Below are 72,089 nucleotides of genomic sequence, written 5' to 3' on the forward strand. Positions count from 1 at the left end.
ATATGTCATCAGGCCCTTAGCAGCACAATGAGTGGATTCAGGTATGATGATTCTAACTGAAATAAGTCACACAGAAAAAGAAACATCATAAGATATCAGTAATACACGGAATGTAAACTTGGCTACACAGGAACTGAATTACAGAACAGAACAGGGTCTCAAATTTAGAAAACCAACTTATGCTTGCTTAAGGGTAAAGGTGAGTTGGGGTGCTGCATAAAACCAGAGATTGAAATGAGCACAGATAAAGTTCCTTAAGCCAAATATGGAATAGACAAGAGCTACTCCTTGCTCAACGAAATGGACTCAACACCGCATATTAAACGCCTAAGAATGTACCTGACTAGTAAGTATCTTAAAACCTATGGATTGCTATGTCTCCAAAAGAGAATCAAGCGTGTGTACAGGGGCATAAACGCAGCAGTGATAGGATTGGAGCGGTTCGGTGAGCAAATGAAGACCCTTTGAAGTCATATTGCATGGTACCCATTCCACGGGTCTCAACTCTCCAGGTTTAAGGTATTCTTCCTTCAGCTAAAACATGCATGTGGAACCCAGAGTATGATCAACCGTGTGAACGGGAGACGTGTTCAAATATGTCTCAGTTTTAATCCCCTGGTACTCGGGTGCAACATTCCAGACGCTTTAATAACACTCTCCCCACTTGGAGAGTCAGCGCCTTTAACCTCCTGTTTGGCCCAGTTTGCAATTTCTGCGGAAGATGAACAGGAATAGCGAGAACCAATGAGAGACTAGCTGGAGGTGTCTGGACGGGCAAATTTAACTCTTATTTCCCACCAGGAAGAGGAAATAACCAAAGGCTCAGCGTGCCGTGCCGGAACCAGATTAGGGCCTGAAGCCATGCTGTGGTGTTGCGGCCAGGTCACAAGAATGCGAGTTGAAGAAAGGAGCTCAGGGGCACTGTAATTCACAAACCTGCAGAGTTATAAATGACAGCTATCGTCCAAAAATATACTGAAGTAAGGCTGCCAAGAGGACTTGAAAGCGGGGCAGAATTGCAGGAAACCGAGTTCAGGAGGTAGACTGGAATTGCATTGAAAGCATAGGAAAAGAGGCAGAACGTCCACAATGATGCACTTGGCCAAAAAGTGCGTATGCGTTTTTTCCTGAATATATTCAGGAAAAAACGCATACGCCCTTTTTGGCCAACCAAGCAAGCTTGCAAAGGAAATCTGCACTACAATGAAGTCTCACTTCCCCCCGGTCAAAAGGGCCATCTGAAAAAAGTGTAAAATCCAGAAAGGCAGGACAGGCCATGGAGAACTGGGAGCCTTGTTATGCTGATGGGCGGGATGTAAATTGCCAACAGACACTCGGGAGATGTGTATGGTGTTTCCTGAAACATCTAAAAAACAAAGCAACAGAGCCTAGGGCACTTCCACTTATGGTCCTATAGCTTACGGAAATTAAAAACAAAAAGACACAGCCACCCCAAAGTTTGGGACGCCTCTGTTTACAAGAACCTCGTTTACCGTACATGTTCAATATCACAGAAAGTGAAAAATGGATAAAGAACTTGTGGTACTTACGTACAATGCAGTATCACTCAGCAATGAAATCTATGTCATCAGGCTCGTAGCAGCATAATGAGTGGATTCAGGTACGATGATTCTAACTGAAATAAGTCACACAGAAAAAGAAACATCATAAGATATCACTAATACACGGAATGTAAACTTGGCTACACAGGAACTGAATTCCAAAACAAAACAGGGTCTCAAATTTAGAAAACCAACTTATGCTTGCTTAAGGGGAAAGGTGAGTTGGGGTGCTGCATAAAACCAGAGATTGAAATGAGCACAGATAAAGTTCCTTAAGCCAAATATGGAATAGACAAGAGCTACTCCTTGCTCAACGAAATGGACTCAACACCCCATATTAAACGCCTAAGAATGTACCTGACTAGTAAGTATCTTAAAACCTATGGATTGCTATGTCTCTGAAAGAGAATCAAGCATGTGTACAGGGGCATAAACGTGGCAGTGATAGGATTGGAGAGGTTCGGTGAGCAAATGAAGACCCTTTGAAGTCATATTGCATGGTACCCATTCCACGGGTTTCAACTCTCCAGGTTTAAGGTATTCTTCCTTCAGCTAAAACATGCATGTGGAACCTAGAGTATGATCAACCGTGTGATCGGGAGACGTGTTCAAATATGTCTCAGTTTTCGTACGCTGGTACTCGGGTGCAACATTCCAGACGCTTTACTAACACTCTCCCGACTTGGAGAGTCAGTCCCTTTAACCTCCTGTTTGGCCCAGTTTGCAATTTCTGCGGAAGATGAACAGGAATAGCGAGAACCAATGAGAGACTAGCTGGAGGTGTCTGGACGGGAAAATTTAACTCTCATTTCCCACCAGGAAGAGGAATTAACCAAAGGCTCAGCGTGCCGTGCCGGAACCAGATTAGGGCCGGAAGCCATCCTGCGGTGTTGCGGCCAGCTCACAAGAAAGCGAGTTGAAGAAAGGAGCTCAGGGGCACTGTAATTCACAAACCTGCAGAGTTATAAATGACAGCTATCGTCCAAAAATATACTGAAGTAAGGCTGCCAAGAGGACTTGAAAGCGGGGCAGAATTGCAGGAAACCGATTTCAGGAGGTAGAGTGGAATTGCATTGAAAGCATAGGAAAAGAGGCAGAACGTCCACAATGATGCACTTGGCCAAAAAGGGCGTATGCGTTTTTTCCTGAATATATTCAGGAAAAAACGCATACGCCCTTTTTGGCCAACCAAGCAAGCTTGCAAAGGAAATCTGCACTACAATGAAGTCTCACTTCCCCCCGGTCAAAAGGGCCATCTGAAAAAAGTGTAAAATCCAGAAAGGCAGGACAGGCCATGGAGAACTGGGAGCCTTGTTATGCTGATGGGCGGGATGTAAATTGCCAACAGACACTCGGGAGAAGTGTATGGTGTTTCCTGAAACATCTAAAAAACAAAGCAACAGAGCCTAGGGCACTTCCACTTATGGTCCTATAGCTTAGGGAAATTAAAATCAAAAAGACACAGCCACCCCAAAATTTGGGATGTCTCTGTTTACAAGAACCTCGTTTACCTTAGAAGTTCAGTATCACAGAAAGTGAAAAATGGATAAAGAAGTTGTGGTATTTACTTACAAAGCAATATCACTCAGCAATGAAATCTATGTCATCAGGCCCTTAGCAGCACAATGAGTGGATTCAGGTATGATGATTCTAACTGAAATAAGTCACACAGAAAAAGAAACATCATAAGATATCAGTAATACACGGAATGTAAACTTGGCTACACAGGAACTGAATTACAGAACAGAACAGGGTCTCAAATTTAGAAAACCAACTTATGCTTGCTTAAGGGGAAAGGTGAGTTGGGGTGCTGCATAAAACCAGAGATTGAAATGAGCACAGATAAAGTTCCTTAAGCCAAATATGGAATAGAAAAGAGCTACTCCTTGCTCAACGAAATGGACTCAACACCCCATATTAAACGCCTAAGAATGTACCTGACTAGTAAGTATCTTAAAACCTATGGAATTCTATGTCTCCAAAAGAGAATCAAGCATGTGTACAGGGGCGTAAACGCAGCAGTGATAGGATTGGAGAGGTTCGGTGAGCAAATGAAGACCCTTTGAAGTCATATTGCATGGTACCCATTCCACGGGTCTCAACTCTCCAGGTTTAAGGTACTCTTCCTTCAGCTAAAACATGCATGTGGAACCCAGAGTATGATCAACCGTGTGATCGGGAGACGTGTTCAAATATGTCTCAATTTTTGTACCCTGGTACTCGGGTGCAACATTCCAGACGCTTTACTAACACTCTCCCCACTTGGAGAGTCAGTCCCTTTAACCTCCTGTTTGGCCCAGTTTGCAATTTCTGCGGAAGATGAACAGGAATAGCGAGAACCAATGAGAGACTAGCTGGAGGTGTCTGGACGGGCAAATTTAACTCTCATTTCCCACCAGGAAGAGGAATTAACCAAAGGCTCAGCGTGCCGTGCCGGAACCAGATTAGGGCCTGAAGCCATCCTGCGGTGCTGTGGCCAGCTCACAAGAAAGCGAGTTGAAGAAAGGAGCTCAGGGGCACTGTAATTCACAAACCTGCAGAGTTATAAATGACAGCTATCGTCCAAAAATATACCGAAGTAAGGCTGCCAAGAGGACTTGAAAGCGGGGCAGAATTGCAGGAAACCCATTTCAGGAGGTAGACTGGAATTGCGATGAAAGAATAGGAAAAGAGGCAGAACGTCCTCAATGATGCACTTGGCCAAAAAGGGCGTATGCGTTTTTTCCTGAATATATTCAGGAAAAAACGCATACGCCCTTTTTGGTCAACCAAGCAAACTTGCAAAGGAAATCTGCACTACAATGAAGTCTCACTTCCCCCCGGTCAAAAGGGCCATCTGAAAAAAGTGTAAAATCCAGAAAGGCAGGACAGGCCATGGAGAACTGGGAGCCTTGTTATGCTGATGGGCGGGATGTAAATTGCCAACAGACACTCGGGAGAAGTGTATGGTGTTTCCTGAAACATCTAAAAAACAAAGCAACAGAGCCTAGGGCACTTCCACTTATGGTCCTATAGCTTAGGGAAATTAAAATCAAAAAGACACAGCCACCCCAAAGTTTGGGACGCCTCTGTTTACAAGAACCTCGTTTACAGTACAAGTTCCACATTGCAGAAAGTGAAAAATGGATAAAGAAGTTGTGGTATTTACTTACAAAGAAATATCACTCAGCAATGAAATCTATGTCATCAGGCCCTTAGCAGCACAATGAGTGGATTCAGGTATGATGATTCTAACTGAAATAAGTCACACAGAAAAAGAAACATCATAAGATATCAGTAATACACGGAATGTAAACTTGGCTACACAGGAACTGAATTACAGAACAGAACAGTGTCTCAAATTTAGAAAACCAACTTATGCTTGCTTAAGGGGAAAGGTGATTTGGGGTGCTGCATGAATCCAGAGATTGAAATGAGCACAGATAAAGTTCCTTAAGCCAAATATGGAATAGACAAGAGCTACTCCTTGCTCAACGAAATGGACTCAACACCCCATATTAAACGCCTAAGAATGTACCTGACTAGTAAGTATCTTAAAACCTATGGATTGCTATGTCTCCGAAAGAGAATCAAGCATGTGTACAGGGGCATAAACGCAGCAGTGATAGGATTGGAGAGGTTCGGTGAGCAAATGAAGACCCTTTGAAGTCATATTGCATGGTACCCATTCCACGGGTTTCAACTACCCAGGTTTAAGGTATTCTTCCTTCAGCTAAAACATGCATGTGGAACCTAGAGTATGATCAACCGTGTGATCGGGAGACGTGTTCAAATATGTCTCAGTTTTCGTACCCTGGTACTCGGGTGCAACATTCCAGACGCTTTACTAACACTCTCCCGACTTGGAGAGTCAGTCCCTTTAACCTCCTGTTTGGCCCAGTTTGCAATTTCTGCGGAAGATGAACAGGAATAGCGAGAACCAATGAGAGACTAGCTGGAGGTGTCTGGACGGGCAAATTTAACTCTCATTTCCCACCAGGAAGAGGAATTAACCAAAGGCTCAGCGTGCCGTGCCGGAACCAGATTAGGGCCTGAAGCCATCCTGCGGTGTTGCGGCCAGCTCACAAGAAAGCGAGTTGAAGAAAGGAGCTCAGGGGCACTGTAATGCACAAACCTGCAGAGTTATAAATGACAGCTATCGTCCAAAAATATACTGAAGTAAGGCTGCCAAGAGGACTTGAAAGCGGGGCAGAATTGCAGGAAACCGATTTCAGGAGGTAGAGTGGAATTGCATTGAAAGCATAGGAAAAGAGGCAGAACGTCCACAATGATGCACTTGGCCAAAAAGGGCGTATGCGTTTTTTCCTGAATATATTCAGGAAAAAACGCATACGCCCTTTTTGGCCAACCAAGCAAGCTTGCAAAGGAAATCTGCACTACAATGAAGTCTCACTTCCCCCCGGTCAAAAGGGCCATCTGAACAAAGTGTAAAATCCAGAAAGGCAGGACAGGCCATGGAGAACTGGGAGCCTTGTTATGCTGATGGGCGGGATGTAAATTGCCAACAGACACTCGGGAGAAGTGTATGGTGTTTCCTGAAACATCTAAAAAACAAAGCAACAGAGCCTAGGGCACTTCCACTTATGGTCCTATAGCTTAGGGAAATTAAAATCAAAAAGACACAGCCACCCCAAAGTTTGGGACGCCTCTGTTTACAAGAACCTCGTTTACAGTACAAGTTCAACATCGCAGAAAGTGAAAAATGGATAAAGAAGTTGTGGTATTTACTTACAAAGCAATATCACTCAGCAATGAAATCTATGTCATCAGGCCATTAGTAGCACAATGAGTGAATTCAGGTATGATGATTCTAACTGAAATAAGTCACACAGAAAAAGAAACATCATAAGATATCAGTAATACACGGAATGTAAACTTGGCTACACAGGAACTGAATTACAGAACAGAACAGGGTCTCAAATTTAGAAAACCAACTTATGCTTGCTTAAGGGGAAAGGTGAGTTGGGGTGCTGCATAAAACCAGAGATTGAAATGAGCACAGATAAAGTTCCTTAAGCCAAATATGGAATAGAAAAGAGCTACTCCTTGCTCAACGAAATGGACTCAACACCCCATATTAAACGCCTAAGAATGTACCTGACTAGTAAGTATCTTAAAACCTATGGATTGCTATGTCTCCGAAAGAGAATCAAGCATGTGTACAGGGGCATAAACGCAGCAGTGATAGGATTGGAGAGGTTCGGTGAGCAAATGAAGATCCTTTGAAGTCATATTGCTTGGTACCCATTCCACGGGTCTCAACTCTCCAGGTTTAAGGTATTCTTCCTTCAGCTAAAACATGCATGTGGAACCCAGAGTATGATCAACCGTGTGAACGGGAGACGTGTTCAAATATGTCTCAGTTTTCCTCCCCTGGTACTCGGGTGCAACATTCCAGACGCTTTACTAACACTCTCCCCACTTGGAGAGTCAGCGCCTTTAACCTCCTGTTTGGCCCAGTTTGCAATTTCTGCGGAAGATGAACAGGAATAGGGAGAACCAATGAGAGACTAGCTGGAGGTGTCTGGACGGGCAAATTTAACTCTCATTTCCCACCAGGAAGACGAAATAACCAAAGGCTCAGCGTGCCGTGCCGGAACCAGATTAGGGCCTGAAGCCATCCTGCGGTGTTGCGGCCAGCTCAAAAGAAAGCGAGTTGAAGAAAGGAGCTCAGGGGCACTGTAATTCACAAACCTGCAGAGTTATAAATGACAGCTATCGTCAAAAGAAATATACTGAAGTAAGGCTGCCAAGAGGACTTGAAAGCGGGGCAGAATTGCAGGAAACTGATTTCAGGAGGTAGACTGGAATTGCATTGAAAGCATAGGAAAAGAGGCAGAACGTCCACAATGATGCACTTGGCCAAAAAGGGCGTATGCGTTTTTTCCTGAATACATTCAGGAAAAAACGCATACGCCCTTTTTGGCCAACCAAGCAAGCTTGCAAAGGAAATCTGCACTACAATGAAGTCTCACTTCCCCCCGGTCAAAAGGGCCATCTGAAAAAAGTGTAAAATCCAGAAAGGCAGGACAGGCCATGGAGAACTGGGAGCCTTGTTATGCTGATGGGCGGGATGTAAATTGCCAACAGACACTCGGGAGAAGTGTATGGTGTTTCCTGAAACATCTAAAAAACAAAGCAACAGAGCCTAGGGCACTTCCACTTATGGTCCTATAGCTTAGGGAAATTAAAATCAAAAAGACACAGCCACCCCAAAGTTTGGGACGCCTCTGTTTACAAGAACCTCATTTACCGTACAAGTTCAGTATCACAGAAAGTGAAAAATGGATAAAGAACTTGTGGTACTTATGTACAATGCAGTATCACTCAGCAATGAAATCTATGTCATCAGGCCCGTAGCAGCATAATGAGTGGATTCAGGTACGATGATTCTAACTGAAATAAGTCACACAGAAAAAGAAACATCATAAGATATCAGTAATACACGGAATGTAAACTTGGCTACACAGGAACTGAATTACAGAACAGAACAGGGTCTCAAATTTAGAAAACCAACTTATGCTTGCTTAAGGGGAAAGGTGAGTTGGGGTGCTGCATAAAACCAGAGATTGAAATGAGCACAGATAAAGTTCCTTAAGCCAAATATGGAATAGACAAGAGCTACTCCTTGCTCAACGAAATGGACTCAACACCGCATATTAAACGCCTAAGAATGTACCTGACTAGTAAGTATCTTAAAACCTATGGATTGCTATGTCTCCGAAAGAGAATCAAGCATGTGTACAGGGGCATAAACGCAGCAGTGATAGGATTGGAGAGGTTCGGTGAGCAAATGAAGACCCTTTGAAGTCATATTGCATGGTACCCATTCCACGGGTCTCAACTCTCCAGGTTTAAGGTATTCTTCCTTCAGCTAAAACATGCATGTGGAACCAAGAGTATGATCAACCATGTGAACGGGAGACGTGTTCAAATATGTCTCAGTTTTCCTCCCCTGGTACTCGGGTGCAACATTCCAGACGCTTTACTAACACTCTCCCCACTTGGAGAGTCAGTGCCTTTAACCTCCTGTTTGGCCCAGTTTGCAATTTCTGCGGAAGATGAACAGGAATAGGGAGAACCAATGAGAGACTAGCTGGAGGTGTCTGGACGGGCAAATTTAACTCTCATTTCCCACCAGGAAGAGGAAATAACCAAAGGCTCAGCGTGCCGTGCCGGAATCAGATTAGGGCCTGAAGCCATCCTGCGGTGTTGCGGCCAGCTCACAAGAAAGCGAGTTAAAGAAAGGAGCTCAGGGGCACTGTAATTCACAAACCTGCAGAGTTATAAATGACAGCTATCGTCCAAAAATATACCGAAGTAAGGCTGCCAAGAGGACTTGAAAGCGGGGCAGAATTGCAGGAAACCAATTTCAGGAGGTAGACTGGAATTGCATTGAAAGCATAGGAAAAGAGGCAGAACGTCCACAATGATGCACTTGGCCAAAAAGGGCGTATGCGTTTTTTCCTGAATATATTCAGGAAAAAACGCATACGCCCTTTTTGGCCAACCAAGCAAGCTTGCAAAGGAAATCTGCACTACAATGAAGTCTCACTTCCCCCCGGTCAAAAGGGCCATCTGAAAAAAGTGTAAAATCCAGAAAGGCAGGACAGGCCATGGAGAACTAGGAGCCTTGTTATGCTGATGGGCGGGATGTATATTGCCAACAGTAAATTGGGAGAAGTGTATGGTGTTTCCTGAAGCATCTAAAAAACAAAGCAACAGAGCCTAGGGCACTTCCACTTATGGTCCTATAGCTTACGGAAACTAAAATCAAAAAGACACAGCCACCCCAAAGTTTGGGATGCCTCTGTTTACAAGAACCTCGTTTACCGTACAAGTTCAGTATCACAGAAAGTGAAAAATGGATAAAGAACTTGTGGTACTTATGTACAATGCAGTATCACTCAGCAATGAAATCTATGTCATCAGGCCCGTAGCAGCATAATGAGTGGATTCAGGTACGATGATTCTAACTGAAATAAGTCACACAGAAAAAGAAACATCATAAGATATCAGTAATACACAGAATGTAAACTTGGCTACACAGGAACTGAATTCCAAAACAGAAGAGGGTCTCAAATTTAGAAAACCAACTTATGCTTGCTTAAGGGGAAAGGTGAGTTGGGGTGCTGCATAAAACCAGAGATTGAAATGAGCACAGATAAAGTTCCTTAAGCCAAATATGGAATAGACAAGAGCTACTCCTTGCTCAACGAAATGGACTCAACACCCCATATTAAACGCCTAAGAATGTACCTGACTAGTAAGTATCTTAAAACCTATGGATTGCTATGTCTCTGAAAGAGAATCAAGCATGTGTACAGGGGCATAAACGCAGCAGTGATAGGATTGGAGAGGTTCGGTGAGCAAATGAAGACCCTTTGAAGTCATATTGCATGGTACCCATTCCACGGGTTTCAACTACCCAGGTTTAAGGTATTCTTCCTTCAGCTAAAACATGCATGTGGAACCTAGAGTATGATCAACCGTGTGATCGGGAGACGTGTTCAAATATGTCTCAGTTTTCGTACCCTGGTACTCGGGTGCAACATTCCAGACGCTTTACTAACACTCTCCCGACTTGGAGAGTCAGTCCCTTTAACCTCCTGTTTGGCCCAGTTTGCAATTTCCGCGGAAGATGAACAGGAATAGCGAGAACCAATGAGAGACTAGCTGGAGGTGTCTGGACGGGCAAATTTAACTCTCATTTCCCACCAGGAAGAGGAAATAACCAAAGGCTCAGCGTGCCGTGCCGGAACCAGATTAGGGCCTGAAGCCATCCTGCGGTGTTGCGGCCAGCTCACAAGAAAGCGAGTTGAAGAAAGGAGCTCAGGGGCACTGTAATTCACAAACCTGCAGAGTTATAAATGACAGCTATCGTCCAAAAATATACTGAAGTAAGGCTGCCAAGAGGACTTGAAAGCGGGGCAGAATTGCAGGAAACCGATTTCAGGAGGTAGACTGGAATTGCATTGAAAGCATAGGAAAAGAGGCAGAACGTCCACAATGATGCACTTGGCCAAAAAGGGCGTATGCGTTTTTTCCTGAATATATTCAGGAAAAAACGCATACGTCCTTTTTGGCCAACCAAGCAAGCTTGCAAAGGAAATCTGCACTACAATGAAGTCTCACTTCCCCCCGGTCAAAAGGGCCATCTGAAAAAAGTGTAAAATCCAGAAAGGCAGGACAGGCCATGGAGAACTGGGAGCCTTGTTATGCTGATGGGCGGGATGTAAATTGCCAACAGACACTCGGGAGAAGTGTATGGTGTTTCCTGAAACATCTAAAAAACAAAGCAACAGAGCCTAGGGCACTTCCACTTATGGTCCTATAGCTTAGGGAAAATAAAATCAAAAAGACACAGCCACCCCAAAATTTGGGATGCCTCTGTTTACAAGAACCTCGTTTACCGTAGAAGTTCAGTATCACAGAAAGTGAAAAATGGATAAAGAAGTTGTGGTATTTACTTACAAAGCAATATCACTCAGCAATGAAATCTATGTCATCAGGCCCTTAGCAGCACAATGAGTGGATTCAGGTATGATGATTCTAACTGAAATAAGTCACACAGAAAAAGAAACATCATAAGATATCAGTAATACACGGAATGTAAACTTGGCTACACAGGAACTGAATTACAGAACAGAACAGGGTCTCAAATTTAGAAAACCAACTTATGCTTGCTTAAGGGTAAAGGTGAGTTGGGGTGCTGCATAAAACCAGAGATTGAAATGAGCACAGATAAAGTTCCTTAAGCCAAATATGGAATAGACAAGAGCTACTCCTTGCTCAACGAAATGGACTCAACACCGCATATTAAACGCCTAAGAATGTACCTGACTAGTAAGTATCTTAAAACCTATGGAATGCTATGTCTCCAAAAGAGAATCAAGCATGTGTACAGGGGCATAAACGCAGCAGTGATAGGATTGGAGAGGTTCGGTGAGCAAATGAAGACCCTTTGAAATCATATTGCATGGTACCCATTCCACGGGTCTCAACCTCCAGGTTTAAGGTATTCTTCCTTCAGCTAAAACATGCATGTGGAAACCAGAGTATGATCAACCGTGTGATCGGGAGACGTGTTCAAATATGTCTCAGTTTTTGTACCCTGGTACTCGGGTGCAACATTCCAGACGCTTTACTAACACTCTCCCCACTTGGAGAGTCAGTCCCTTTAACCTCCTGTTTGGCCCAGTTTGCAATTTCTGCGGAAGATGAACAGGAATAGCGAGAACCAATGAGAGACTAGCTGGAGGTGTCTGGACGGGCAAATTTAACTCTCATTTCCCACCAGGAAGAGGAAATAACCAAAGGCTCAGCGTGCCGTGCCGGAACCAGATTAGGGCCTGAAGCCATCCTGCGGTGTTGCGGCCAGCTCAAAAGAAAGCGAGTTGAAGAAAGGAGCTCAGGGGCACTGTAATTCACAAACCTGCAGAGTTATAAATGACAGCTATCGTCCAAAAATATACTGAAGTAAGGCTGCCAAGAGGACTTGAAAGCGGGGCAGAATTGCAGGAAACCGATTTCAGGAGGTAGACTGGAATTGCATTGAAAGCATAGGAAAAGAGGCAGAACGTCCACAATGATGCACTTGGCCATAAAGGGCGTATGCGTTTTTTCCTGAATATATTCAGGAAAAAACGCATACGCCCTTTTTGGCCAACCAAGCAAGCTTGCAAACGAAATCTGCACTACAATGAAGTCTCACTTCCCCCCGGTCAAAAGGGCCATCTGAAAAAAGTGTAAAATCCAGAAAGGCAGGACAGGCCATGGAGAACTGGGAGCATTGTTATGCTGATGGGAGGGATGTAAATTGCCAACAGACACTCCGGAGAAGTGTATGGTGTTTCCTGAAACATCTAAAAAACAAAGCAACAGAGCCTAGGGCACTTCTACTTATGGTCCTATAGCTTAGGGAAATTAAAATCAAAAAGACACAGCCACCCCAAAATTTGGGACGCCTCTGTTTACAAGAACCTCGTTTACCATACAAGTTCAGTATCACAGAAAGTGAAAAATGGATAAAGAACTTGTGGTACTTACATACAATGCAGTATCACTCAGCAATGAAATCTATGTCATCAGGCCCGTAGCAGCATAATGAATGGATTCAGGTACGATGATTCTAACTGAAATAAGTCACACAGAAAAAGAAACATCATAAGATATCAGTAATACACGGAATGTAAACTTTGCTACACAGGAACTGAATTACAGAACAGAACAGGGTCTCAAATTTAGGAAACCAACTTATTCTTGCTTAAGGGGAAAGGTGAGTTGGGGTGCTGCATAAAACCAGAGATTGGAATGAGCACAGATAAAGTTCCTTAAGCCAAATATGGAATAGACAAGAGCTACTCCTTGCTCAATGAAATGGACTCAACACACCATATTAAATGCCTAAGAATGTACCTGACTAGTAAGTATCTTAAAACCTATGGATTGCTATGTCTCCAAAAGAGAATCAAGCGTGTGTACAGGGGCATAAACGCAGCAGTGATAGGATTGGAGAGGTTCGGTGAGTAAATGAAGACCCTTTGAAGTCATATTGCATGATACCCATTCCACGGGTCTCAACTCTCCAGGTTTAAGGTATTCTTCCTTCAGCTAAAACATGCATGTGGAACCCAGAGTATGATCATCCGTGTGAACGGGAGACGTGTTCAAATATGTCTCAGTTTTCCTCCCCTGGTACTCGGGTGCAACATTCCAGACGCTTTACTAACACTCTCCCCACTTGGAGAGTCAGCGCCTTTAACCTCCTGTTTGGCCCAGTTTGCAATTTCTGCGGAAGATGAACAGGAATAGGGAGAACCAATCAGAGACTAGCTGGAGGTGTCTGGACGGGCAAATTTAACTCTCATTTCCCACCAGGAAGAGGAAATAAGCAAAGGCTCAGTGTGCCGTGCCGGAACCAGATTAGGGCCTGAAGCCATCCTGCGGTGTTGCGGCCAGGTCAAAAGAAAGCGAGTTGAAGAAAGGAGCTCAGGGGCACTGTAATTCACAAACCTGCAGAGTTATAAATGACAGCTATCGTCCAAAAATATACTGAAGTAAGGCTGCCAAGAGGACTTGAAAGCGGGGTAGAATTGCAGGAAACCGATTTCAGGAGGTAGACTGGAATTGCATTGAAAGCATAGGAAAAGAGGCAGAACGTCCACAATGATGCACTTGGCCTAAAAGGGCGTATGCGTTTTTTCCTGAATATATTCAGGAAAAAACGCATACGCCCTTTTTGGCCAACCAAGCAAGCTTGCAAAGGAAATCTGCACTACAATGAAGTCTCACTTCCCCCCGGTCAAAAGGGCTATCTGAAAAAAGTGTAAAATCCAGAAAGGGAGAACAGGCCATGGAGAACTGGGAGCCTTGTTATGCTGATGGGCGGGATGTAAATTGCCAACAGACACTCGGGAGAAGTGTATGGTGTTTCCTGAAACATCTAAAAAACACAGCAACAGAGCCTAGGGCACTTCCACTTATGGTCCTATAGCTTAGGGAAATTAAAATCAAAAAGACACAGTCATCCCAAAGTTTGGGACGCCTTTGTTTACAAGAACCTCGTTTACCGTACAAGTTCAGTATCACAGAAAGTGAAAAATGGATAAAGAACTTGTGGTACTTACGTACAATGCAATATCACTCAGCAATGAAATCTATGTCATCAGGCCCGTAGCAGCACAATGAGTGGATTCAGGTATGATGATTCTAACTGAAATAAGTCACACAGAAAAAGAAACATCATAAGATATCACTAATACACGGAATGTAAACTTGGCTACACAGGAACTGAATTACAGAACAGAACAGGGTCTCAAATTAGAAAACCAACTTATGCTTGCTTAAGGGGAAAGGTGAGTTGGGGTGCTGCATAAAACCAGAGATTGAAATGAGCACAGATAAAGTTCCTTAAGCCAAATATGGAATAGACAAGAGCTACTCCTTGCTCAACGAAATGGACTCAACACCGCATATTGAACGCCTAAGAATGTACCTGACTAGTAAGTATCTTAAAACCTAGGGATTGCTATGTCTCCAAAAGAGAATCAAGCGTGTGTACAGGGGCATAAACGCAGCAGTGATAGGATTGGAGAGGTTCGGTGAGCAAATGAAGATCCTTTTAAGTCATATTGCATGGTACCCATTCCACGGGTCTCAACTCTCCAGGTTTAAGTTATGCTTCCTTCAGCTAAAACATGCATGTGGAACCCAGAGTATGATCAACCGTGTGATCGGGAGACGTGTTCAAATATGTCTCAGTTTTCCTCCCCTGGTACTCGGGTGCAACATTCCAGACGCTTTACTAACACTCTCCAAACTTGGAGAGTCAGCGCCTTTAACCTCCTGTTTGGCCCAGTTTGCAATTTCTGCGGAAGATGAACAGGAATAGAGAGAATCAATGAGAGACTAGCTGGAGGTGTCTGGACGGGCAAATTTAACTCTCATTTCCCACCAGGAAGAGGAATTAACCAAAGGCTCAGCGTGCCGTGCCGGAACCAGATTAGGGCCGGAAGCCATGCTGCGGTGTTACGGCCAGGTCACAAGAATGCGAGTTGAAGAAAGGAGCTCAGGGGCACTGTAATTCACAAACCTGCAGAGTTATAAATGACAGCTATCGTCCAAAAATATACTGAAGTAAGGCTGCCAAGAGGACTTGAAAGAGGGGCAAAATTGCAGGAAACCGATTTCAGGAGGTAGACTGGAATTGCATTGAAAGCATAGGAAAAGAGGCAGAACGTCCACAATGATGCACTTGGCCAAAAAGGGCGTATGCGTTTTTTCCTGAATATATTCAGGAAAAAACGCATACGCCCTTTTTGGCCAACCAAGCAAGCTTGCAAAGGAAATCTGCACTACAATGAAGTCTCACTTCCCCCCGGTCAAAAGGGCCATCTGAAAAAAGTGTAAAATCCAGAAAGGCAGGACAGGCCATGGAGAACTAGGAGCCTTGTTATGCTGATGGGCGGGATGTATATTGCCAACAGTAAATTGGGAGAAGTGTATGGTGTTTCCTGAAGCATCTAAAAAACAAAGCAACAGAGCCTAGGGCACTTCCACTTATGGTCCTATAGCTTACGGAAACTAAAATCAAAAAGACACAGCCACCCCAAAGTTTGGGATGCCTCTGTTTACAAGAACCTCGTTTACCGTACAAGTTCAGTATCACAGAAAGTGAAAAATGGATAAAGAACTTGTGGTACTTATGTACAATGCAGTATCACTCAGCAATGAAATCTATGTCATCAGGCCCATAGCAGCATAATGAGTGGATTCAGGTACGATGATTCTAACTGAAATAAGTCACACAGAAAAAGAAACATCATAAGATATCAGTAATACACAGAATGTAAACTTGGCTACACAGGAACTGAATTCCAAAACAGAAGAGGGTCTCAAATTTAGAAAACCAACTTATGCTTGCTTAAGGGGAAAGGTGAGTTGGGGTGCTGCATAAAACCAGAGATTGAAATGAGCACAGATAAAGTTCCTTAAGCCAAATATGGAATAGACAAGAGCTACTCCTTGCTCAACGAAATGGACTCAACACCCCATATTAAACGCCTAAGAATGTACCTGACTAGTAAGTATCTTAAAACCTATGGATTGCTATGTCTCTGAAAGAGAATCAAGCATGTGTACAGGGGCATAAACGCAGCAGTGATAGGATTGGAGAGGTTCGGTGAGCAAATGAAGACCCTTTGAAGTCATATTGCATGGTACCCATTCCACGGGTTTCAACTACCCAGGTTTAAGGTATTCTTCCTTCAGCTAAAACATGCATGTGGAACCTAGAGTATGATCAACCGTGTGATCGGGAGACGTGTTCAAATATGTCTCAGTTTTCGTACCCTGGTACTCGGGTGCAACATTCCAGACGCTTTACTAACACTCTCCCGACTTGGAGAGTCAGTCCCTTTAACCTCCTGTTTGGCCCAGTTTGCAATTTCCGCGGAAGATGAACAGGAATAGCGAGAACCAATGAGAGACTAGCTGGAGGTGTCTGGACGGGCAAATTTAACTCTCATTTCCCACCAGGAAGAGGAAATAACCAAAGGCTCAGCGTGCCGTGCCGGAACCAGATTAGGGCCTGAAGCCATCCTGCGGTGTTGCGGCCAGCTCACAAGAAAGCGAGTTGAAGAAAGGAGCTCAGGGGCACTGTAATTCACAAACCTGCAGAGTTATAAATGACAGCTATCGTCCAAAAATATACTGAAGTAAGGCTGCCAAGAGGACTTGAAAGCGGGGCAGAATTGCAGGAAACCGATTTCAGGAGGTAGACTGGAATTGCATTGAAAGCATAGGAAAAGAGGCAGAACGTCCACAATGATGCACTTGGCCAAAAAGGGCGTATGCGTTTTTTCCTGAATATATTCAGGAAAAAACGCATACGCCCTTTTTGGCCAACCAAGCAAGCTTGCAAAGGAAATCTGCACTACAATGAAGTCTCACTTCCCCCCGGTCAAAAGGGCCATCTGAAAAAAGTGTAAAATCCAGAAAGGCAGGACAGGCCATGGAGAACTGGGAGCCTTGTTATGCTGATGGGCGGGATGTAAATTGCCAACAGACACTCGGGAGAAGTGTATGGTGTTTCCTGAAACATCTAAAAAACAAAGCAACAGAGCCTAGGGCACTTCCACTTATGGTCCTATAGCTTAGGGAAAATAAAATCAAAAAGACACAGCCACCCCAAAATTTGGGATGCCTCTGTTTACAAGAACCTCGTTTACCGTAGAAGTTCAGTATCACAGAAAGTGAAAAATGGATAAAGAAGTTGTGGTATTTACTTACAAAGCAATATCACTCAGCAATGAAATCTATGTCATCAGGCCCTTAGCAGCACAATGAGTGGATTCAGGTATGATGATTCTAACTGAAATAAGTCACACAGAAAAAGAAACATCATAAGATATCAGTAATACACGGAATGTAAACTTGGCTACACAGGAACTGAATTACAGAACAGAACAGGGTCTCAAATTTAGAAAACCAACTTATGCTTGCTTAAGGGTAAAGGTGAGTTGGGGTGCTGCATAAAACCAGAGATTGAAATGAGCACAGATAAAGTTCCTTAAGCCAAATATGGAATAGACAAGAGCTACTCCTTGCTCAACGAAATGGACTCAACACCGCATATTAAACGCCTAAGAATGTACCTGACTAGTAAGTATCTTAAAACCTATGGAATGCTATGTCTCCAAAAGAGAATCAAGCATGTGTACAGGGGCATAAACGCAGCAGTGATAGGATTGGAGAGGTTCGGTGAGCAAATGAAGACCCTTTGAAATCATATTGCATGGTACCCATTCCACGGGTCTCAACCTCCAGGTTTAAGGTATTCTTCCTTCAGCTAAAACATGCATGTGGAAACCAGAGTATGATCAACCGTGTGATCGGGAGACGTGTTCAAATATGTCTCAGTTTTTGTACCCTGGTACTCGGGTGCAACATTCCAGACGCTTTACTAACACTCTCCCCACTTGGAGAGTCAGTCCCTTTAACCTCCTGTTTGGCCCAGTTTGCAATTTCTGCGGAAGATGAACAGGAATAGCGAGAACCAATGAGAGACTAGCTGGAGGTGTCTGGACGGGCAAATTTAACTCTCATTTCCCACCAGGAAGAGGAAATAACCAAAGGCTCAGCGTGCCGTGCCGGAACCAGATTAGGGCCTGAAGCCATCCTGCGGTGTTGCGGCCAGCTCAAAAGAAAGCGAGTTGAAGAAAGGAGCTCAGGGGCACTGTAATTCACAAACCTGCAGAGTTATAAATGACAGCTATCGTCCAAAAATATACTGAAGTAAGGCTGCCAAGAGGACTTGAAAGCGGGGCAGAATTGCAGGAAACCGATTTCAGGAGGTAGACTGGAATTGCATTGAAAGCATAGGAAAAGAGGCAGAACGTCCACAATGATGCACTTGGCCATAAAGGGCGTATGCCTTTTTTCCTGAATATATTCAGGAAAAAACGCATACGCCCTTTTTGGCCAACCAAGCAAGCTTGCAAACGAAATCTGCACTACAATGAAGTCTCACTTCCCCCCGGTCAAAAGGGCCATCTGAAAAAAGTGTAAAATCCAGAAAGGCAGGACAGGCCATGGAGAACTGGGAGCATTGTTATGCTGATGGGAGGGATGTAAATTGCCAACAGACACTCCGGAGAAGTGTATGGTGTTTCCTGAAACATCTAAAAAACAAAGCAACAGAGCCTAGGGCACTTCTACTTATGGTCCTATAGCTTAGGGAAATTAAAATCAAAAAGACACAGCCACCCCAAAATTTGGGACGCCTCTGTTTACAAGAACCTCGTTTACCATACAAGTTCAGTATCACAGAAAGTGAAAAATGGATAAAGAACTTGTGGTACTTACATACAATGCAGTATCACTCAGCAATGAAATCTATGTCATCAGGCCCGTAGCAGCATAATGAATGGATTCAGGTACGATGATTCTAACTGAAATAAGTCACACAGAAAAAGAAACATCATAAGATATCAGTAATACACGGAATGTAAACTTTGCTATACAGGAACTGAATTACAGAACAGAACAGGGTCTCAAATTTAGGAAACCAACTTATTCTTGCTTAAGGGGAAAGGTGAGTTGGGGTGCTGCATAAAACCAGAGATTGAAATGAGCACAGATAAAGTTCCTTAAGCCAAATATGGAATAGACAAGAGCTACTCCTTGCTCAATGAAATGGACTCAACACACCATATTAAATGCCTAAGAATGTACCTGACTAGTAAGTATCTTAAAACCTATGGATTGCTATGTCTCCAAAAGAGAATCAAGCGTGTGTACAGGGGCATAAACGCAGCAGTGATAGGATTGGAGAGGTTCGGTGAGTAAATGAAGACCCTTTGAAGTCATATTGCATGATACCCATTCCACGGGTCTCAACTCTCCAGGTTTAAGGTATTCTTCCTTCAGCTAAAACATGCATGTGGAACCCAGAGTATGATCAACCGTGTGAACGGGAGACGTGTTCAAATATGTCTCAGTTTTCCTCCCCTGGTACTCGGGTGCAACATTCCAGACGCTTTACTATCACTCTCCCCACTTGGAGAGTCAGCGCCTTTAACCTCCTGTTTGGCCCAGTTTGCAATTTCTGCGGAAGATGAACAGGAATAGGGAGAACCAATCAGAGACTAGCTGGAGGTGTCTGGACGGGCAAATTTAACTCTCATTTCCCACCAGGAAGAGGAAATAACCAAAGGCTCAGCGTGCCGTGCCGGAACCAGATTAGGGCCTGAAGCCATGCTGTGGTGTTGCGGCCAGGTCACAAGAATGCGAGTTGAAGAAAGGAGCTCAGGGGCACTGTAATTCACAAACCTGCAGAGTTATAAATGACAGCTATCGTCCAAAAATATACTGAAGTAAGGCTGCCAAGAGGACTTGAAAGCGGGGCAGAATTGCAGGAAACCGATTTCAGGAGGTAGACTGGAATTGCATTGAAAGCATAGGAAAAGAGGCAGAACGTCCACAATGATGCACTTGGCCAAAAAGTGCGTATGCGTTTTTTCCTGAATATATTCAGGAAAAAACGCATACGCCCTTTTTGGCCAACCAAGCAAGCTTGCAAAGGAAATCTGCACTACAATGAAGTCTCACTTCCCCCCGGTCAAAAGGGCCATCTGAAAAAAGTGTAAAATCCAGAAAGGCAGGACAGGCCATGGAGAACTGGGAGCCTTGTTATGCTGATGGGCGGGATGTAAATTGCCAACAGACACTCGGGAGAAGTGTATGGTGTTTCCTGAAACATCTAAGAAACAAAGCAACAGAGCCTAGGGCACTTCCACTTATGGTCCTATAGCTTAGGGAAATTAAAATAAAAAAGACACAGCCACCCCAAAGTTTGGGACGCCTCTGTTTACAAGAACCTCGTTTACCGTACAAGTTCAGTATCACAGAAAGTGAAAAATGGATAAAGAACTTGTGGTACTTATGTACAATGCAGTATCACTCAGCAATGAAATCTATGTCATCAGGCCCGTAGCAGCATAATGAGTGGATTCAGGTACGATGATTCTAACTGAAATAAGTCACACAGAAAAAGAAACATCATAAGATATCACTAATACATGGAATGTAAACTTGGCTACACAGGAACTGAATTCCAAAACAGAACAGGGTCTCAAATTTAGAAAACCAACTTATGCTTGCTTAAGGGGAAAGGTGAGTTGGGGTGCTGCATAAAACCAGAGATTGAAATGAGCACAGATAAAGTTCCTTAAGCCAAATATGGAATAGAAAAGAGCTACTCCTTGCTCAACGAAATGGACTCAACACCGCATATTAAACGCCTAAGAATGTACCTGACTAGTAAGTATCTTAAAACCTATGGATTGCTATGTCTCCAAAAGAGAATCAAGCGTGTGTACAGGGGCATAAACGCAGCAGTGATAGGATTGGAGCGGTTCGGTGAGCAAATGAAGACCCTTTGAAGTCATATTGCATGGTACCCATTCCACGGGTCTCAACTCTCCAGGTTTAAGGTATTCTTCCTTCAGCTAAAACATGCATGTGGAACCCAGAGTATGATCAACCGTGTGAACGGGAGACGTGTTCAAATATGTCTCAGTTTTCCTCCCCTGGTACTCGGGTGCAACATTCCAGACGCTTTAATAACACTCTCCCCACTTGGAGAGTCAGCGCCTTTAACCTCCTGTTTGGCCCAGTTTGCAATTTCTGCGGAAGATGAACAGGAATAGCGAGAACCAATGATAGACTAGCTGGAGGTGTCTGGACGGGCAAATTTAACTCTTATTTCCCACCAGGAAGAGGAAATAACCAAAGGCTCAGCGTGCCGTGCCGGAACCAGATTAGGGCCTGAAGCCATGCTGTGGTGTTGCGGCCAGGTCACAAGAATGCGAGTTGAAGAAAGGAGCTCAGGGGCACTGTAATTCACAAACCTGCAGAGTTATAAATGACAGCTATCGTCCAAAAATATACTGAAGTAAGGCGGCCAAGAGGACTTGAAAGCGGGGCAGAATTGCAGGAAACCGATTTCAGGAGGTAGACTGGAATTGCATTGAAAGCATAGGAAAAGAGGCAGAACGTCCACAATGATGCACTTGGCCAAAAAGTGCGTATGCGTTTTTTCCTGAATATATTCAGGAAAAAACGCATACGCCCTTTTTGGCCAACCAAGCAAGCTTGCAAAGGAAATCTGCACTACAATGAAGTCTCACTTCCCCCCGGTCAAAAGGGCCATCTGAAAAAAGTGTAAAATCCAGAAAGGCAGGACAGGCCATGGAGAACTGGGAGCCTTGTTATGCTGATGGGCGGGATGTAAATTGCCAACAGACACTCGGGAGATGTGTATGGTGTTTCCTGAAACATCTAAAAAACAAAGCAACAGAGCCTAGGGCACTTCCACTTATGGTCCTATAGCTTACGGAAATTAAAAACAAAAAGACACAGCCACCCCAAAGTTTGGGACGCCTCTGTTTACAAGAACCTCGTTTACCGTACATGTTCAATATCACAGAAAGTGAAAAATGGATAAAGAACTTGTGGTACTTACGTACAATGCAGTATCACTCAGCAATGAAATCTATGTCATCAGGCTCGTAGCAGCATAATGAGTGGATTCAGGTACGATGATTCTAACTGAAATAAGTCACACAGAAAAAGAAACATCATAAGATATCACTAATACACGGAATGTAAACTTGGCTACACAGGAACTGAATTGCAAAACAAAACAGGGTCTCAAATTTAGAAAACCAACTTATGCTTGCTTAAGGGGAAAGGTGAGTTGGGGTGCTGCATAAAACCAGAGATTGAAATGAGCACAGATAAAGTTCCTTAAGCCAAATATGGAATAGACAAGAGCTACTCCTTGCTCAACGAAATGGACTCAACACCCCATATTAAACGCCTAAGAATGTACCTGACTAGTAAGTATCTTAAAACCTATGGATTGCTATGTCTCTGAAAGAGAATCAAGCATGTGTACAGGGGCATAAACGCAGCAGTGATAGGATTGGAGAGGTTCGGTGAGCAAATGAAGACCCTTTGAAGTCATATTGCATGGTACCCATTCCACGGGTCTCAACTCTCCAGGTTTAAGGTATTCTTCCTTCAGCTAAAACATGCACGTGGAACCTAGAGTATGATCAACCGTGTGATCGGGAGACGTGTTCAAATATGTCTCAGTTTTCGTACGCTGGTACTCGGGTGCAACATTCCAGACGCTTTACTAACACTCTCCCGACTTGGAGAGTCAGTCCCTTTAACCTCCTGTTTGGCCCAGTTTGCAATTTCTGCGGAAGATGAACAGGAATAGCGAGAACCAATGAGAGACTAGCTGGAGGTGTCTGGACGGGAAAATTTAACTCTCATTTCCCACCAGGAAGAGGAATTAACCAAAGGCTCAGCGTGCCGTGCCGGAACCAGATTAGGGCCGGAAGCCATCCTGCGGTGTTGCGGCCAGGTCACAAGAAAGCGAGTTGAAGAAAGGAGCTCAGGGGCACTGTAATTCACAAACCTGCAGAGTTATAAATGACAGCTATCGTCCAAAAATATACTGAAGTAAGGCTGCCAAGAGGACTTGAAAGCGGGGCAGAATTGCAGGAAACCGATTTCAGGAGGTAGACTGGAATTGCATTGAAAGCATAGGAAAAGAGGCAGAACGTCCACAATGATGCACTTGGCCAAAAAGGGCGTATGCGTTTTTTCCTGAATATATTCAGGAAAAAACGCATACGCCCTTTTTGGCCAACCAAGCAAGCTTGCAAAGGAAATCTGCACTACAATGAAGTCTCACTTCCCCCCGGTCAAAAGGGCCATCTGAAAAAAGTGTAAAATCCAGAAAGGCAGGACAGGCCATGGAGAACTGGGAGCCTTGTTATGCTGATGGGCGGGATGTAAATTGCCAACAGACACTTGGGAGAAGTGTATGGTGTTTCCTGAAACATCTAAAAAACAAAGCAACAGAGCCTAGGGCACTTCCACTTATGGTCCTATAGCTTAGGGAAATTAAAATCAAAAAGACACAGCCACCCCAAAATTTGGGATGTCTCTGTTTACAAGAACCTCGTTTACCTTAGAAGTTCAGTATCACAGAAAGTGAAAAATGGATAAAGAAGTTGTGGTATTTACTTACAAAGCAATATCACTCAGCAATGAAATCTATGTCATCAGGCCCTTAGCAGCACAATGAGTGGATTCAGGTATGATGATTCTAACTGAAATAAGTCACACAGAAAAAGAAACATCATAAGATATCAGTAATACACGGAATGTAAACTTGGCTACACAGGAACTGAATTACAGAACAGAACAGGGACTCAAATTTAGAAAACCAACTTATGCTTGCTTAAGGGTAAAGGTGAGTTGGGGTGCTGCATAAAACCAGAGATTGAAATGAGCACAGATAAAGTTCCTTAAGCCAAATATGGAATAGACAAGAGCTACTCCTTGCTCAACGAAATGGACTCAACACCGCATATTAAACGCCTAAGAATGTACCTGACTAGTAAGTATCTTAAAACCTATGGAATGCTATGTCTCCAAAAGAGAATCAAGCATGTGTACAGGGGCATAAACGCAGCAGTGATAGGATTGGAGAGGTTCGGTGAGCAAATGAAGACCCTTTGAAGTCATATTGCATGGTACCCATTCCACGGGTCTCAACTCTCCAGGTTTAAGGTATTCTTCCTTCAGCTAAAACATGCATGTGGAACCCAGAGTATGATCAACCGTGTGATCGGGAGACGTGTTCAAATATGTCTCAGTTTTTGTACCCTGGTACTCGGGTGCAACATTCCAGACGCTTTACTAACACTCTCCCGACTTGGAGAGTCAGTCCCTTTAACCTCCTGTTTGGCCCAGTTTGCAATTTCTGCGGAAGATGAACAGGAATAGCGAGAACCAATGAGAGACTAGCTGGAGGTGTCTGGACGGGCAAATTTAACTCTCATTTCCCACCAGGAAGAGGAAATAACCAAAGGCTCAGCGTGCCGTGCCGGAACCAGATTAGGGCCTGAAGCCATCCTGCGGTGTTGCGGCCAGCTCAAAAGAAAGCGAGTTGAAGAAAGGAGCTCAGGGGCACTGTAATTCACAAACCTGCAGAGTTATAAATGACAGCTATCGTCCAAAAATATACTGAAGTAAGGCTGCCAAGAGGACTTGAAAGCGGGGCAGAATTGCAGGAAACCGATTTCAGGAGGTAGACTGGAATTGCATTGAAAGCATAGGAAAAGAGGCAGAACGTCCACAATGATGCACTTGGCCATAAAGGGCGTATGCGTTTTTTCCTGAATATATTCAGGAAAAAACGCATACGCCCTTTTTGGCCAACCAAGCAAGCTTGCAAACGAAATCTGCACTACAATGAAGTCTCACTTCCCCCTGGTCAAAAGGACCATCTGAAAAAAGTGTAAAATCCAGAAAGGCAGGACAGGCCATGGAGAACTGGGAGCATTGTTATGCTGATGGGAGGGATGTAAATTGCCAACAGACACTCCGGAGAAGTGTATGGTGTTTCCTGAAACATCTAAAAAACAAAGCAACAGAGCCTAGGGCACTTCTACTTATGGTCCTATAGCTTAGGGAAATTAAAATCAAAAAGACACAGCCACCCCAAAATTTGGGACGCCTCTGTTTACAAGAACCTCGTTTACCATACAAGTTCAGTATCACAGAAAGTGAAAAATGGATAAAGAACTTGTGGTACTTACATACAATGCAGTATCACTCAGCAATGAAATCTATGTCATCAGGCCCGTAGCAGCATAATGAATGGATTCAGGTACGATGATTCTAACTGAAATAAGTCACACAGAAAAAGAAACATCATAAGATATCAGTAATACACGGAATGTAAACTTGGCTACACAGGAACTGAATTACAGAACAGAACAGGGTCTCAAATTTAGAAAACCAACTTATTCTTGCTTAAGGGGAAAGGTGAGTTGGGGTGCTGCATAAAACCAGAGATTGAAATGAGCACAGATAAAGTTCCTTAAGCCAAATATGGAATAGACAAGAGCTACTCCTTGCTCAATGAAATGGACTCAACACACCATATTAAATGCCTAAGAATGTACCTGACTAGTAAGTATCTTAAAACCTATGGATTGCTATGTCTCCAAAAGAGAATCAAGCGTGTGTACAGGGGCATAAACGCAGCAGTGATAGGATTGGAGAGGTTCGGTGAGCAAATGAAGACCCTTTGAAGTCATATTGCATGATACCCATTCCACGGGTCTCAACTCTCCAGGTTTAAGGTATTCTTCCTTCAGCTAAAACATGCATGTGGAACCCAGAGTATGATCAACCGTGTGAACGGGAGACGTGTTCAAATATGTCTCAGTTTTCCTCCCCTGGTACTCGGGTGCAACATTCCAGACGCTTTACTAACACTCTCCCCACTTGGAGAGTCAGCGCCTTTAACCTCCTGTTTGGCCCAGTTTGCAATTTCTGCGGAAGATAAACAGGAATAGGGAGAACCAATCAGAGACTAGCTGGAGGTGTCTGGACGGGCAAATTTAACTCTCATTTCCCACCAGGAAGAGGAAATAACCAAAGGCTCAGCGTGCCGTGCCGGAACCAGATTAGGGCCTGAAGCTATCCTGCGGTGTTGCGGCCAGCTCAAAAGAAAGCGAGTTGAAGAAAGGAGCTCAGGGGCACTGTAATTCACAAATCTGCAGAGTTATAAATGACAGCTATCGTCCAAAAATATACTGAAGTAAGGCTGCCAAGAGGACTTGAAAGCGGGGCAGAATTGCAGGAAACCGAGTTCAGGAGGTAGACTGGAATTGCATTGAAAGCATAGGAAAAGAGGCAGAACGTCCACAATGATGCACTTGGCCAAAAAGGGCGTATGCATTTTTTCCTGAATATATTCAGGAAAAAACGCATACACCCTTTTTGGCCAACCAAGCAAACTTGCAAAGGAAATCTGCACTACAATGAAGTCTCACTTCCTCCCGGTCAAAAGGGCCATCTGAAAAAAGTGTAAAATCCAGAAAGGCAGGACTGGCCATGGAGAACTGGGAGGCTTGTTATGCTGACGGGCGGGATGTAAATTGCCAACAGACACTCCGGAGAAGTGTATGGTGTTTCCTGAAACATCTAAAAAACAAAGCAACAGAGCCTAGGGCACTTCCACTTATGGTCCTATAGCTTAGGGAAATCAAAATCAAAAAGACACAGCCAGCCCAAAGTTTGGGATGGCTCTGTTTACAAGAACATCGTTTACAGTACAAGTTCAACATCGCAGAAAGTGAAAAATGGATAAAGAAGTTGTGGTATTTACTTACAAAGCAATATCACTCAGCAATGAAATATATGTCATCAGGCCCTTAGCAGCACAATGAGTGGATTCAGGTATGATGATTCTAACTGAAATAAGTCACACAGAAAAAGAAACATCATAAGATATCAGTAATACATGGAATGTAAACTTGGCTACACAGGAACTGAATTACAGAACAGAACAGGGTCTCAAATTTAGAAAACCAACTTATGCTTGCTTAAGGGGAAAGGTGAGTTGGGGTGCTGCATAAAACCAGAGATTGAAATGAGCACAGATAAAGTTCCTTAAGCCAAATATGGAATAGACAAGAGCTACTCCTTGCTCAACGAAATGGACTCAACACCGCATATTAAACGCCTAAGAATGTACCTGACTAGTAAGTATCTTAAAACCTATGGATTGCTATGTCTCCAAAAGAGAATCAAGCGTGTGTACAGGGGCATAAACGCAGCAGTGATAGGATTGGAGGGGTTCAGTGAGCAAATGAAGACCCTTTGAAGTCATATTGCATGGTACCCATTCCACGGGTTTCAACTACCCAGGTTTAAGGTATTCTTCCTTCAGCTAAAACATGCATGTGGAACCCAGAGTATGATCAACCATGTGAACGGGAGACGTGTTCAAATATGTCTCAGTTTTCCTCCCCTGGTACTCGGGTGCAACATTCCAGACGCTTTACTAACACTCTCCCCACTTGGAGAGTCAGCGCCTTTAACCTCCTGTATGGCCCAGTTTGCAATTTCTGCGGAAGATGAACAGGAATAGGGAGAACCAATGAGAGACTAGCTGGAGGTGTCTGGACAGGCAAATTTAACTCTCATTTCCCACCAGGAAGAAGAAATAACCAAAGGCTCACTGTGCCGAGCCGGAACCAGATTAGGGCCTGAAGCCATACTGCGGTGTTGCGGCCAGCTCAAAAGAAAGCGAGTTGAAGAAAGGAGCTCAGGGGTACTGTAATTCACAAACCTGCAGAGTTATAAATGACAGTTATCGTCCAAAAATATACTGAAGTAAGGCTGCCAAGAGGACTTGAAAGCGGGGCAGAATTGCAGGAAACCGATTTCAGGAGGTAGACTGGAATTGCATTGAAAGCATAGGAAAAGAGGCAGAACGTCCACAATGATGCACTTGGCCAAAAAGGGCGTATGCGTTTTTTCCTGAATATATTCAGGAAAAAACGCATACGCCCTTTTTGGCCAACCAAGCAAGCTTGCAAAGGAAATCTGCACTACAATGAAGTCTCACTTCCCCCCGGTCAAAAGGGCCATCTGAAAAAAGTGTAAAATCCAGAAAGGCAGGACTGGCCATGGAGAACTGGGAGGCTTGTTATGCTGACGGGCGGGATGTAAATTGCCAACAGACACTCAGGAGAAGTGTATGGTGTTTCCTGAAACATCTAAAAAACAAAGCAACAGAGCCTAGGGCACTTCCACTTATGGTCCTATAGCTTAGGGAAATTAAAATCAAAAAGACACTGCCACCCCCAAGTTTGGAATGGCTCTGTTTACAAGAACCTCATTTACAGTACAAGTTCAACATCGCAGAAATTGAAAAATGGATAAAGAAGTTGTGGTATTTACTTACAAAGCAATATCACTCAGCAATGAAATCTATGTCATCAGGCCCTTAGCAGCCCAATGAGTGGATTCAGGTATGATGATTCTAACGGAAATAAGTCACACAGAAAAAGAAACATCATAAGATATCACTAATACACGGAATGTAAACTTGGCTACACAGGAACTGAATTACAGAACAGAACAGGGTCTCAAATTTAGAAAACCAACTTATGCTTGCTTAAGGGTAAAGGTGAGTTGGGGTGCTGCATAAAACCAGAGATTGAAATGAGCACAGATAAAGTTCCTTAAGCCAAATATGGAATAGACAAGAGCTACTCCTTGCTCAATGAAATGGACTCAACACCCCATATTAAACGCCTAAGAATGTACCTGACTAGTAAGTATCTTAAAACCTATGGATTGCTATGTCTCCGAAAGAGAATCAAGCATGTGTACAGGGGCATAAACGCAGCAGTGATAGGATTGGAGAGGTTCGGTGAGCTAATGAAGACCCTTTGAAGTCATATTGCATGGTACCCATTCCACGGGTTTCAACTACCCAGGTTTAAGGTATTCTTCCTGCAGCTAAAACATGCATGTGGAACCTAGAGTATGATCAACCATGTGATCGGGAGATGTGTTCAAATATGTCTCAGTTTTCGTACCCTGGTACTCGGGTGCAACATTCCAGACGCTTTACTAACACTCTCCCGACTTGGAGAGTCAGTCCCTTTAACCTCCTGTTTGGCCCAGTTTGCAATTTCTGTGGAAGATGAACAGGAACAGCGAGAACCAATGAGAGACTAGCTGGAGGTGTCTGGACGGGCAAATTTAACTCTCATTTCCCACCAGGAAGAGGAATTAACCAAAGGCTCAGCGTGCCGTGCCGGAACCAGATTAGGGCCTGAAGCCATCCTGCGGTGTTGCGTCCAGCTCACAAGAAAGCGAGTTGAAGAAAGGAGCTCAGGGGTACTGTAATTCACAAACCTGCAGAGTTATAAATGACAGCTATCGTCCAAAAATATACTGAAGTAAGGCTGCCAAGAGGACTTGAAAGCGGGGCAGAATTGCAGGAAACCGATTTCAGGAGGTAGACTGGAATTGCATTGAAAGCATAGGAAAAGAGGCAGAACGTCCACAATGATGCACTTGGCCAAAAAGGGCGTATGCGTTTTTTCCTGAATATATTCAGGAAAAAACGCATACGCCCTTTTTGGCCAACCAAGCAAGCTTGCAAAGGAAATCTGCACTACAATGAAGTCTCACTTCCCCCCGGTCAAAAGGGCCATCTGAAAAAAGTGTAAAATCCAGAAAGGCAGGACAGGCCATGGAGAACTGGGAGCATTGTTATGCTGATGGGCGGGATGTAAATTGCCAACAGACACTCGGGAGAAGTGTATGGTGTTTCCTGAAACATCTAAAAAACAAAGCAACAGAGCCTAGGGCACTTCCACTTATGGTCCTATAGCTTAGGGAAATTAAAATCAAAAAGACACAGCCACCCCAATGTTTGGAATGGCTCTGTTTACAAGAACCTCGTTTACAGTACAAGTTCAACATCGCAGAAAGTGAAAAATGGATAAAGAAGTTGTGGTATTTACTTACAAAGCAATATCACTCAGCAATGAAATCTATGTCATCAGGCCCTTAGCAGCACAATGAGTGGATTCAGGTATGATGATTCTAACGGAAAAAAGTCACACAGAAAAAGAAACATCATAAGATATCAGTAATACACGGAATGTAAACTTGGTTACACAGGAACCGAATTACAGAACAGAACAGGGTCTCAAATTTAGAAAACCAACTTATGCTTGCTTAAGGGGAAAGGTGAGTTGGGGTGCTGCATAAAACCAGAGATTGAAATGAGCACAGATAAAGTTCCTTAAGCCAAATATGGAATAGACAAGAGCTACACCTTGCTCAACGAAATGGACTCAACACCCCATATTAAACGCCTAAGAATGTACCTGACTAGTAAGTATCTTAAAACCTATGGATTGCTATGTCTCCGAAAGAGAATCAAGCATATGTACAGGGGCATAAACGCAGCAGTGATAGGATTGGAGAGGTTCGGTGAGCAAATGAAGACCCTTTGAAGTCATATTGCATGGTACGCATTCCACGGGTTTCAACTACCCAGGTTTAAGGTATTCTTCCTGCAGATAAAACATGCATGTGGAACCTAGAGTATGATCAACCATGTGATCGGGAGACGTGTTCAAATATGTCTCAGTTTTCGTACCTGGTACTCGCGTGCAACATTCCAGACGCTTTACTAACACTCTCCCCACTTGGAGAGTCAGTCCCTTTAACCTCCTGTTTGGCCCAGTTTGCAATTTCTGCGGAAGATGAACAGGAATAGCGAGAACCAATGAGAGACTAGCTGCAGGTGTCTGGACGGGCAAATTTAACTCTCATTTCCCACCAGGAAGAGGAATTAACCAAAGGCTCAGCGTGCCGTGCCGGAATCAGATTAGGGCCTGAAGCCATCCTGCGGTATTGCGGCCAGCTCACAAGAAAGCGAGTTGAAGAAAGGAGCTCAGGGGCACTGTAATTCACAAACCTGCAGAGTTATAAATGACAGCTATCGTCCAAAAATATACTGAATTAAGGCTGCCAAGAGGACTTGAAAGCGGGGCAGAATTGCAGGAAACCGATTTCAGGAGGTAGACTGGAATTGCATTGAAAGCATAGGAAAAGAGGCAGAACGTCCACAATGATGCACTTGGCCAAAAAGTGCGTATGCGTTTTTTCCTGAATATATTCAGGAAAAAACGCATACGCCCTTTTTGGCCAACCAAGCAAGCTTGCAAAGGAAATCTGCACTACAATGAAGTCTCACTTCCCCCCGGTCAAAAGGGCCATCTGAAAAAAGTGTAAAATCCAGAAAGGCAGGACAGGCCATGGAGAACTGGGAGCCTTGTTATGCTGATGGGCGGGATGTAAATTGCCAACAGACACTCGGGAGAAGTGTATGGTGTTTCCTGAAACATCTAAAAAACAAAGCAACAGAGCCTAGGGCACTTCCACTTATGGTCCTATAGCTTAGGGAAATTAAAATCAAAAAGACACAGCCACCCCAAAGTTTGGGACGCCTCTGTTTACAAGAACCTCGTTTACCGTACAAGTTCAGTATCACAGAAAGTGAAAAATGGATAAAGAACTTGTGGTACTTATGTACAATGCAGTATCACTCAGCAATGAAATCTATGTCATCAGGCCCATAGCAGCATAATGAGTGGATTCAGGTACGATGATTCTAACTGAAATAAGTCACACAGAAAAAGAAACATCATAAGATATCAATAATACACGGAATGTAAACTTGGTTACACAGGAACTGAATTACAGAACAGAACAGGGTCTCAAATTTAGAAAACCAACTTATGCTTGTTTAAGGGGAAAGGTGATTTGGGGTGCTGCATGAATCCAGAGATTGAAATGAGCACAGATAAAGTTCCTTAAGCCAAATATGGAATAGACAAGAGCTACTCCTTGCTCAACGAAATGGACTCAACACCCCATATTAAACGCCTAAGAATGTACCTGACTAGTAAGTATCTTAAAACCTATGGATTGCTATGTCTCCGAAAGAGAATCAAGCATGTGTACAGGGGCATAAACGCAGCAGTGATAGGATTGGAGAGGTTCGGTGAGCAAATGAAGACCCTTTGAAGTCATATTGCATGGTACCCATTCCACGGGTTTCAACTACCCAGGTTTAAGGTATTCTTCCTTCAGCTAAAACATGCATGTGGAACCTAGAGTATGATCAACCGTGTGATCGGGAGACGTGTTCAAATATGTCTCAGTTTTCGTACCCTGGTACTCGGGTGCAACATTCCAGACGCTTTACTAACACTCTCCCGACATGGAGAGTCAGTCCCTTTAACCTCCTGTTTGGCCCAGTTTGCAATTTCTGCGGAAGATGAACAGGAATAGCGAGAACCAATGAGAGACTAGCTGGAGGTGTCTGGACGGGCAAATTTAACTCTCATTTCCCACCAGGAAGACGAAATAACCAAAGGTTCAGCGAGCCGTGCCGGAACCAGATTAGGGCCTGAAGCCATCCTGCGGTGTTGCGGCCAGCTCACAAGAAAGCGAGTTGAAGAAAGGAGCTCAGGGGCACTGTAATTCACAAACTTGCAGAGTTATAAATGACAGCTATCGTCCAAAAATATACTGAAGTAAGGCTGCCAAGAGGACTTGAAAGCGGGGCAGAATTGCAGGAAACCGATTTCAGGAGGTAGACTGGAATTGCATTGAAAGCATAGGAAAAGAGACAGAACGTCCACAATGATGCACTTGGCCAAAAAGGGCGTATGCGTTTTTTCCTGAATATATTCAGGAAAAAACGCATACGCCCTTTTTGGCCAACCAAGCAAGCTTGCAAAGGAAATCTGCACTACAATGAAGTCTCACGTCCCCTCAGTCAAAAGGGCCATCTGAAAAAAGTGTAAAATCCAGAAAGGCAGGACAGGCCATGGAGAACTGGGAGCCTTGTTATGCTGATGGGCGGGATGTAAATTGCCAACAGACACTCGGGAGAAGTGTATGGTGTTTCCTGAAACATCTAAAAAACAAAGCAACAGAGCCTAGGGCACTTCCACTTATGGTCCTATAGCTTAGGGAAATTAAAATCAAAAAGACACAGCCACCCCAAAGTTTGGGACGCCTCTGTTTACAAGAACCTCGTTTACCGTACAAGTTCAGTATCACAGAAAGTGAAAAATGGATAAAGAACTTGTGGTACTTATGTACAATGCAGTATCACTCAGCAATGAAATCTATGTCATCAGGCCCGTAGCAGCATAATGAGTGGATTCAGGTACGATGATTCTAACTGAAATAAGTCACACAGAAAAAGAAACATCATAAGATATCACTAATACATGGAATGTAAACTTGGCTACACAGGAACTGAATTCCAAAACAGAACAGGGTCTCAAATTTAGAAAACCAACTTATGCTTGCTTAAGGGGAAAGGTGAGTTGGGGTGCTGCATAAAACCAGAGATTGAAATGAGCACAGATAAAGTTCCTTAAGCCAAATATGGAATAGACAAGAGCTACTCCTTGCTCAACGAAATGGACTCAACACCCCATATTAAACGCCTAAGAATGTACCTGACTAGTAAGTATCTTAAAACCTATGGATTGCTATGTCTCCAAAAGAGAATCAAGCGTGTGTACAGGGGCATAAACGCAGCAGTGATAGGATTGGAGAGGTTCGGTGAGCAAATGAAGACCCTTTGAAGTCATATTGCATGGTACCCATTCCACGGGTCTCAACTCTCCAGTTTTAAGGTATTCTTCCTTCAGCAAAAACATGCATGTGGAACCCAGAGTATGATCAACCGTGTGAACGGGAGACGTGTTCAAATATGTCTCAGTTTTCCTCCCCTGGTACTCGGGTGCAACATTCCAGGCGCTTTACTAACACTCTCCCCACTTGGAGAGTCAGCGCCTTTAACCTCCTGTTTGGCCCAGTTTGCAATTTCTGCGGAAGATGAACAGGAATAGGGAGAACCAATGAGAGACTAGCTGGAGGTGTCTGGACGGGCAAATTTAACTCTCATTTCCCACCAGGAAGAGGAAATAACCAAAGGCTCAGCGTGCCGTGCCGGAACGAGATTAGGGCCTGAAGCCATCCTGCGGTGTTGCGGCCAGCTCACAAGAAAGCGAGTTGAAGAAAGGAGCTCAGGGGCACTGTAATTCACAAACCTGCAGAGTTATAAATGACAGCTATCGTCCAAAAATATACTGAAGTAAGGCTGCCAAGAGGACTTGAAAGCGGGGCAGAATTGCAGGAAACTGATTTCAGGAGGTAGAGTGGAATTGCATTGAAAGCATAGGAAAAGAGGCAGAACGTCCACAATGATGCACTTGGCCAAAAAGGGCGTATGCGTTTTTTCCTGAATATATTCAGGAAAAAACGCATACGCCCTTTTTGGCCAACCAAGCAAGCTTGCAAAGGAAATCTGCACTACAATGAAGTCTCACTTCCCCCTGGTCAAAAGGGCCATCTGAAAAAAGTGTAAAATCCAGAAAGGCAGGACAGGCCATGGAGAACTGGGAGCCTTGTTATGCTGATGGGCGGGATATAAATTGCCAACAGACACTCGGGACAAGTGTATGGTGTTTCCTGAAACATCTAAAAAACAAAGCAACAGAGCCTAGGGCACTTCCACTTATGGTCCTATAGCTTAGGGAAATTAAAATCAAAAAGACACAGCCACCCCAAAATTTGGAACGGCTCTGTTTACAAGAACCTCGTTTACAGTACAAGTTCCACATTGCAGAAAGTGAAAAATGGATAAAGAAGTTGTGGTATTTACTTACAAAGCAATATCACTCAGCAATGAAATCTATGTCATCAGGCCCTTAGCAGCACAATGAGTGGATTCAGGTATGATGATTCTAACTGAAATAAGTCACACAGAAAAAGAAACATCATAAGATATCAGTAATACACGGAATGTAAACTTGGCTACACAGGAACTGAATTACAGAACAGAACAGGGTCTCAAATTTAGAAAACCAACTTATGCTTGTTTAAGGGGAAAGGTGATTTGGGGTGCTGCATGAATCCAGAGATTGAAATGAGCACAGATAAAGTTCCTTAAGCCAAATATGGAATAGACAAGAGCTACTCCTTGCTCAACGAAATGGACTCAACACCCCATATTAAACGCCTAAGAATGTACCTGACTAGTAAGTATCTTAAAACCTATGGATTGCTATGTCTCCGAAAGAGAATCATGCATGTGTACAGGGGCATAAACGCAGCAGTGATAGGATTGGAGAGGTTCGGTGAGCAAATGAAGACCCTTTGAAGTCATATTGCATGGTACCCATTCCACGGGTTTCAACTACCCAGGTTTAAGGTATTCTTCCTTCAGCTAAAACATGCATGTGGAACCTAGAGTATGATCAACCGTGTGATCGGGAGACGTGTTCAAATATGTCTCAGTTTTCGTACCCTGGTACTCGGGTGCAACATTCCAGACGCTTTACTAACACTCTCCAGACATGGAGAGTCAGTCCCTTTAACCTCCTGTTTGGCCCAGTTTGCAATTTCTGCGGAAGATGAACAGGAATAGCGAGAACCAATGAGAGACTAGCTGGAGGTGTCTGGACGGGCAAATTTAACTCTCATTTCCCACCAGGAAGACGAAATAACCAAAGGCTCAGCGTGCCGTGCCGGAACCAGATTAGGGCCTGAAGCCATCCTGCGGTGTTGCGGCCAGCTCACAAGAAAGCGAGTTGAAGAAAGGAGCTCAGGGGCACTGTAATGCACAAACCTGCAGAGTTATAAATGACAGCTATCGTCCAAAAATATACTGAAGTAAGGCTGCCAAGAGGACTTGAAAGCGGGGCAGAATTGCAGGAAACCGATTTCAGGAGGTAGAGTGGAATTGCATTGAAAGCATAGGAAAAGAGGCAGAACGTCCACAATGATGCACTTGGCCAAAAAGGGCGTATGCGTTTTTTCCTGAATATATTCAGGAAAAAACGCATACGCCCTTTTTGGCCAACCAAGCAAGCTTGCAAAGGAAATCTGCACTACAATGAAGTCTCACTTCCCCCCGGTCAAAAGGGCCATCTGAAAAAAGTGTAAAATCCAGAAAGGCAGGACAGGCCATGGAGAACTGGGAGCCTTGTTATGCTGATGGGCGGGATGTAAATTGCCAACAGACACTCGGGAGAACTGTTTGGTGTTTCCTGAAACATCTAAAAAACAAAGCAACAGAGCCTAGGGCACTTCCACTTATGGTCCTATAGCTTAGGGAAATTAAAATCAAAAAGACACAGCCACCCCAAAGTTTGGGACGCCTCTGTTTACAAGTACCTCGTTTACAGTACAAGTTCAACATCGCAGAAAGTGAAAAATGGATAAAGAAGTTGTGGTATTTACTTACAAAGCAATATCACTCAGCAAGGAAATCTATGTCATCAGGCCCTTAGTAGCACAATTGAGTGGATTCAGGTATGATGATTCTAACTGAAATAAGTCACACAGAAAAAGAAACATCATAAGATATCAGTAATACACGGAATGTAAACTTGGCTACACAGGAACTGAATTACAGAACAGAACAGGGTCTCAAATTTAGAAAACCAACTTATGCTTGCTTAAGGGGAAAGGTGAGTTGGGGTGCTGCATAAAACCAGAGATTGAAATGAGCACAGATAAAGTTCCTTAAGCCAAATATGGAATAGAAAAGAGCTACTCCTTGCTCAACGAAATGGACTCAACACCCCATATTAAACGCCTAAGAATGTACCTGACTAGTAAGTATCTTAAAACCTATGGATTGCTATGTCTCCAAAAGAGAATCAAGCGCGTGTACAGGGGCATAAACGCAGCAGTGATAGGATTGGAGAGGTTCGGTGAGCAAATGAAGACCCTTTGAAGTCATATTGCATGGTACCCATTCCACGGGTCTCAACTCTCCAGGTTTAAGGTATTCTTCCTTCAGCAAAAACATGCATGTGGAACCCAGAGTATGATCAACCGTGTGAACGGGAGACGTGTTCAAATATGTCTCAGTTTTCCTCCCCTGGTACTCGGGTGCAACATTCCAGGCGCTTTACTAACACTCTCCCCACTTGGAGAGTCAGCGCCTTTAACCTCCTGTTTGGCCCAGTTTGCAATTTCTGCGGATGATGAACAGGAATAGGGAGAACCAATGAGAGACTAGCTGGATGTGTCTGGACGGGCAAATTTAACTCTCATTTCCCACCAGGAAGAGGAAATAACCAAAGGCTCAGCGTGCCGTGCCGGAACCAGATTAGGGCCTGAAGCCATCCTGCGGTGTTGCGGCCAGCTCACAAGAAAGCGAGTTGAAGAAAGGAGCTCAGGGGCACTGTAATTCACAAACCTGCAGAGTTATAAATGACAGCTATCGTCCAAAAATATACTGAAGTAAGGCTGCCAAGAGGACTTGAAAGCGGGGCAGAATTGCAGGAAACCGATTTCAGGAGGTAGACTGGAATTGCATTGAAAGCATAGGAAAAGAGGCAGAACGTCCACAATGATGCACTTGGCCAAAAAGGGCGTATGCGTTTTTTCCTGAATATATTCAGGAAAAAACGCATACGCCCTTTTTGGCCAACCAAGCAAGCTTGCAAAGGAAATCTGCACTACAATGAAGTCTCACTTCCCCCCGGTCAAAAGGGCCATCTGAAAAAAGTGTAAAATCCAGAAAGGCAGGACAGGCCATGGAGAACTGGGAGCCTTGTTATGCTGATGGGCGGGATATAAATTGCCAACAGACACTCGGGACAAGTGTATGGTGTTTCCTGAAACATCTAAAAAACAAAGCAACAGAGCCTAGGGCACTTCCACTTATGGTCCTATAGCTTAGGGAAATTAAAATCAAAAAGACACAGCCACCCCAAAATTTGGAACGGCTCTGTTTACAAGAACCTCGTTTACAGTACAAGTTCCACATTGCAGAAAGTGAAAAATGGATAAAGAAGTTGTGGTATTTACTTACAAAGAAATATCACTCAGCAATGAAATCTATGTCATCAGGCCCTTAGCAGCACAATGAGTGGATTCAGGTATGATGATTCTAACTGAAATAAGTCACACAGAAAAAGAAACATCATAAGATATCAGTAATACACGGAATGTAAACTTGGCTACACAGGAACTGAATTACAGAACAGAACAGTGTCTCAAATTTAGAAAACCAACTTATGCTTGCTTAAGGGGAAAGGTGATTTGGGGTGCTGCATGAATCCAGAGATTGAAATGAGCACAGATAAAGTTCCTTAAGCCAAATATGGAATAGACAAGAGCTACTCCTTGCTCAACGAAATGGACTCAACACCCCATATTAAACGCTTAAGAATGTACCTGACTAGTAAGTATCTTAAAACCTATGGATTGCTATGTCTCCGAAAGAGAATCAAGCATGTGTACAGGGGCATAAACGCAGCAGTGATAGGATTGGAGAGGTTCGGTGAGCAAATGAAGACCCTTTGAAGTCATATTGCATGGTACCCATTCCACGGGTTTCAACTACCCAGGTTTAAGGTATTCTTCCTTCAGCTAAAACATGCATGTGGAACCTAGAGTATGATCAACCGTGTGATCGGGAGACGTGTTCAAATATGTCTCAGTTTTCCTCCCCTGGTACTCGGGTGCAACATTCCAGACGCTTTACTAACACTCTCCCGACTTGGAGAGTCAGTCCCTTTAACCTCCTGTTTGGCCCAGTTTGCAATTTCTGCGGAAGATGAACAGGAATAGCGAGAACCAATGAGAGACTAGCTGGAGGTGTCTGGACGGGCAAATTTAACTCTCATTTCCCACCAGGAAGAGGAATTAACCAAAGGCTCAGCGTGCCGTGCCGGAACCAGATTAGGGCCTGAAGCCATCCTGCGGTGTTGCGGCCAGCTCACAAGAAAGCGAGTTGAAGAAAGGAGCTCAGGGGCACTGTAATGCACAAACCTGCAGAGTTATAAATGACAGCTATCGTCCAAAAATATACTGAAGTAAGGCTGCCAAGAGGACTTGAAAGCGGGGCAGAATTGCAGGAAACCGATTTCAGGAGGTAGAGTGGAATTGCATTGAAAGCATAGGAAAAGAGGCAGAACGTCCACAATGATGCACTTGGCCAAAAAGGGCGTATGCGTTTTTTCCTGAATACATTCAGGAAAAAACGCATACGCCCTTTTTGGCCAACCAAGCAAGCTTGCAAAGGAAATCTGCACTACAATGAAGTCTCACTTCCCCCCGGTCAAAAGGGCCATCTGAAAAAAGTGTAAAATCCAGAAAGGCAGGACAGGCCATGGAGAACTGGGAGCCTTGTTATGCTGATGGGCGGGATGTAAATTGCCAACAGACACTCGGGAGAACTGTATGGTGTTTCCTGAAACATCTAAAAAACAAAGCAACAGAGCCTAGGGCACTTCCACTTATGGTCCTATAGCTTAGGGAAATTAAAATCAAAAAGACACAGCCACCCCAAAGTTTGGGACGCCTCTGTTTACAAGAACCTCGTTTACAGTACAAGTTCAACATCGCAGAAAGTGAAAAATGGATAAAGAAGTTGTGGTATTTACTTACAAAGCAATATCACTCAGCAAGGAAATCTATGTCATCAGGCCCTTAGTAGCACAATGAGTGGATTCAGGTATGATGATTCTAACTGAAATAAGTCACACAGAAAAAGAAACATCATAAGATATCAGTAATACACGGAATGTAAACTTGGCTACACAGGAACTGAATTACAGAACAGAACAGGGTCTCAAATTTAGAAAACCAACTTATGCTTGCTTAAGGGGAAAGGTGAGTTGGGGTGCTGCATAAAACCAGAGATTGAAATGAGCACAGATAAAGTTCCTTAAGCCAAATATGGAATAGAAAAGAGCTACTCCTTGCTCAACGAAATGGACTCAACACCCCATATTAAACGCCTAAGAATGTACCTGACTAGTAAGTATCTTAAAACCTATGGATTGCTATGTCTCCAAAAGAGAATCAAGCGTGTGTACAGGGGCATAAACGCAGCAGTGATAGGATTGGAGAGGTTCGGTGAGCAAATGAAGACCCTTTGAAGTCATATTGCATGGTACCCATTCCACGGGTCTCAACTCTCCAGGTTTAAGGTATTCTTCCTTCAGCAAAAACATGCATGTGGAACCCAGAGTATGATCAACCGTGTGAACGGGAGACGTGTTCAAATATGTCTCAGTTTTCCTCCCCTGGTACTCGGGTGCAACATTCCAGGCGCTTTACTAACACTCTCCCCACTTGGAGAGTCAGCGCCTTTAACCTCCTGTTTGGCCCAGTTTGCAATTTCTGCAGAAGATGAACAGGAATAGGGAGAACCAATGAGAGACTAGCTGGATGTGTCTGGACGGGCAAATTTAACTCTCATTTCCCACCAGGAAGAGGAAATAACCAAAGGCTCAGCGTGCCGTGCCGGAACCAGATTAGGGCCTGAAGCCATCCTGCGGTGTTGCGGCCAGCTCACAAGAAAGCGAGTTGAAGAAAGGAGCTCAGGGGCACTGTAATTCACAAACCTGCAGAGTTATAAATGACAGCTATCATCCAAAAATATACTGAAGTAAGGCTGCCAAGAGGACTTGAAAGCGGGGCAGAATTGCAGGAAACCGATTTCAGGAGGTAGAGTGGAATTGCATTGAAAGCATAGGAAAAGAGGCAGAACGTCCACAATGATGCACTTGGCCAAAAAGGGCGTATGCGTTTTTTCCTGAATATATTCAGGAAAAAATGCATACGCCCTTTTTGGCCAACCAAGCAAGCTTGCAAAGGAAATCTGCACTACAATGAAGTCTCACTTCCCCCCAGTCAAAAGGGCCATCTGAAAAAAGTGTAAAATCCAGAAAGGCAGGACAGGCCATGGAGAACTGGGAGCCTTGTTATGCTGATGGGCGGGATATAAATTGCCAACAGACACTCGGGACAAGTGTATGGTGTTTCCTGAAACATCTAAAAAACAAAGCAACAGAGCCTAGGGCACTTCCACTTATGGTCCTATAGCTTAGGGAAATTAAAATCAAAAAGACACAGCCACCCCAAAATTTGGAACAGCTCTGTTTACAAGAACCTCGTTTACAGTACAAGTTCCACATTGCAGAAAGTGAAAAATGGATAAAGAAGTTGTGGTATTTACTTACAAAGAAATATCACTCAGCAATGAAATCTATGTCATCAGGCCCTTAGCAGCACAATGAGTGGATTCAGGTATGATGATTCTAACTGAAATAAGTCACACAGAAAAAGAAACATCATAAGATATCAGTAATACACGGAATGTAAACTTGGCTACACAGGAACTGAATTACAGAACAGAACAGTGTCTCAAATTTAGAAAACCAACTTATGCTTGCTTAAGGGGAAAGGTGATTTGGGGTGCTGCATGAATCCAGAGATTGAAATGAGCACAGATAAATTTCCTTAAGCCAAATATGGAATAGACAAGAGCTACTCCTTGCTCAACGAAATGGACTCAACACCCCATATTAAACGCCTAAGAATGTACCTGACTAGTAAGTATCTTAAAACCTATGGATTGCTATGTCTCCGAAAGAGAATCAAGCATGTGTACAGGGGCATAAACGCAGCAGTGATAGGATTGGAGAGGTTCGGTGAGCAAATGAAGACCCTTTGAAGTCATATTGCATGGTACCCATTCCACGGGTTTCAACTACCCAGGTTTAAGGTATTCTTCCTTCAGCTAAAACATGCATGTGGAACCTAGAGTATGATCAACCGTGTGATCGGGAGACGTGTTCAAATATGTCTCAGTTTTCCTCCCCTGGTACTCGGGTGCAACATTCCAGACGCTTTACTAACACTCTCCCGACTTGGAGAGTCAGTCCCTTTAACCTCCTGTTTGGCCCAGTTTGCAATTTCTGCGGAAGATGAACAGGAATAGCGAGAACCAATGAGAGACTAGCTGGAGGTGTCTGGACGGGCAAATTTAACTCTCATTTCCCACCAGGAAGAGGAATTAACCAAAGGCTCAGCGTGCCGTGCCGGAACCAGATTAGGGCCTGAAGCCATCCTGCGGTGTTGCGGCCAGCTCACAAGAAAGCGAGTTGAAGAAAGGAGCTCAGGGGCACTGTAATGCACAAACCTGCAGAGTTATAAATGACAGCTATCGTCCAAAAATATACTGAAGTAAGGCTGCCAAGAGGACTTGAAAGCGGGGCAGAATTGCAGGAAACCGAGTTCAGGAGGTAGACTGGAATTGCATTGAAAGCATAGGAAAAGAGGCAGAACGTCCACAATGATGCACTTGGCCAAAAAGGGCGTATGCGTTTTTTCCTGAATATATTCAGGAAAAAACGCATACGCCCTTTTTGGCCAACCAAGCAAGCTTGCAAAGGAAATCTGCACTACAATGAAGTCTCACTTCCCCCCGGTCAAAAGGGCCATCTGAACAAAGTGTAAAATCCAGAAAGGCAGGACAGGCCATGGAGAACTGGGAGCCTTGTTATGCTGATGGGCGGGATGTAAATTGCCAACAGACACTCGGGAGAAGTGTATGGTGTTTCCTGAAATATCTAAAAAACAAAGCAACAGAGCCTAGGGCACTTCCACTTATGGTCCTATAGCTTAGGGAAATTAAAATCAAAAAGACACAGCCACCCCAAAGTTTGGGACGCCTCTGTTTACAAGAACCTCGTTTACAGTACAAGTTCAACATCGCAGAAAGTGAAAAATGGATAAAGAAGTTGTGGTATTTACTTACAATGCAGTATCACTCAGCAATGAAATCTATGTCATCAGGCCCGTAGCAGCATAATGAGTGGATTCAGGTACGATGATTCTAACTGAAATAAGTCACACAGAAAAAGAAACATCATAAGATATCAGTAATACACAGAATGTAAACTTGGCTACACAGGAAATGAATTCCAAAACAGAAGAGGGTCTCAAATTTAGAAAACCAACTTATGCTTGCTTAAGGGGAAAGGTGAGTTGGGGTGCTGCATAAAACCAGAGATTGAAATGAGCACAGATAAAGTTCCTTAAGCCAAATATGGAATAGAAAAGAGCTACTCCTTGCTCAACGAAATGGACTCAACACCCCATATTAAACGCCTAAGAATGTACCTGACTAGTAAGTATCTTAAAACCTATGGATTGCTATGTCTCCAAAAGAGAATCAAGCGTGTGTACAGGGGCATAAACGCAGCAGTGATACGATTGGAGCGGTTCGCTGAGCAAATGAAGACCCTTTGAAGTCATATTGCATGGTACCCATTCGACGGGTCTCAACTCTCAAGTTTTAAGGTATTCTTCCTTCAGCAAAAACATGCATGTGGAACCCAGAGTATGATCAACCGTGTGAACGGGAGACGTGTTCAAATATGTCTCAGTTTTCCTCCCCTGGTACTCGGGTGCAACATTCCAGACGCTTAACTAACACTCTCCCCACTTGGAGAGTCAGCGCCTTTAACCTCCTGTTTGGCCCAGTTTGCAATTTCTGTGCAAGATGAACAGGAATAGGGAGAACCAATGAGAGACTAGCTGGAGGTGTCTGGACGGGCAAATTTAACTCTCATTTCCCACCAGGAAGAGGAAATAACCAAGGGCTCAGCGAGCCATGCCGGAACCAGATTAGGGCCTGAAGCCATCCTGCGGTGTTGCGGCCAGCTCAAAAGAAAGTGAGTTGAAGAAAGGAGCTCAGGGGCACTGTAATTCACAAACCTGCAGAGTTATAAATGACAGCTATCGTCAAAAGAAATATACTGAAGTAAGGCTGCCAAGAGGACTTGAAAGCGGGGCAGAATTGCAGGAAACCGATTTCAGGAGGTAGACTGGAATTGCATTGAAAGCATAGGAAAAGAGGCAGAACGTCCACAATGATGCACTTGGCCAAAAAGGGCGTATGCGTTTTTTCCTGAATATATTCAGGAAAAAACGCATACGCCCTTTTTGGCCAACCAAGCAAGCTTGCAAAGGAAATCTGCACTACAATGAAGTCTCACTTCCCCCCAGTCAAAAGGGCCATCTGAAAAAAGTGTAAAATCCAGAAAGGCAGGACAGGCCATGGAGAACTGGGAGCCTTGTTATGCTGATGGGCGGGATGTAAATTGCCAACAGACACTCGGGAGAACTGTATGGTGTTTCCTGAAACATCTAAAAAACAAAGCAACAGAGCCTAGGGCACTTCCACTTATGGTCCTATAGCTTAGGGAAATTAAAATCAAAAAGACACAGCCACCCCAAAGTTTGGGACGCCTCTGTTTACAAGAACCTCGTTTACAGTACAAGTTCAACATCGCAGAAAGTGAAAAATGGATAAAGAAGTTGTGGTATTTACTTACAAAGCAATATCACTCAGCAAGGAAATCTATGTCATCAGGCCCTTAGTAGCACAATGAGTGGATTCAGGTATGATGATTCTAACTGAAATAAGTCACACAGAAAAAGAAACATCATAAGATATCAGTAATACACGGAATGTAAACTTGGCTACACAGGAACTGAATTACAGAGCAGAACAGGGTCTCAAATTTAGAAAACCAACTTATGCTTGCTTAAGGGGAAAGGTGAGTTGGGGTGCTGCATAAAACCAGAGATTGAAATGAGCACAGATAAAGTTCCTTAAGCCAAATATGGAATAGAAAAGAGCTACTCCTTGCTCAACGAAATGGACTCAACACCCCATATTAAACGCCTAAGAATGTACCTGACTAGTAAGTATCTTAAAACCTATGGATTGCTATGTCTCCAAAAGAGAATCAAGCATGTGTACAGGGGCATAAACGCAGCAGTGATAGGATTGGAGAGGTTCGGTGAGCAAATGAAGATCCTTTGAAGTCTTATTGCTTGGTACCCATTCCACGGGTCTCAACTCTCCAGGTTTAAGGTATTCTTCCTTCAGCTAAAACATGCATGTGGAACCCAGAGTATGATCAACCGTGTGAACGGGAGACGTGTTCAAATATGTCTCAGTTTTCCTCCCCTGGTACTCGGGTGCAACATTCCAGACGCTTTACTAACACTCTCCCCACTTGGAGAGTCAGCGCCTTTAACCTCCTGTTTGGCCCAGTTTGCAATTTCTGCGGAAGATGAACAGGAATAGGGAGAACCAATGAGAGACTAGCTGGAGGTGTCTGGACGGGCAAATTTAACTCTCATTTCCCACCAGGAAGAGGAATTAACCAAAGGCTCAGCGTGCCGTGCCGGAACCAGATTAGGGCCTGAAGCCATCCTGCGGTGTTGCGGCCAGCTCAAAAGAAAGCGAGTTGAAGAAAGGAGCTCAGGGGCACTGTAATTCACAAACCTGCAGAGTTATAAATGACAGCTATCGTCAAAAGAAATATACTGAAGTAAGGCTGCCAAGAGGACTTGAAAGCGGGGCAGAATTGCAGGAAACTGATTTCAGGAGGTAGACTGGAATTGCATTGAAAGCATAGGAAAAGAGGCAGAACGTCCACAATGATGCACTTGGCCAAAAAGGGCGTATGCGTTTTTTCCTGAATATATTCAGGAAAAAACGCATACGCCCTTTTTGGCCAACCAAGCAAGCTTGCAAAGGAAATCTGCACTACAATGAAGTCTCACTTCCCCCCGGTCAAAAGGGCCATCTGAAAAAAGTGTAAAATCCAGAAAGGCAGGACAGGCCATGGAGAACTGGGAGCCTTGTTATGCTGATGGGCGGGATGTAAATTGCCAACAGACACTCGGGAGAAGTGTATGGTGTTTCCTGAAACATCTAAAAAACAAAGCAACAGAGCCTAGGGCACTTCCACTTATGGTCCTATAGCTTAGGGAAATTAAAATCAAAAAGACACAGCCACCCCAAAGTTTGGGACGCCTCTGTTTACAAGAACCTCATTTACCGTACAAGTTCAGTATCACAGAAAGTGAAAAATGGATAAAGAACTTGTGGTACTTATGTACAATGCAGTATCACTCAGCAATGAAATCTATGTCATCAGGCCCGTAGCAGCATAATGAGTGGATTCAGGTACGATGATTCTAACTGAAATAAGTCACACAGAAAAAGAAACATCATAAGATATCAGTAATACACAGAATGTAAACTTGGCTACACAGGAAATGAATTCCAAAACAGAAGAGGGTCTCAAATTTAGAAAACCAACTTATGCTTGCTTAAGGGGAAAGGTGAGTTGGGGTGCTGCATAAAACCAGAGATTGAAATGAGCACAGATAAAGTTCCTTAAGCCAAATATGGAATAGAAAAGAGCTACTCCTTGCTCAACGAAATGGACTCAACACCCCATATTAAACGCCTAAGAATGTACCTGACTAGTAAGTATCTTAAAACCTATGGATTGCTATGTCTCCAAAAGAGAATCAAGCGTGTGTACAGGGGCATAAACGCAGCAGTGATACGATTGGAGCGGTTCGCTGAGCAAATGAAGACCCTTTGAAGTCATATTGCATGGTACCCATTCCACGGGTCTCAACTCTCCAGGTTTAAGGTATTCTTCCTTCAGCAAAAACATGCATGTGGAACCCAGAGTATGATCAACCGTGTGAACGGGAGACGTGTTCAAATATGTCTCAGTTTTCCTCCCCTGGTACTCGGGTGCAACATTCCAGGCGCTTTACTAACACTCTCCCCACTTGGAGAGTCAGCGCCTTTAACCTCCTGTTTGGCCCAGTTTGCAATTTCTGCGGAAGATGAACAGGAATAGGGAGAACCAATGAGAGACTAGCTGGATGTGTCTGGACGGGCAAATTTAACTCTCATTTCCCACCAGGAAGAGGAAATAACCAAAGGCTCAGCGTGCCGTGCCGGAACCAGATTAGGGCCTGAAGCCATCCTGCGGTGTTGCGGCCAGCTCACAAGAAAGCGAGTTGAAGAAAGGAGCTCAGGGGCACTGTAATTCACAAACCTGCAGAGTTATAAATGACAGCTATCGTCCAAAAATATACTGAAGTAAGGCTGCCAAGAGGACTTGAAAGCGGGGCAGAATTGCAGGAAACCGATTTCAGGAGGTAGAGTGGAATTGCATTGAAAGCATAGGAAAAGAGGCAGAACGTCCACAATGATGCACTTGGCCAAAAAGGGCGTATGCGTTTTTTCCTGAATATATTCAGGAAAAAACGCATACGCCCTTTTTGGCCAACCAAGCAAGCTTGCAAAGGAAATCTGCACTACAATGAAGTCTCACTTCCCCCCAGTCAAAAGGGCCATCTGAAAAAAGTGTAAAATCCAGAAAGGCAGGACAGGCCATGGAGAACTGGGAGCCTTGTTATGCTGATGGGCGGGATATAAATTGCCAACAGACACTCGGGACAAGTGTATGGTGTTTCCTGAAACATCTAAAAAACAAAGCAACAGAGCCTAGGGCACTTCCACTTATGGTCCTATAGCTTAGGGAAATTAAAATCAAAAAGACACAGCCACCCCAAAATTTGGAACAGCTCTGTTTACAAGAACCTCGTTTACAGTACAAGTTCCACATTGCAGAAAGTGAAAAATGGATAAAGAAGTTGTGGTATTTACTTACAAAGAAATATCACTCAGCAATGAAATCTATGTCATCAGGCCCTTAGCAGCACAATGAGTGGATTCAGGTATGATGATTCTAACTGAAATAAGTCACACAGAAAAAGAAACATCATAAGATATCAGTAATACACGGAATGTAAACTTGGCTACACAGGAACTGAATTACAGAACAGAACAGTGTCTCAAATTTAGAAAACCAACTTATGCTTGCTTAAGGGGAAAGGTGATTTGGGGTGCTGCATGAATCCAGAGATTGAAATGAGCACAGATAAAGTTCCTTAAGTCAAATATGGAATAGACAAGAGCTACTCCTTGCTCAACGAAATGGACTCAACACCCCATATTAAACGCCTAAGAATGTACCTGACTAGTAAGTATCTTAAAACCTATGGATTGCTATGTCTCCGAAAGAGAATCAAGCATGTGTACAGGGGCATAAACGCAGCAGTGATAGGATTGGAGAGGTTCGGTGAGCAAATGAAGACCCTTTGAAGTCATATTGCATGGTACCCATTCCACGGGTTTCAACTACCCAGGTTTAAGGTATTCTTCCTTCAGCTAAAACATGCATGTGGAACCTAGAGTATGATCAACCGTGTGATCGGGAGACGTGTTCAAATATGTCTCAGTTTTCCTCCCCTGGTACTCGGGTGCAACATTCCAGACGCTTTACTAACACTCTCCCGACTTGGAGAGTCAGTCCCTTTAACCTCCTGTTTGGCCCAGTTTGCAATTTCTGCGGAAGATGAACAGGAATAGCGAGAACCAATGAGAGACTAGCTGGAGGTGTCTGGACGGGCAAATTTAACTCTCATTTCCCACCAGGAAGAGGAATTAACCAAAGGCTCAGCGTGCCGTGCCGGAACCAGATTAGGGCCTGAAGCCATCCTGCGGTGTTGCGGCCAGCTCACAAGAAAGCGAGTTGAAGAAAGGAGCTCAGGGGCACTGTAATGCACAAACCTGCAGAGTTATAAATGACAGCTATCGTCCAAAAATATACTGAAGTAAGGCTGCCAAGAGGACTTGAAAGCGGGGCAGAATTGCAGGAAACCGAGTTCAGGAGGTAGACTGGAATTGCATTGAAAGCATAGGAAAAGAGGCAGAACGTCCACAATGATGCACTTGGCCAAAAAGGGCGTATGCGTTTTTTCCTGAATATATTCAGGAAAAAACGCATACGCCCTTTTTGGCCAACCAAGCAAGCTTGCGAAGGAAATCTGCACTACAATGAAGTCTCACTTCCCCCCGGTCAAAAGGGCCATCTGAACAAAGTGTAAAATCCAGAAAGGCAGGACAGGCCATGGAGAACTGGGAGCCTTGTTATGCTGATGGGCGGGATGTAAATTGCCAACAGACACTCGGGAGAAGTGTATGGTGTTTCCTGAAACATCTAAAAAACAAAGCAACAGAGCCTAGGGCACTTCCACTTATGGTCCTATAGCTTAGGGAAATTAAAATCAAAAAGACACAGCCACCCCAAAGTTTGGGACGCCTCTGTTTACAAGAACCTCGTTTACAGTACAAGTTCAACATCGCAGAAAGTGAAAAATGGATAAAGAAGTTGTGGTATTTACTTACAATGCAGTATCACTCAGCAATGAAATCTATGTCATCAGGCCCGTAGCAGCATAATGAGTGGATTCAGGTACGATGATTCTAACTGAAATAAGTCACACAGAAAAAGAAACATCATAAGATATCAGTAATACACAGAATGTAAACTTGGCTACACAGGAAATGAATTCCAAAACAGAAGAGGGTCTCAAATTTAGAAAACCAACTTATGCTTGCTTAAGGGGAAAGGTGAGTTGGGGTGCTGCATAAAACCAGAGATTGAAATGAGCACAGATAAAGTTCCTTAAGCCAAATATGGAATAGAAAAGAGCTACTCCTTGCTCAACGAAATGGACTCAACACCCCATATTAAACGCCTAAGAATGTACCTGACTAGTAAGTATCTTAAAACCTATGGATTGCTATGTCTCCAAAAGAGAATCAAGCGTGTGTACAGGGGCATAAACGCAGCAGTGATACGATTGGAGCGGTTCGCTGAGCAAATGAAGACCCTTTGAAGTCATATTGCATGGTACCCATTCCACGGGTCTCAACTCTCAAGTTTTAAGGTATTCTTCCTTCAGCAAAAACATGCATGTGGAACCCAGAGTATGATCAACCGTGTGAACGGGAGACGTGTTCAAATATGTCTCAGTTTTCCTCCCCTGGTACTCGGGTGCAACATTCCAGACGCTTAACTAACACTCTCCCCACTTGGAGAGTCAGCGCCTTTAACCTCCTGTTTGGCCCAGTTTGCAATTTCTGTGCAAGATGAACAGGAATAGGGAGAACCAATGAGAGACTAGCTGGAGGTGTCTGGACGGGCAAATTTAACTCTCATTTCCCACCAGGAAGAGGAAATAACCAAGGGCTCAGCGAGCCATGCCGGAACCAGATTAGGGCCTGAAGCCATCCTGCGGTGTTGCGGCCAGCTCAAAAGAAAGCGAGTTGAAGAAAGGAGCTCAGGGGCACTGTAATTCACAAACCTGCAGAGTTATAAATGACAGCTATCGTCAAAAGAAATATACTGAAGTAAGGCTGCCAAGAGGACTTGAAAGCGGGGCAGAATTGCAGGAAACCGATTTCAGGAGGTAGACTGGAATTGCATTGAAAGCATAGGAAAAGAGGCAGAACGTCCACAATGATGCACTTGGCCAAAAAGGGCGTATGCGTTTTTTCCTGAATATATTCAGGAAAAAACGCATACGCCCTTTTTGGCCAACCAAGCAAGCTTGCAAAGGAAATCTGCACTACAATGAAGTCTCACTTCCCCCCAGTCAAAAGGGCCATCTGAAAAAAGTGTAAAATCCAGAAAGGCAGGACAGGCCATGGAGAACTGGGAGCCTTGTTATGCTGATGGGCGGGATGTAAATTGCCAACAGACACTCGGGAGAACTGTATGGTGTTTCCTGAAACATCTAAAAAACAAAGCAACAGAGCCTAGGGCACTTCCACTTATGGTCCTATAGCTTAGGGAAATTAAAATCAAAAAGACACAGCCACCCCAAAGTTTGGGACGCCTCTGTTTACAAGAACCTCGTTTACAGTACAAGTTCAACATCGCAGAAAGTGAAAAATGGATAAAGAAGTTGTGGTATTTACTTACAAAGCAATATCACTCAGCAAGGAAATCTATGTCATCAGGCCCTTAGTAGCACAATGAGTGGATTCAGGTATGATGATTCTAACTGAAATAAGTCACACAGAAAAAGAAACATCATAAGATATCAGTAATACACGGAATGTAAACTTGGCTACACAGGAACTGAATTACAGAACAGAACAGGGTCTCAAATTTAGAAAACCAACTTATGCTTGCTTAAGGGGAAAGGTGAGTTGGGGTGCTGCATAAAACCAGAGATTGAAATGAGCACAGATAAAGTTCCTTAAGCCAAATATGGAATAGAAAAGAGCTACTCCTTGCTCAACGAAATGGACTCAACACCCCATATTAAACGCCTAAGAATGTACCTGACTAGTAAGTATCTTAAAACCTATGGATTGCTATGTCTCCAAAAGAGAATCAAGCGTGTGTACAGGGGCATAAACGCAGCAGTGATAGGATTGGAGAGGTTCGGTGAGCAAATGAAGACCCTTTGAAGTCATATTGCATGGTACCCATTCCACGGGTCTCAACTCTCCAGGTTTAAGGTATTCTTCCTTCAGCAAAAACATGCATGTGGAACTCAGAGTATGATCAACCGTGTGAACGGGAGACGTGTTCAAATATGTCTCAGTTTTCCTCCCCTGGTACTCGGGTGCAACATTCCAGGCGCTTTACTAACACTCTCCCCACTTGGAGAGTCAGCGCCTTTAACCTCCTGTTTGGCCCAGTTTGCAATTTCTGCGGAAGATGAACAGGAATAGGGAGAACCAATGAGAGACTAGCTGGATGTGTCTGGACGGGCAAATTTAACTCTCATTTCCCACCAGGAAGAGGAAATAACCAAAGGCTCAGCGTGCCGTGCCGGAACCAGATTAGGGCCTGAAGCCATCCTGCGGTGTTGCGGCCAGCTCACAAGAAAGCGAGTTGAAGAAAGGAGCTCAGGGGCACTGTAATTCACAAACCTGCAGAGTTATAAATGACAGCTATCATCCAAAAATATACTGAAGTAAGGCTGCCAAGAGGACTTGAAAGCGGGGCAGAATTGCAGGAAACCGATTTCAGGAGGTAGAGTGGAATTGCATTGAAAGCATAGGAAAAGAGGCAGAACGTCCACAATGATGCACTTGGCCAAAAAGGGCGTATGCGTTTTTTCCTGAATATATTCAGGAAAAAACGCATACGCCCTTTTTGGCCAACCAAGCAAGCTTGCAAAGGAAATCTGCACTACAATGAAGTCTCACTTCCCCCCAGTCAAAAGGGCCATCTGAAAAAAGTGTAAAATCCAGAAAGGCAGGACAGGCCATGGAGAACTGGGAGCCTTGTTATGCTGATGGGCGGGATATAAATTGCCAACAGACACTCGGGACAAGTGTATGGTGTTTCCTGAAACATCTAAAAAACAAAGCAACAGAGCCTAGGGCACTTCCACTTATGGTCCTATAGCTTAGGGAAATTAAAATCAAAAAGACACAGCCACCCCAAAATTTGGAACAGCTCTGTTTACAAGAACCTCGTTTACAGTACAAGTTCCACATTGCAGAAAGTGAAAAATGGATAAAGAAGTTGTGGTATTTACTTACAAAGAAATATCACTCAGCAATGAAATCTATGTCATCAGGCCCTTAGCAGCACAATGAGTGGATTCAGGTATGATGATTCTAACTGAAATAAGTCACACAGAAAAAGAAACATCATAAGATATCAGTAATACACGGAATGTAAACTTGGCTACACAGGAACTGAATTACAGAACAGAACAGTGTCTCAAATTTAGAAAACCAACTTATGCTTGCTTAAGGGGAAAGGTGATTTGGGGTGCTGCATGAATCCAGAGATTGAAATGAGCACAGATAAAGTTCCTTAAGCCAAATATGGAATAGACAAGAGCTACTCCTTGCTCAACGAAATGGACTCAACACCCCATATTAAACGCCTAAGAATGTACCTGACTAGTAAGTATCTTAAAACCTATGGATTGCTATGTCTCCGAAAGAGAATCAAGCATGTGTACAGGGGCATAAACGCAGCAGTGATAGGATTGGAGAGGTTCGGTGAGCAAATGAAGACCCTTTGAAGTCATATTGCATGGTACCCATTCCACGGGTTTCAACTACCCAGGTTTAAGGTATTCTTCCTTCAGCTAAAACATGCATGTGGAACCTAGAGTATGATCAACCGTGTGATCGGGAGACGTGTTCAAATATGTCTCAGTTTTCCTCCCCTGGTACTCGGGTGCAACATTCCAGACGCTTTACTAACACTCTCCCGACTTGGAGAGTCAGTCCCTTTAACCTCCTGTTTGGCCCAGTTTGCAATTTCTGCGGAAGATGAACAGGAATAGCGAGAACCAATGAGAGACTAGCTGGAGGTGTCTGGACGGGCAAATTTAACTCTCATTTCCCACCAGGAAGAGGAATTAACCAAAGGCTCAGCGTGCCGTGCCGGAACCAGATTAGGGCCTGAAGCCATCCTGCGGTGTTGCGGCCAGCTCACAAGAAAGCGAGTTGAAGAAAGGAGCTCAGGGGCACTGTAATGCACAAACCTGCAGAGTTATAAATGACAGCTATCGTCCAAAAATATACTGAAGTAAGGCTGCCAAGAGGACTTGAAAGCGGGGCAGAATTGCAGGAAACCGAGTTCAGGAGGTAGACTGGAATTGCATTGAAAGCATAGGAAAAGAGGCAGAACGTCCACAATGATGCACTTGGCCAAAAAGGGCGTATGCGTTTTTTCCTGAATATATTCAGGAAAAAACGCATACGCCCTTTTTGGCCAACCAAGCAAGCTTGCAAAGGAAATCTGCACTACAATGAAGTCTCACTTCCCCCCGGTCAAAAGGGCCATCTGAACAAAGTGTAAAATCCAGAAAGGCAGGACAGGCCATGGAGAACTGGGAGCCTTGTTATGCTGATGGGCGGGATGTAAATTGCCAACAGACACTCGGGAGAAGTGTATGGTGTTTCCTGAAACATCTAAAAAACAAAGCAACAGAGCCTAGGGCACTTCCACTTATGGTCCTATAGCTTAGGGAAATTAAAATCAAAAAGACACAGCCTCCCCAAAGTTTGGGACGCCTCTGTTTACAAGAACCTCGTTTACAGTACAAGTTCAACATCGCAGAAAGTGAAAAATGGATAAAGAAGTTGTGGTATTTACTTACAAAGCAATATCACTCAGCAATGAAATCTATGTCATCAGGCCATTAGTAGCACAATGAGTGAATTCAGGTATGATGATTCTAACTGAAATAAGTCACACAGAAAAAGAAACATCATAAGATATCAGTAATACACGGAATGTAAACTTGGCTACACAGGAACTGAATTACAGAACAGAACAGGGTCTCAAATTTAGAAAACCAACTTATGCTTGCTTAAGGGGAAAGGTGAGTTGGGGTGCTGCATAAAACCAGAGATTGAAATGAGCACAGATAAAGTTCCTTAAGCCAAATATGGAATAGAAAAGAGCTACTCCTTGCTCAACGAAATGGACTCAACACCCCATATTAAACGCCTAAGAATGTACCTGACTAGTAAGTATCTTAAAACCTATGGATTGCTATGTCTCCAAAAGAGAATCAAGCATGTGTACAGGGGCATAAACGCAGCAGTGATAGGATTGGAGAGGTTCGGTGAGCAAATGAAGATCCTTTGAAGTCATATTGCTTGGTACCCATTCCACGGGTCTCAACTCTCCAGGTTTAAGGTATTCTTCCTTCAGCTAAAACATGCATGTGGAACCCAGAGTATGATCAACCGTGTGAACGGGAGACGTGTTCAAATATGTCTCAGTTTTCCTCCCCTGGTACTCGGGTGCAACATTCCAGACGCTTTACTAACACTCTCCCCACTTGGAGAGTCAGCGCCTTTAACCTCCTGTTTGGCCCAGTTTGCAATTTCTGCGGAAGATGAACAGGAATAGGGAGAACCAATGAGAGACTAGCTGGAGGTGTCTGGACGGGCAAATTTAACTCTCATTTCCCACCAGGAAGAGGAATTAACCAAAGGCTCAGCGTGCCGTGCCGGAACCAGATTAGGGCCTGAAGCCATCCTGCGGTGTTGCGGCCAGCTCAAAAGAAAGCGAGTTGAAGAAAGGAGCTCAGGGGCACTGTAATTCACAAACCTGCAGAGTTATAAATGACAGCTATCGTCAAAAGAAATATACTGAAGTAAGGCTGCCAAGAGGACTTGAAAGCGGGGCAGAATTGCAGGAAACTGATTTCAGGAGGTAGAGTGGAATTGCATTGAAAGCATAGGAAAAGAGGCAGAACGTCCACAATGATGCACTTGGCCAAAAAGGGCGTATGCGTTTTTTCCTGAATATATTCAGGAAAAAACGCATACGCCCTTTTTGGCCAACCAAGCAAGCTTGCAAAGGAAATCTGCACTACAATGAAGTCTCACTTCCCCCCGGTCAAAAGGGCCATCTGAAAAAAGTGTAAAATCCAGAAAGGCAGGACAGGCCATGGAGAACTGGGAGCCTTGTTATGCTGATGGGCGGGATGTAAATTGCCAACAGACACTCGGGAGAAGTGTATGGTGTTTCCTGAAACATCTAAAAAACAAAGCAACAGAGCCTAGGGCACTTCCACTTATGGTCCTATAGCTTAGGGAAATTAAAATCAAAAAGACACAGCCACCCCAAAGTTTGGGACGCCTCTGTTTACAAGAACCTCATTTACCATACAAGTTCAGTATCACAGAAAGTGAAAAATGGATAAAGAACTTGTGGTACTTATGTACAATGCAGTATCACTCAGCAATGAAATCTATGTCATCAGGCCCGTAGCAGCATAATGAGTGGATTCAGGTACGATGATTCTAACTGAAATAAGTCACACAGAAAAAGAAACATCATAAGATATAAGTAATACACAGAATGTAAACTTGGCTACACAGGAAATGAATTCCAAAACAGAAGAGGGTCTCAAATTTAGAAAACCAACTTATGCTTGCTTAAGGGGAAAGGTGAGTTGGGGTGCTGCATAAAACCAGAGATTGAAATGAGCACAGATAAAGTTCCTTAAGCCAAATATGGAATAGAAAAGAGCTACTCCTTGCTCAACGAAATGGACTCAACACCCCATATTAAACGCCTAAGAATGTACCTGACTAGTAAGTATCTTAAAACCTATGGATTGCTATGTCTCCAAAAGAGAATCAAGCGTGTGTACAGGGGCATAAACGCAGCAGTGATACGATTGGAGCGGTTCGCTGAGCAAATGAAGACCCTTTGAAGTCATATTGCATGGTACCCATTCCACGGGTCTCAACTCTCCAGGTTTAAGGTATTCTTCCTTCAGCAAAAACATGCATGTGGAACCCAGAGTATGATCAACCGTGTGAACGGGAGACGTGTTCAAATATGTCTCAGTTTTCCTCCCCTGGTACTCGGGTGCAACATTCCAGGCGCTTTACTAACACTCTCCCCACTTGGAGAGTCAGCGCCTTTAACCTCCTGTTTGGCCCAGTTTGCAATTTCTGCGGAAGATGAACAGGAATAGGGAGAACCAATGAGAGACTAGCTGGATGTGTCTGGACGGGCAAATTTAACTCTCATTTCCCACCAGGAAGAGGAAATAACCAAAGGCTCAGCGTGCCGTGCCGGAACCAGATTAGGGCCTGAAGCCATCCTGCGGTGTTGCGGCCAGCTCACAAGAAAGCGAGTTGAAGAAAGGAGCTCAGGGGCACTGTAATTCACAAACCTGCAGAGTTATAAATGACAGCTATCGTCCAAAAATATACTGAAGTAAGGCTGCCAAGAGGACTTGAAAGCGGGGCAGAATTGCAGGAAACCGATTTCAGGAGGTAGAGTGGAATTGCATTGAAAGCATAGGAAAAGAGGCAGAACGTCCACAATGATGCACTTGGCCAAAAAGGGCGTATGCGTTTTTTCCTGAATATATTCAGGAAAAAACGCATACGCCCTTTTTGGCCAACCAAGCAAGCTTGCAAAGGAAATCTGCACTACAATGAAGTCTCACTTCCCCCCAGTCAAAAGGGCCATCTGAAAAAAGTGTAAAATCCAGAAAGGCAGGACAGGCCATGGAGAACTGGGAGCCTTGTTATGCTGATGGGCGGGATATAAATTGCCAACAGACACTCGGGACAAGTGTATGGTGTTTCCTGAAACATCTAAAAAACAAAGCAACAGAGCCTAGGGCACTTCCACTTATGGTCCTATAGCTTAGGGAAATTAAAATCAAAAAGACACAGCCACCCCAAAATTTGGAACAGCTCTGTTTACAAGAACCTCGTTTACAGTACAAGTTCCACATTGCAGAAAGTGAAAAATGGATAAAGAAGTTGTGGTATTTACTTACAAAGAAATATCACTCAGCAATGAAATCTATGTCATCAGGCCCTTAGCAGCACAATGAGTGGATTCAGGTATGATGATTCTAACTGAAATAAGTCACACAGAAAAAGAAACATCATAAGATATCAGTAATACACGGAATGTAAACTTGGCTACACAGGAACTGAATTACAGAACAGAACAGTGTCTCAAATTTAGAAAACCAACTTATGCTTGCTTAAGGGGAAAGGTGATTTGGGGTGCTGCATGAATCCAGAGATTGAAATGAGCACAGATAAAGTTCCTTAAGCCAAATATGGAATAGACAAGAGCTACTCCTTGCTCAACGAAATGGACTCAACACCCCATATTAAACGCCTAAGAATGTACCTGACTAGTAAGTATCTTAAAACCTATGGATTGCTATGTCTCCGAAAGAGAATCAAGCATGTGTACAGGGGCATAAACGCAGCAGTGATAGGATTGGAGAGGTTCGGTGAGCAAATGAAGACCCTTTGAAGTCATATTGCATGGTACCCATTCCACGGGTTTCAACTACCCAGGTTTAAGGTATTCTTCCTTCAGCTAAAACATGCATGTGGAACCTAGAGTATGATCAACCGTGTGATCGGGAGACGTGTTCAAATATGTCTCAGTTTTCCTCCCCTGGTACTCGGGTGCAACATTCCAGACGCTTTACTAACACTCTCCCGACTTGGAGAGTCAGTCCCTTTAACCTCCTGTTTGGCCCAGTTTGCAATTTCTGCGGAAGATGAACAGGAATAGCGAGAACCAATGAGAGACTAGCTGGAGGTGTCTGGACGGGCAAATTTAACTCTCATTTCCCACCAGGAAGAGGAATTAACCAAAGGCTCAGCGTGCCGTGCCGGAACCAGATTAGGGCCTGAAGCCATCCTGCGGTGTTGCGGCCAGCTCACAAGAAAGCGAGTTGAAGAAAGGAGCTCAGGGGCACTGTAATGCACAAACCTGCAGAGTTATAAATGACAGCTATCGTCCAAAAATATACTGAAGTAAGGCTGCCAAGAGGACTTGAAAGCGGGGCAGAATTGCAGGAAACCGAGTTCAGGAGGTAGACTGGAATTGCATTGAAAGCATAGGAAAAGAGGCAGAACGTCCACAATGATGCACTTGGCCAAAAAGGGCGTATGCGTTTTTTCCTGAATATATTCAGGAAAAAACGCATACGCCCTTTTTGGCCAACCAAGCAAGCTTGCAAAGGAAATCTGCACTACAATGAAGTCTCACTTCCCCCCGGTCAAAAGGGCCATCTGAACAAAGTGTAAAATCCAGAAAGGCAGGACAGGCCATGGAGAACTGGGAGCCTTGTTATGCTGATGGGCGGGATGTAAATTGCCAACAGACACTCGGGAGAAGTGTATGGTGTTTCCTGAAACATCTAAAAAACAAAGCAACAGAGCCTAGGGCACTTCCACTTATGGTCCTATAGCTTAGGGAAATTAAAATCAAAAAGACACAGCCACCCCAAAGTTTGGGACGCCTCTGTTTACAAGAACCTCGTTTACAGTACAAGTTCAACATCGCAGAAAGTGAAAAATGGATAAAGAAGTTGTGGTATTTACTTACAATGCAGTATCACTCAGCAATGAAATCTATGTCATCAGGCCCGTAGCAGCATAATGAGTGGATTCAGGTACGATGATTCTAACTGAAATAAGTCACACAGAAAAAGAAACATCATAAGATATCAGTAATACACAGAATGTAAACTTGGCTACACAGGAAATGAATTCCAAAACAGAAGAGGGTCTCAAATTTAGAAAACCAACTTATGCTTGCTTAAGGGGAAAGGTGAGTTGGGGTGCTGCATAAAACCAGAGATTGAAATGAGCACAGATAAAGTTCCTTAAGCCAAATATGGAATAGAAAAGAGCTACTCCTTGCTCAACGAAATGGACTCAACACCCCATATTAAACGCCTAAGAATGTACCTGACTAGTAAGTATCTTAAAACCTATGGATTGCTATGTCTCCAAAAGAGAATCAAGCGTGTGTACAGGGGCATAAACGCAGCAGTGATACGATTGGAGCGGTTCGCTGAGCAAATGAAGACCCTTTGAAGTCATATTGCATGGTACCCATTCGACGGGTCTCAACTCTCAAGTTTTAAGGTATTCTTCCTTCAGCAAAAACATGCATGTGGAACCCAGAGTATGATCAACCGTGTGAACGGGAGACGTGTTCAAATATGTCTCAGTTTTCCTCCCCTGGTACTCGGGTGCAACATTCCAGACGCTTAACTAACACTCTCCCCACTTGGAGAGTCAGCGCCTTTAACCTCCTGTTTGGCCCAGTTTGCAATTTCTGTGCAAGATGAACAGGAATAGGGAGAACCAATGAGAGACTAGCTGGAGGTGTCTGGACGGGCAAATTTAACTCTCATTTCCCACCAGGAAGAGGAAATAACCAAGGGCTCAGCGAGCCATGCCGGAACCAGATTAGGGCCTGAAGCCATCCTGCGGTGTTGCGGCCAGCTCAAAAGAAAGCGAGTTGAAGAAAGGAGCTCAGGGGCACTGTAATTCACAAACCTGCAGAGTTATAAATGACAGCTATCGTCAAAAGAAATATACTGAAGTAAGGCTGCCAAGAGGACTTGAAAGCGGGGCAGAATTGCAGGAAACCGATTTCAGGAGGTAGACTGGAATTGCATTGAAAGCATAGGAAAAGAGGCAGAACGTCCACAATGATGCACTTGGCCAAAAAGGGCGTATGCGTTTTTTCCTGAATATATTCAGGAAAAAACGCATACGCCCTTTTTGGCCAACCAAGCAAGCTTGCAAAGGAAATCTGCACTACAATGAAGTCTCACTTCCCCCCAGTCAAAAGGGCCATCTGAAAAAAGTGTAAAATCCAGAAAGGCAGGACAGGCCATGGAGAACTGGGAGCCTTGTTATGCTGATGGGCGGGATGTAAATTGCCAACAGACACTCGGGAGAACTGTATGGTGTTTCCTGAAACATCTAAAAAACAAAGCAACAGAGCCTAGGGCACTTCCACTTATGGTCCTATAGCTTAGGGAAATTAAAATCAAAAAGACACAGCCACCCCAAAGTTTGGGACGCCTCTGTTTACAAGAACCTCGTTTACAGTACAAGTTCAACATCGCAGAAAGTGAAAAATGGATAAAGAAGTTGTGGTATTTACTTACAAAGCAATATCACTCAGCAAGGAAATCTATGTCATCAGGCCCTTAGTAGCACAATGAGTGGATTCAGGTATGATGATTCTAACTGAAATAAGTCACACAGAAAAAGAAACATCATAAGATATCAGTAATACACGGAATGTAAACTTGGCTACACAGGAACTGAATTACAGAACAGAACAGGGTCTCAAATTTAGAAAACCAACTTATGCTTGCTTAAGGGGAAAGGTGAGTTGGGGTGCTGCATAAAACCAGAGATTGAAATGAGCACAGATAAAGTTCCTTAAGCCAAATATGGAATAGAAAAGAGCTACTCCTTGCTCAACGAAATGGACTCAACACCCCATATTAAACGCCTAAGAATGTACCTGACTAGTAAGTATCTTAAAACCTATGGATTGCTATGTCTCCAAAAGAGAATCAAGCGTGTGTACAGGGGCATAAACGCAGCAGTGATAGGATTGGAGAGGTTCGGTGAGCAAATGAAGACCCTTTGAAGTCATATTGCATGGTACCCATTCCACGGGTCTCAACTCTCCAGGTTTAAGGTATTCTTCCTTCAGCAAAAACATGCATGTGGAACCCAGAGTATGATCAACCGTGTGAACGGGAGACGTGTTCAAATATGTCTCAGTTTTCCTCCCCTGGTACTCGGGTGCAACATTCCAGGCGCTTTACTAACACTCTCCCCACTTGGAGAGTCAGCGCCTTTAACCTCCTGTTTGGCCCAGTTTGCAATTTCTGCGGAAGATGAACAGGAATAGGGAGAACCAATGAGAGACTAGCTGGATGTGTCTGGACGGGCAAATTTAACTCTCATTTCCCACCAGGAAGAGGAAATAACCAAAGGCTCAGCGTGCCGTGCCGGAACCAGATTAGGGCCTGAAGCCATCCTGCGGTGTTGCGGCCAGCTCACAAGAAAGCGAGTTGAAGAAAGGAGCTCAGGGGCCCTGTAATTCACAAACCTGCAGAGTTATAAATGACAGCTATCGTCCAAAAATATACTGAAGTAAGGCTGCCAAGAGGACTTGAAAGCGGGGCAGAATTGCAGGAAACCGATTTCAGGAGGTAGAGTGGAATTGCATTGAAAGCATAGGAAAAGAGGCAGAACGTCCACAATGATGCACTTGGCCAAAAAGGGCGTATGCGTTTTTTCCTGAATATATTCAGGAAAAAACGCATACGCCCTTTTTGGCCAACCAAGCAAGCTTGCAAAGGAAATCTGCACTACAATGAAGTCTCACTTCCCCCCAGTCAAAAGGGCCATCTGAAAAAAGTGTAAAATCCAGAAAGGCAGGACAGGCCATGGAGAACTGGGAGCCTTGTTATGCTGATGGGCGGGATATAAATTGCCAACAGACACTCGGGACAAGTGTATGGTGTTTCCTGAAACATCTAAAAAACAAAGCAACAGAGCCTAGGGCACTTCCACTTATGGTCCTATAGCTTAGGGAAATTAAAATCAAAAAGACACAGCCACCCCAAAATTTGGAACAGCTCTGTTTACAAGAACCTCGTTTACAGTACAAGTTCCACATTGCAGAAAGTGAAACATGGATAAAGAAGTTGTGGTATTTACTTACAAAGAAATATCACTCAGCAATGAAATCTATGTCATCAGGCCCTTAGCAGCACAATGAGTGGATTCAGGTATGATGATTCTAACTGAAATAAGTCACACAGAAAAAGAAACATCATAAGATATCAGTAATACACGGAATGTAAACTTGGCTACACAGGAACTGAATTACAGAACAGAACAGTGTCTCAAATTTAGAAAACCAACTTATGCTTGCTTAAGGGGAAAGGTGATTTGGGGTGCTGCATGAATCCAGAGATTGAAATGAGCACAGATAAAGTTCCTTAAGCCAAATATGGAATAGACAAGAGCTACTCCTTGCTCAACGAAATGGACTCAACACCCCATATTAAACGCCTAAGAATGTACCTGACTAGTAAGTATCTTAAAACCTATGGATTGCTATGTCTCCGAAAGAGAATCAAGCATGTGTACAGGGGCATAAACGCAACAGTGATAGGATTGGAGAGGTTCGGTGAGCAAATGAAGACCCTTTGAAGTCATATTGCATGGTACCCATTCCACGGGTTTCAACTACCCAGGTTTAAGGTATTCTTCCTTCAGCTAAAACATGCATGTGGAACCTAGAGTATGATCAACCGTGTGATCGGGAGACGTGTTCAAATATGTCTCAGTTTTCCTCCCCTGGTACTCGGGTGCAACATTCCAGACGCTTTACTAACACTCTCCCGACTTGGAGAGTCAGTCCCTTTAACCTCCTGTTTGGCCCAGTTTGCAATTTCTGCGGAAGATGAACAGGAATAGCGAGAACCAATGAGAGACTAGCTGGAGGTGTCTGGACGGGCAAATTTAACTCTCATTTCCCACCAGGAAGAGGAATTAACCAAAGGCTCAGCGTGCCGTGCCGGAACCAGATTAGGGCCTGAAGCCATCCTGCGGTGTTGCGGCCAGCTCACAAGAAAGCGAGTTGAAGAAAGGAGCTCAGGGGCACTGTAATGCACAAACCTGCAGAGTTATAAATGACAGCTATCGTCCAAAAATATACTGAAGTAAGGCTGCCAAGAGGACTTGAAAGCGGGGCAGAATTGCAGGAAACCGAGTTCAGGAGGTAGACTGGAATTGCATTGAAAGCATAGGAAAAGAGGCAGAACGTCCACAATGATGCACTTGGCCAAAAAGGGCGTATGCGTTTTTTCCTGAATATATTCAGGAAAAAACGCATACGCCCTTTTTGGCCAACCAAGCAAGCTTGCAAAGGAAATCTGCACTACAATGAAGTCTCACTTCCCCCCGGTCAAAAGGGCCATCTGAAAAAAGTGTAAAATCCAGAAAGGCAGGACAGGCCATGGAGAACTGGGAGCCTTGTTATGCTTATGGGCGGGATGTAAATTGCCAACAGACACTCGGGAGAAGTGTATGGTGTTTCCTGAAACATCTAAAAAACAAAGCAACAGAGCCTAGGGCACTTCCACTTATGGTCCTATAGCTTAGGGAAATTAAAATCAAAAAGACACAGCCACCCCAAAGTTTGGGACGCCTCTGTTTACAAGAACCTCGTTTACAGTACAAGTTCAACATCGCAGAAAGTGAAAAATGGATAAAGAAGTTGTGGTATTTACTTACAAAGCAATATCACTCAGCAATGAAATCTATGTCATCAGGCCATTAGTAGCACAATGAGTGAATTCAGATATGATGATTCTAACTGAAATAAGTCACACAGAAAAAGAAACATCATAAGATATCAGTAATACACGGAATGTAAACTTGGCTACACAGGAACTGAATTACAGAACAGAACAGGGTCTCAAATTTAGAAAACCAACTTATGCTTGCTTAAGGGGAAAGGTGAGTTGGGGTGCTGCATAAAACCAGAGATTGAAATGAGCACAGATAAAGTTCCTTAAGCCAAATATGGAATAGAAAAGAGCTACTCCTTGCTCAACGAAATGGACTCAACACCCCATATTAAACGCCTAAGAATGTACCTGACTAGTAAGTATCTTAAAACCTATGGATTGCTATGTCTCCAAAAGAGAATCAAGCATGTGTACAGGGGCATAAACGCAGCAGTGATAGGATTGGAGAGGTTCGGTGAGCAAATGAAGATCCTTTGAAGTCATATTGCTTGGTACCCATTCCACGGGTCTCAACTCTCCAGGTTTAAGGTATTCTTCCTTCAGCTAAAACATGCATGTGGAACCCAGAGTATGATCAACCGTGTGAACGGGAGACGTGTTCAAATATGTCTCAGTTTTCCTCCCCTGGTACTCGGGTGCAACATTCCAGACGCTTTACTAACACTCTCCCCACTTGGAGAGTCAGCGCCTTTAACCTCCTGTTTGGCCCAGTTTGCAATTTCTGCGGAAGATGAACAGGAATAGGGAGAACCAATGAGAGACTAGCTGGAGGTGTCTGGACGGGCAAATTTAACTCTCATTTCCCACCAGGAAGAGGAATTAACCAAAGGCTCAGCGTGCCGTGCCGGAACCAGATTAGGGCCTGAAGCCATCCTGCGGTGTTGCGGCCAGCTCAAAAGAAAGCGAGTTGAAGAAAGGAGCTCAGGGGCACTGTAATTCACAAACCTGCAGAGTTATAAATGACAGCTATCGTCAAAAGAAATATACTGAAGTAAGGCTGCCAAGAGGACTTGAAAGCGGGGCAGAATTGCAGGAAACTGATTTCAGGAGGTAGACTGGAATTGCATTGAAAGCATAGGAAAAGAGGCAGAACGTCCACAATGATGCACTTGGCCAAAAAGGGCGTATGCGTTTTTTCCTGAATATATTCAGGAAAAAACGCATACGCCCTTTTTGGCCAACCAAGCAAGCTTGCAAAGGAAATCTGCACTACAATGAAGTCTCACTTCCCCCCGGTCAAAAGGGCCATCTGAAAAAAGTGTAAAATCCAGAAAGGCAGGACAGGCCATGGAGAACTGGGAGCCTTGTTATGCTGATGGGCGGGATGTAAATTGCCAACAGACACTCGGGAGAAGTGTATGGTGTTTCCTGAAACATCTAAAAAACAAAGCAACAGAGCCTAGGGCACTTCCACTTATGGTCCTATAGCTTAGGGAAATTAAAATCAAAAAGACACAGCCACCCCAAAGTTTGGGACGCCTCTGTTTACAAGAACCTCCTTTACCGTACAAGTTCAGTATCACAGAAAGTGAAAAATGGATAAAGAACTTGTGGTACTTATGTACAATGCAGTATCACTCAGCAATGAAATCTATGTCATCAGGCCCGTAGCAGCATAATGAGTGGATTCAGGTACAATGATTCTAACTGAAATAAGTCACACAGAAAAAGAAACATCATAAGATATCACTAATACACGGAATGTAAACTTGGCTACACAGGAACTGAATTCCAAAACAGAACAGGGTCTCAAATTTAGAAAACCAACTTATGCTTGCTTAAGGGGAAAGGTGAGTTGGGGTGCTGCATAAAACCAGAGATTGAAATGAGCACAGATAAAGTTCCTTAAGCCAAATATGGAATAGAAAAGAGCTACTCCTTGCTCAACGAAATGGACTCAACACCCCATATTAAACGCCTAAGAATGTACCTGACTAGTAAGTATCTTAAAACCTATGGATTGCTATGTCTCCAAAAGAGAATCAAGCGTGTGTACAGGGGCATAAACGCAGCAGTGATAGGATTGGAGCGGTTCGGTGAGCAAATGAAGACCCTTTGAAGTCATATTGCATGGTACCCATTCCACGGGTCTCAACTCTCCAGGTTTAAGGTATTCTTCCTTCAGCAAAAACATGCATGTGGAACCCAGAGTATGATCAACCGTGTGAACGGGAGACGTGTTCAAATATGTCTCAGTTTTAATCCCCTGGTACTCGGGTGCAACATTCCAGACGCTTTAATAACACTCTCCCCACTTGGAGAGTCAGCGCCTTTAACCTCCTGTTTGGCCCAGTTTGCAATTTCTGCGGAAGATGAACAGGAATAGCGAGAACCAATGATAGACTAGCTGGAGGTGTCTGGACGGGCAAATTTAACTCTTATTTCCCACCAGGAAGAGGAAATAACCAAAGGCTCAGCGTGCCGTGCCGGAACCAGATTAGGGCCTGAAGCCATGCTGTGGTGTTGCGGCCAGGTCACAAGAATGCGAGTTGAAGAAAGGAGCTCAGGGGCACTGTAATTCACAAACCTGCAGAGTTATAAATGACAGCTATCGTCCAAAAATATACTGAAGTAAGGCTGCCAAGAGGACTTGAAAGCGGGGCAGAATTGCAGGAAACCGATTTCAGGAGGTAGACTAAAATTGCATTGAAAGCATAGGAAAAGAGGCAGAACGTCCACAATGATGCACTTGGCCAAAAAGGGCGTATGCGTTTTTTCCTGAATATATTCAGGAAAAAACGCATACGCCCTTTTTGGCCAACCAAGCAAGCTTGCAAAGGAAATCTGCACTACAATGAAGTCTCACTTCCCCCCGGTCAAAAGGGCCATCTGAAAAAAGTGTAAAATCCAGAAAGGCAGGACAGGCCATGGAGAACTGGGAGCCTTGTTATGCTGATGGGCGGGATGTAAATTGCCAACAGACACTCGGGAGATGTGTATGGTGTTTCCTGAAACATCTAAAAAACAAAGCAACAGAGCCTAGGGCACTTCCACTTATGGTCCTATAGCTTACGGAAATTAAAAACAAAAAGACACAGCCACCCCAAAGTTTGGGACGCCTCTGTTTACAAGAACCTCGTTTACCGTACAAGTTCAGTATCACAGAAAGTGAAAAATGGATAAAGAACTTGTGGTACTTACGTACAATGCAGTATCACTCAGCAATGAAATCTATGTCATCAGGCTGGTAGCAGCATAATGAGTGGATTCAGGTACGATGATTCTAACTGAAATAAGTCACACAGAAAAAGAAACATCATAAGATATCACTAATACACGGAATGTAAACTTGGCTACACAGGAACTGAATTGCAAAACAAAACAGGGTCTCAAATTTAGAAAACCAACTTATGCTTGCTTAAGGGGAAAGGTGAGTTGGGGTGCTGCATAAAACCAGAGATTGAAATGAGCACAGATAAAGTTCCTTAAGCCAAATATGGAATAGACAAGAGCTACTCCTTGCTCAACGAAATGGACTCAACACCCCATATTAAACGCCTAAGAATGTACCTGACTAGTAAGTATCTTAAAACCTATGGATTGCTATGTCTCCAAAAGAGAATCAAGCATGTGTACAGGGGCATAAACGCAGCAGTGATAGGATTGGAGAGGTTCGGTGAGCAAATGAAGACCCTTTGAAGTCATATTGCATGGTACCCATTCCACGGGTTTCAACTCTCCAGGTTTAAGGTATTCTTCCTTCAGCTAAAACATGCATGTGGAACCTAGAGTATGATCAACCGTGTGATCGGGAGACATGTTCAAATATGTCTCAGTTTTCGTACGCTGATACTCGGGTGCAACATTCCAGACGCTTTACTAACACTCTCCCGACTTGGAGAGTCAGTCCCTTTAACCTCCTGTTTGGCCCAGTTTGCAATTTCTGCGGAAGATGAACAGGAATAGCGAGAACCAATGAGAGACTAGCTGGAGGTGTCTGGACGGGCAAATTTAACTCTCATTTCCCACCAGGAAGAGGAATTAACCAAAGGCTCAGCGTGCCGTGCCGGAACGAGATTAGGGCCGGAAGCCATCCTGCGGTGTTGCGGCCAGGTCACAAGAAAGCGAGTTGAAGAAAGGAGCTCAGGGGCACTGTAATTCACAAACCTGCAGAGTTATAAATGACAGCTATCGTCCAAAAATATACTGAAGTAAGGCTGCCAAGAGGACTTGAAAGCGGGGCAGAATTGCAGGAAACCGATTTCAGGAGGTAGACTGGAATTGCATTGAAAGCATAGGAAAAGAGGCAGAACGTCCACAATGATGCACTTGGCCAAAAAGGGCGTATGCGTTTTTTCCTGAATATATTCAGGAAAAAACGCATACGCCCTTTTTGGCCAACCAAGCAAGCTTGCAAAGGAAATCTGCACTACAATGAAGTCTCACTTCCCCCCGGTCAAAAGGGCCATCTGAAAAAAGTGTAAAATCCAGAAAGGCAGGACAGGCCATGGAGAACTGGGAGCCTTGTTATGCTGATGGGCGGGATGTAAATTGCCAACAGACACTCGGGAGAAGTGTATGGTGTTTCCTGAAACATCTAAAAAACAAAGCAACAGAGCCTAGGGCACTTCCACTTATGGTCCTATAGCTTACGGAAATTAAAATCAAAAAGACACAGCCACCCCAAAGTTTGGGACGCCTCTGTTTACAAGAACCTCCTTTACCGTACAAGTTCAACATCACAGAAAGTGAAAAATGGATAAAGAACTTGTGGTACTTACGTACAATGCAGTATCACTCAGCAATGAAATCTATGTCATCAGGCTCGTAGCAGCATAATGAGTGGATTCAGGTACGATGATTCTAACTGAAATAAGTCACACAGAAAAAGAAACATCATAAGATATCAGTAATACACGGAATGTAAACTTGGCTACACAGGAACTGAATTCCAAAACAGAACAGGGTCTCAAATTTAGAAAACCAACTTATGCTTGCTTAAGGGGAAAGGTGAGTTGGGGTGCTGCATAAAACCAGAGATTGAAATGAGCACAGATAAAGTTCCTTAAGCCAAATATGGAATAGACAAGAGCTACTCCTTTATCAAAGAAATGGACTCAACACCCCATATTAAAAGCCTAAGAATGTACCTGACTAGTAAGTATCTCAAAACCTATGGATTGCTATGTCTCTGAAAGAGTATCAAGCATGTGTACAGGGGCATAAACGCAGCAGTGATAGGATTGGAGAGGTTCGGTGAGCAAATGAAGACCCTTTGAAGTCATATTGCATGGTACCCATTCCACGGGTTTCAACTACCCAGGTTTATGGTATTCTTCCTTCAGCTAAAACATGCATGTGGAACCTAGAGTATGATCAACCGTGTGATCGGGAGACGTGTTCAAATATGTCTCAGTTTTCGTACCCTGGTACTCGGGTGCAACATTCCAGACGCTTTACTAACACTCTCCCGACTTGGAGAGTCAGTCCCTTTAACCTCCTGTTTGGCCCAGTTTGCAATTTCTGCGGAAGATGAACAGGAATAGAGAGAACCAATGAGAGACTAGCTGGAGGTGTCTGGACGGGCAAATTTAACTCTCATTTCCCACCAGGAAGAGGAATTAACCAAAGGCTCAGCGTGCCGTGCCGGAACCAGATTAGGGCCTGAAGCCATCCTGCGGTGTTGCGGCCAGCTCACAAGAAAGCGAGTTGAAGAAAGGAGCTCAGGGGCACTGTAATTCACAAACCTGCAGAGTTATAAATGACAGCTATCGTCCAAAAATATACTGAAGTAAGGCTGCCAAGAGGACTTGAAAGCGGGGCAGAATTGCAGGAAACCGATTTCAGGAGGTAGACTGGAATTGCATTGAAAGCATAGGAAAAGAGGCAGAACGTCCACAATGATGCACTTGGCCAGAAAGGGCGTATGCGTTTTTTCCTGAATATATTCAGGAAAAAACGCATACGCCCTTTTTGGCCAACCAAGCAAGCTTGCAAAGGAAATCTGCACTACAATGAAGTCTCACTTCCCCCCGGTCAAAAGGGCCATCTGAAAAAAGTGTAAAATCCAGAAAGGCAGGACAGGCCATGGAGAACTGGGAGCCTTGTTATGCTGATGGGCGGGATGTAAATTGCCAACAGACACTCGGGAGAAGTGTATGGTGTTTCCTGAAACATCTAAAAAACAAAGCAACAGAGCCTAGGGCACTTCCACTTATGGTCCTATAGCTTAGGGAAATTAAAATCAAAAAGACACAGCCACCCCAAAATTTGGGATGCCTCTGTTTACAAGAACCTCGTTTACCATAGAAGTTCAGTATCACAGAAAGTGAAAAATGGATAAAGAAGTTGTGGTATTTACTTACAAAGCAATATCACTCAGCAATGAAATCTATGTCATCAGGCCCTTAGCAGCACAATGAGTGGATTCAGGTATGATGATTCTAACTGAAATAACTCACACAGAAAAAGAAACATCATAAGATATCAGTAATACACGGAATGTAAACTTGGCTACACAGGAACTGAATTACAGAACAGAACAGGGTCTCAAATTTAGAAAACCAACTTATGCTTGCTTAAGGGTAAAGGTGAGTTGGGGTGCTGCATAAAACCAGAGATTGAAATGAGCACAGATAAAGTTCCTTAAGCCAAATATGGAATAGACAAGAGCTACTCCTTGCTCAACGAAATGGACTCAACACCGCATATTAAACGCCTAAGAATGTACCTGACTAGTAAGTATCTTAAAACCTATGGAATGCTATGTCTCCAAAAGAGAATCAAGCATGTGTACAGGGGCATAAACGCAGCAGTAATAGGATTGGAGAGGTTCGGTGAGCAAAAGAAGACCCTTTGAAGTCATATTGCATGGTACCCATTCCACGGGTCTCAACTCTCCAGGTTTAAGGTATTCTTCCTTCAGCTAAAACATGCATGTGGAACCCAGAGTATGATCAACAGTGTGATCGGGAGACGTGTTCAAATATGTCTCAGTTTTTGTACCCTGGTACTCGGGTGCAACATTCCAGACGCTTTACTAACACTCTCCCGACTTGGAGAGTCAGTCCCTTTAACCTCCTGTTTGGCCCAGTTTGCAATTTCTGCGGAAGATGAACAGGAATAGTGAGAACCAATGAGAGACTAGCTGGAGGTGTCTGGACGGGCAAATTTAACTCTCATTTCCCACCAGGAAGAGGAAATAACCAAAGGCTCAGCGTGCCGTGCCGGAACCAGATTAGGGCCTGAAGCCATCCTGCGGTGTTGCGGCCAGGTCAAAAGAAAGCGAGTTGAAGAAAGGAGCTCAGGGGCACTGTAATTCACAAACCTGCAGAGTTATAAATGACAGCTATCGTCCAAAAATATACTGAAGTAAGGCTGCCAAGAGGACTTGAAAGCGGGGCAGAATTGCAGGAAACCGATTTCAGGAGGTAGACTGGAATTGCATTGAAAGCATAGGAAAAGAGGCAGAACGTCCACAATGATGCACTTGGCCTAAAAGGGCGTATGCGTTTTTTCCTGAATATATTCAGGAAAAAACGCATACGCCCTTTTTGGCCAACCAAGCAAGCTTGCAAAGGAAATCTGCACTACAATGAAGTCTCACTTCCCCCCGGTCAAAAGGGCCATCTGAAAAAAGTGTAAAATCCAGAAAGGCAGGACAGGCCATGGAGAACTGGGAGCCTTGTTATGCTGATGGGCGGGATGTAAATTGCCAACAGACACTCGGGAGAAGTGTATGGTGTTTCCTGAAACATCTAAAAAACAAAGCAACAGAGCCTAGGGCACTTCCACTTATGGTCCTATAGCTTAGGGAAATTAAAATCAAAAAGACACAGCCACCCCAAAATTTGGGATGCCTCTGTTTACAAGAACCTCGTTTACCATAGAAGTTCAGTATCACAGAAAGTGAAAAATGGATAAAGAAGTTGTGGTATTTACTTACAAAGCAATATCACTCAGCAATGAAATCTATGTCATCAGGCCCTTAGCAGCACAATGAGTGGATTCAGGTATGATGATTCTAACTGAAATAAGTCACACAGAAAAAGAAACATCATAAGATATCAGTAATACACGGAATGTAAACTTGGCTACACAGGAACTGAATTACAGAACAGAACAGGGTCTCAAATTTAGAAAACCAACTTATGCTTGCTTAAGGTTAAAGGTGAGTTGGGGTGCTGCATAAAACCAGAGATTGAAATGAGCACAGATAAAGTTCCTTAAGCCAAATATGGAATAGACAAGAGCTACTCCTTGCTCAACGAAATGGACTCAACACCGCATATTAAACGCCTAAGAATGTACCTGACTAGTAAGTATCTTAAAACCTATGGAATGCTATGTCTCCAAAAGAGAATCAAGCATGTGTACAGGGGCATAAACGCAGCAGTGATAGGATTGGAGAGGTTCGGTGAGCAAATGAAGACCCTTTGAAGTCATTTTGCATGGTACCCATTCCACGGGTCTCAACTCTCCAGGTTTAAGGTATTCTTCCTTCAGCTAAAACATGCATGTGGAACCCAGAGTATGATCAACCGTGTGATCGGGAGACGTGTTCAAATATGTCTCAGTTTTTGTACCCTGGTACTCGGGTGCAACATTCCAGACGCTTTACTAACACTCTCCCGACTTGGAGAGTCAGTCCCTTTAACCTCCTGTTTGGCCCAGTTTGCAATTTCTGCGGAAGATGAACAGGAATAGTGAGAACCAATGAGAGACTAGCTGGAGGTGTCTGGACGGGCAAATTTAACTCTCATTTCCCACCAGGAAGAGGAAATAACCAAAGGCTCAGCGTGCCGTGCCGGAACCAGATTAGGGCCTGAAGCCATCCTGCGGTGTTGCGGCCAGCTCAAAAGAAAGCGAGTTGAAGAAAGGAGCTCAGGGGCACTGTAATTCACAAACCTGCAGAGTTATAAATGACAGCTATCGTCCAAAAATATACTG

This window comes from Pseudorca crassidens, unplaced genomic scaffold (genome assembly GCF_039906515.1).
Source record: "Pseudorca crassidens isolate mPseCra1 unplaced genomic scaffold, mPseCra1.hap1 Scaffold_63, whole genome shotgun sequence".
Lineage (NCBI taxonomy): Eukaryota > Metazoa > Chordata > Mammalia > Artiodactyla > Delphinidae > Pseudorca > Pseudorca crassidens.